The sequence below is a fragment of the Pseudochaenichthys georgianus genome, chromosome 2, assembly GCF_902827115.2.
Source record: "Pseudochaenichthys georgianus chromosome 2, fPseGeo1.2, whole genome shotgun sequence".
NCBI classification, from domain to species: Eukaryota; Metazoa; Chordata; class Actinopteri; order Perciformes; family Channichthyidae; genus Pseudochaenichthys; species Pseudochaenichthys georgianus.
In genome coordinates, this window is record NC_047504.1 from 745641 (window position 1) to 817729 (window position 72089).

The following is a 72089-nucleotide window of genomic DNA, read 5'->3' on the forward strand; positions in this document are numbered from 1 at the left end:
TGTAAGGCAATACAATTAAAGGCCTACAACTATAAATTATTGAGGGGATGTAAAAGGAATAGCATTTTAATGACTATCATTATTAGCCTATTACGACAAGCAGGGCAAACATTGGCTCACCTCAACAGATATAGTAGATGATATATAGCAGGTGATGTAACTCTTTCCAAATGTCCCTACATTTAAGGTGGGAGTAACGGTAATAATTGACGTTAACTCTAAATGTAACTATTGATTAGCAAACAAACGACCTTGCTATCGTCTAAAAGTAAGCTAGCAAGTTAAAACTGTTCCTTCAATGGTAACTACAATACATTCTTTGACTTTGTTTAATCATCATCACATTAACGTTACTGTACCTTTGTCTTTCTCCCGTTTGTCCTCCTCCTCTTTTCTTTTCTTTCTTCCCTGGGCACCAGATAACTGTTCTTTTCGACATGCTAATTACCGTCTTTGTTTTCTTCTGGGGACCTCTTGATCTGCAGTCAAATGCTCTACCACTGAGCTATACCTCCTATGACTGACAGAGTTCAGACACATACTCATAGGCTGGGAATTACTGTATAGCTCAAATGACCAGAAGTCAAAAGCCCACGTAGGCTAAAAACGAAATATTTCACATTTGCTTGGTTTCATGTTGAAGGGCCATAATAGAGTTGTTCCTCGTTTCAAATGTTCATTGACTTTGATGGACTGTTTGTTGAGAAGTACTGTTGGAAATGTTGAAAGCCCATTGACCCATCATTATGTCAATCCCTCATTCCAGGTGTACTTTGACGGACAGTTTTTTGAGAAGTTGATAGAGATTTGTATGGACAACTGGTCCGCATTCCAAATCTCTGCGCATCCCTAACAAGCTGGTTATCATACAGGAAGGAGTCCAGAACATACAAGTATCCGTCAATAATCTATTTGAATGGTAATATAACAATGCAACACAATCAATACATTACCATACAAAACCAGATCATATCATATGCGTAATGTCAGGAGTAGGCCTACTCCTGGCCCTTGTTCACGGGCCGCCACGACCTTCCGGTCCGGCGGCGCCAGAAGAGAGAGGCAGAACAAAAAGCTGAATAGGCTTTCATACCAACAGATACAGGAAGGGGTGGAGTTTACTCAACCTCCACACACACACACCACCCCCCCCACATTCCAGAGACCTCAGATGTGTCTTAAAGGATATTTCTTTGCTTCCAAAGATAACACAAATATTTCACCTCTCATATCTCCAACTTCTGGTTACACAAAATACAAAGTATTTAAACCCACACATATACTATTCAAGTATGGTAACATAAAATAACTAAAATATGTAAGTTTATCAGAAAAGAAAAAACCTTGTTTATCTGAACAAGTGTTGCATACACCAAAGTGTGTTTAAAAGTATCTTAGTAACACAAGAAAAAGAGAAGAAAGCGTTAATGTTAACAAACTGGATTGTTCCACTGAAATAATAAATAAATAATTTCAAAAAGTGCTCTTAAAAAGAACAAATGTATTCAGATAAAAGTATTTTGTTAGACTATTAAGTCCACGATGGTTACATTTAACCCCTAACCCATTTGTATTATATGTTTGTTTTCCTAATAAAGCCAGAGTCACCTGAATGAATTTTGTCTCCATACCTTTTATTTTTATTTTTTACATTTTGTAACAATCTTAAAACATTTGTAGAGAACAAACACTGTGGTTAAAATGAGTGTCTTTATGACGTCTCTCACACAGTTGGTATTTTTCACAAAATTCTTTTTTAAACACATCTTGATACAGAGACAACCCCGACATTCTCTTTACATAGGTAGAATACACAATGTTTTTCTTTGAGGGGTCCTTAGTTTAAAATGATCTGGTGAGGAGGGTGTGACTTGTTATGTTGAGTGGGAGGCAGAGTCCTCTGTAAAGGTGAGAGTCTTTTTCACCAGTATAATGTCCATCGATGTCTGACTCTGTTTAAAAAGTTCTTTAAGCTTTGTAGCTTTTCCATCAATCATTTTCAGCCAAGCAGTCAATGGCACCTACACTGCTGTCTGAAATCTCTACATTTATTTGTTTAACAATTTCATTCTGTACAGCTCTATGGAGTTTATCCACACCTCCTAAACTCCCTGGATTAGATGGTGTGTAATACACCCTATGCATAACACGTTTCTCAGACATGTTTCCTGTTACAGCCCGATGAGGTAATGAGTACAACAGATGGCTGCTCCCATTTCCTCACATAGTGGTGAGGAAATGGGAGCAGAGCTGGACACACACACACACACACACACACACACACACACACACACACACACACACACACACACACACACACACACACACACACACACACACACACACACACACACACACACACACACACACACACACACACACACACACACACACACACACACACACACACACACACACACACACACACACACACACACACACACACACACACACACACACACACACACACACACACACACACACACTAACTTGAACGCCAAGGCTAATTATGCTATTCTTAACCCCGGAATCCACGCAGGACATACGCACACGCTCAATTATGCACAGCAAAGATCGAAAAAATAGTCTTTTACCTTAAGTGAGAATAGACCAAAGATGCCTTGGCTCGACTTCTTCTCGTTGCCGTCCTGGTTTCCAAGAAGAAGAGAGACAATGTCCTGCTTTAATCCAGCTTTTCACGAACGGCACTGGGTCGAATTTGTCCAAAGGGGGTCCGTTTAGGTCCACAAACAGAAGCGAAGACAGGCTCTCCTCGCGCAACCTGTTGCGGCTCTGGTTGTCGGTGTTATTCACGGCGGAAAAGCCTCTCTCGCACTCAGCAGACGTGGGGAGGTAAGTGCGACTTGCTATGCATAGACGTTCCAGTGTTTTGCCCGGTGGAGTGCCCTGCAATTTCCAGTCTCTAAACTGCTCCACGGCCTCCCCGGCTGGTTCTCCGAGCGATTTAGCCAGACGGTGCACTTCTTGTTCGCCAAACAGTCAAGTCTTCCTGCTCTCCAGGCCAAAAGCGCTTATCGAGAGCTTTGAGCGTCTGGACCAAGCTTGACTCCGGTAAGCGCTTGGTTAGAGTAGCAACCACCGATTCATAAAAACGAGGCTTGTTTATTTTCCCCCTGCCTTCTGTCAGCTCTACGTCCTTAAAAAAGCCCGATGAGACGCCCTGTTCAGCCTTCTTCGTTGATCTCCCCCCGGTCATCTTCATAGCGGTCAACACATTTATTGTTTGTTTGATTTGGACACTTGAGTCCACAAGTGTCATTTCTCTTCTCTGCAGCTTGAGAGACAGGCTTTGGAGTTCACGCAAGATGTCTTTCATGACAGCCAAATCTTCCACGAATCCTGAGTTGGTTAGGTGCTTGAAAAGTCCCTTGTATTTTTGCCTCTCAAGATCATTACGTGATGCGTTCTCACTGGATGTTTTAAAATGGAGTGCTAGTGCGGGGAAATCTTTCCATACAGCTTTTACTGTTTTAAAGCTGCTGGCAACCCATCTGATGGTGACAATTTGACCTATTTTCAGTATTTCCATGTTGAGCTCGGCCGCTGCTTCTTTCAGCAATCTGGAATTCCTGGTTGACTGATTTGTAGAGTGAGTATAAATGTGAAATAAATATCTCAAACTGATTAGTGCCACCCACTTCTTTAAGAGCATCTTTGACTGACAGTTCTAGTCTGTGCGCCAGGCAGTGTACAGACTGCACGTTCGGAAACTTGTTTTTGAGCCTGACGACAAGCCCACTGGCTTTTCCCGTGAGCACTGCAGCCCCATCGGTGGCTATGCTTATTAGGTGCGTCTTCAAAAAGTCATCATCTATTCCAGCTTTATATAGACTCGCCATCATTGAGTTATAAACTGATTCAGCATCGACCCCATCTGTAAGTTCCACTATATCCAGGAACACATTATCTACATCCCCCTTACCACTGACATCACATCTTACGTAAATGATTAGATAGGGACGACCGTGAACGGTACTTTCATCAATTGTGATTGATACCTTTGAATCCATTTCTTTCACATTAGAGACGAACTTGCGGCGCATTTCCTTTGCAATGTGACTTATTATTCCTGCGCATGCATGGTCAGATTTGTGGATATTCCCAACTTCGGCTCCATTCAGCTCCTGCATTGTCATGAGGGGGTTGAGCTTTTTATAAGATAGCCTTTCCTTTGCTACGGTGTAAGCTGTTCTAAACGAGACTGTTGTTTTCTTGAGTAAATCGGACTGTACATCAATGAAACAGTTTGGGAGGGTTTCTTTGTCTTTCATCTGTACTATTTCCACTGACCTCGCGTGGGCCTGGCTGTCCCTGTGTTTGTAGATCTTCTTTCGTAGCTGTTTTGCATCAGGGCTAGTAACATCACCATTGATCCATTCTTCCACGAGGTGTAAACCCGGTCCCTTTAGCAGCAACGTTTTTGCTTTCCTACACACTAAGCATCCTAACTTTCCAGCCTTAATGTCAAGCCAGGGGTTGCGGTCTTTCCATTCGCCCACGTGCTTCGTTGTCCAACGAAAGTCACTAGCAGTAGCAGCTACCTCCGCAACTGCTACGTCTTCTGAGCGCTCTGCCTCAACTTCACCTCCTTCTGGGGAGTGACTGGGCGGGACAGGAGCCCCTGACTCGCTAACGGTTCTGGTAGCGAGTGCTGTGCTAGCTGCTGCATCATCAGCATCATCTCTGGGTGTCTCTTGGTCATCTCGTGGTGTCACTTTTTTGGATGTGAACCCAAAGTGCGCGAGTGAAACACTTTGGTTTAGCTTTCTCTTAGACATTGTAGTCCTCTCTAATGTAACGTCTTTCTCTCCTCTTTGCCGCGCGTGGCTAATTTGCATAATTTGTGTCCGCGTCACGCAGCGTACCCGCGTCACGGCGGCTGGCTCTGCTTTTGACAGCCAAAATAGAAGATATTTGTGAATAAATGTTTTGAATTATGAATACTGGACATAGTAAGCTTAAAAACATTTTAGTGACCATTGCAAGTGACAAATACATATTATAATTTCAGACCCCCCCTACATTTTGCTGTTGAGGCTTTCAGGGGGGCTCAGGTGTTAATCGGGGGGGTCGAGCTCCCCCGGACCCCCCCGTATTTCGCACACTGGTTACAAAATAAAACGGCTGAGTGTCTATATGGTCAGGAATGCTGAAACATGTGAATGTTAAAACAAATCAATGGCAGTAGTCTACCCAGATTCTTTACTTTACTTGAAGTCCTGCTTCTAAAATTCTAGTCAGAAAAAATAAACTTCATCTTTAAAATCTTCTTTAATTTGAAACCAAAAAAGGTCTTCCTTCTCCACCATGATCCTATCTCTATATCAAAGTCCATACAAACTGATGATTTATCTTTAGAAACCATGAGGAATGACAGTTCTCATAAAACACTATTCTTCCTTACTTCAGTTCTAAATCAAATGAGCCAAAGAGGAAACCCCCTTTAACCACTTGCTTATTCTATTCTTTTTGAAATTGTTTATCTAAGTTGTGTTACAAGCAGGTTAGATCTATAACAAAATACAAAACGAACTGTATTTAGCTCTATAATTGAAAAACAAGTAATCTGATCATATTTAATGAATATATATGTTTGAACACTTATTATTGGTGGAAAGGTTTCCTCACAAAATGTAATCTCCATTACTAAAGCTAAAACCTAAAGAAATCATCACGGAACAGTTTTCTGTCCTTATCAGTTAATTGTCTCAATACAAACTAAAAAGCGTTGTGAAAACTCCCACTCTTGAGAACATCTCAACACTTTATTCCATCTGAGCACTAGTGTTTGACAGACACGCCCTATTAATCCACAACGGTATTTAATGGTATCAATTGTGAACTTCCTTAAAATGAATTGTAAATGCATCGTATGTTCTCTTTAGAACACAGATAGGACAGTAGCTGCTGAAACTGGTTAATAGCAGTTTTCTGTCAACCTAGTTAAAGGGATAGTGGAAATCCACGAATTTTGGGTTTAACTTATGTATTTTAATTAAAAATAAGCATAATAAACCATTTTTTTATATTTCATGCGCCTAGTTTCATTTTATTTTCAATTTTACTGCTCCCGACCACGCCCTCTCAATGAAACGAAATACTTCGGGAATCTTCGGGTGATGACGAAAACAAAGGAAGACGGGCACAAACATTGGACGAGGCACGAGTATTTTATTATGTTTTCTGGCTGATTTAATGCATCGTTAGCCTGTACCATTGTGTACAACGCCATTTATTGCCTGTCGATTAGGCGACCGGAGGCCTCGTCATCCGATAATCCGGTACACAGTGTCGAATGTGTACACTACAGTCATTATATAGACATGATAGACAACAGTACTGTGAGTACAGCCTACTCCTAATCCTAGGCAGCCTAGGCAGCCTGGCTAGCCTAGGATTAGGACCATACTACGTCAAAAGACCGATTGGCTCTAGCTGTATATCATGCTAGTATACAATTAATTTACATTTATTCATGTAATTAATGCCCATAAGGCTGTTACATATACAATAATAAATGTGACAAGATAATTTATGTGAACCTGACCCTGGTATGTTATGAAATGTACCCTACATGCAGTCATCCTCGCACATAGCCATAGACCTACAGTGCATGCATGCCAACTTTTGCAATATATAATATAGCGCCTAGCGTGAGCTATGCTTAGGGACCTACCAATCAAGATTATTTGTGCGTAGGGGTGCATCATCTGGCGCCTGGTCATCCTCGCCATTGCCCATGCCGTGAACTAACTCCATCTCCTCGGGCTCGAACAAATAAGGACGTAATGGTCCATCGTCTGGCTCAATATTCTCACCATCGTCGCTTACTGAACCGGATTCAGATTCAGTTCCTAAAACTACATTTTCGCAGGAAAGCCGAGAGGATGTTTCTGACTCGCTATCATCACTGGATACCTCGTACAATCCTTCTTCTTTGTCTGGTATATTTGCCCTTCCACGTTCATTCTGCATAGACGCCGTGGTTTGTTATTGTTTCGTCTTCCTGAGTTTTCCTCACTTCCGGTTTGGCTGACTCATCATTTCGTTTCTAAAAAAGTTCGGGGAAGCTGCAATAAAGTGCTTCTAACATGCGTAAGGCAATTATTATATTTTTTTAATCAGGTGTGATTGTTTTGGTACGTAATGATGCTTGTATATAAGTTAAAACGAAACTATTTGTGGTTCAATTTCCACTATCCCTTTAAGCATGTTGTTGTTATATCTAGTAAATATATTTTTATTTCATGTTTACTCACAAAACAATATGACATTATTTAGAAACAAGTTTTACTCTCTCTGAACTCTTCAAAACATCCACTTCTCTTGTCTCTCTCAGTTTTACTCTCTCTTCATAAACTTACCAACACAATTAATGTCTACTAATGCTATTACAAAAACTCTAGGTGGAATAATCCACTATTATGTTCAATTTGAATCAAACTTTAACCTGCTTCATATACTCAGTAAATGACAAATACCACGAAATTCACAATGCAATGTTTCTTATTTATTTAAATAGCTACGACACATTGATCTATTAATCTTCAATGGTATTCCCTCCTTTTTCAGAGGAAAGCTGTGAAGTGGGGGCTTTCTCGAACCCACGCCTCCAGCCTGACTTCGCATGTTTTTATCCGACTTTTCTCCCTTATCTATTAGTAATTATTCACAGAAAATTATTCCCCGTACAGTCTATCGAGCTTTTTTAGATTAATAACCCCACAGAACTAGAGAACGAGATTCCGTTCGTTTCAAAATGACTTTTTGAAATTTGCGTATCTCCTCTTGGATTTATTACATATAATACACTCCAGCTTCCTATGAGGCTGAAGAAGTATTATTCAGTTTCGACCTGGGTGGATATCATTTCTTAGGAAACCCACTGGACTTCCCCGATGGAAATTGCCGACTTGATTTCTGTAAAACCAACGGGGCCTTGCACCTTCGTCTTATATTTCTCGTCGCTTCATGTGTAGCTTATCCCCGAAGTTCCTAACCATTGCTTTATCAATATTAGTAGTCCGTCGTTACCTACCTATGCTAATATATGCATTGCATCATTTACCGTAGTCCTTCGTTACCTACCTATGCAATATTAGTAGTCCTTCGTTACCTACCTATGCAATATTAGTAGTCCTTCCTTACCTACGCTAATATATACATTGCACTCTTTACCGTAAATGACACCTGGAAATATCTTTGACAACTCTAAAATTTAGCTTGAGCCAATTACAGACCTCCGATAGAAACAGGCGTCCGTTTTACCTTTCAGTTGGATCCATAGTTGTCAAATATTATTCCAGGCATCTCCCTTCTTCCGCTGGCTGCCCGTGCTTCCTCAAAAAAACACTCATGACGTCGGCACGTCCTCTCGTCTCCACGTCATGACGTTGTCGGGGTCGCCATTTTGAAGGAGTAGGTAGCACTTTCTCCGCGCCGTTCCTATGAGCTTGCTTTAAAAGAAGGAACACTCAAAACAACCAGGACGAGGGTTAAACAAAAATCTGTTTTAATCATAAAAGGTAATAATGAAATACAATATAATACATTACCATACAAAGCCATATCATATGCGTAATGTCAGGAGTATGTCTACTCCTGGCCTTGTTCACGGGCTGCCACGACCTTCCGGTCCGGGCGGCGAGAAGAGAGGACGAACAACAAGCTGAATAGGCTTTCATACCAACAGAAACAAGAAGGGGTGGAGTTTACTCAGCCTCCACACACACACACCCCCCCCCCCCCCCCCCCCCACATTCCAGAGACCTCAGATGTGTCTTAAAGGATATTTAAGATAACACAAATATTTCATCTCTCATATCTCCAACTTCTGGTTACACAAAATACAAAGTAATTAAACCCACACATATACTATTCAAGATATGTAGACTTCCCTGAAACATGACATGCTAGAGATCTTAAGCAGAATATACTCTTCCCCCACCTAGCACCATGTCCTGCATACATACACCTCCCCCATAGGGCAATAAAACCCTGTTTACTCTAAACAGCCCTTTGTTTATAGCCATTTTAGTCCTCACATTTATGAAAGGATAAAACAGAGAAATCAATATAAAACACAAACACAGGTATTGTTTGAACAGTATTCACTTAACTGCTACTATTGATAATTACCAGAGAAACTCAAAGGGACCTCTTTTAACTCAAAACAGAACTCGAAATTAATTCTGCATCTTCCTTCTTCAAAAATAGCCTAAAAACACCCTTTTGATAAACAGGTAAAAGTCAAAGAAAAAGACTATTGCGCTAATCTACTTTTAAGAAAAGGGGAACATTGTTTCAGGAATCTATAAAAAACCTCTATATGGTAGAGGAAAAATGTACTTTTTGTTCCTTCAACTATTAACACACAGGAATGTATAAACCCACACATATATTAGAGATGACATGATGCAATACACCTACTATAGATGGGTGGCATTAAAAAGAACATACCAAAAATATGCTGCCTCACTTCTTCGTTACAATATTTCACATCAATTTCCACAGTACATAATAAATGTGTTTAAATAAATTGAGCAATTTGTAAAGGAGTATAATGTTGCAATCTCTTTAAGATAAGTAATTGCAGTTCAAAGATAGATGTTGTTTTCTCTGGGCCTCTCCTTCACAGGCCCACACAATAAATCATGAGACTTCCAAATCCGAACAGACAGAGATCAGTATCACAAAACCATGAAGGGGTTCTACTTGCCCAAATTTAAATACCATAAAGAGAGTATTCACCCAGCTGTTTGATTTCTTAAAACATTTTTTTTTTGTTTAGTCTAGTGTCCTTCGAGTTCAGTCTAAGCTACGAATTGTTTCTCATAAACATTCACACCGCTGGTTTTAAACCTTGAGCAGACAAGCTGCTCACACGCGCGCACACACACACACACACACACACACACTTTGGATGAGTATTTGCCTTATCCACTTTTTGCCTTCTTTAGAGTTATTAGTAATTCAAGATTAATTATTACACACATGCATTTCCAAACATTTGGACTACCTATGTTGCAAATGTATTATCTTTTCAATTTACACACGGCATCTATTGCATGTCTGTCCGTCCTGGGAGAGGGATCCCTCCTCTGTTGCTCTCCCTGAGGTGTCTCCCATTTTTCCCTTTAAACTGTGGGTTTTCTTCTGAAGTTTTTCCTTGTACGATGTGAGGGTCTAAGGACAGAGGGTGTCGTATTGTCATACTGATATTCTGTACACACTGTGAAGACCACTGAGACAAATGTAACATTTGTGATATTGGGCTATATAAATAAACATTGATTGATTGATTGATTATTGAATTAAATGTGCTACATAAGATAAAATACTGAAGCTTTGACTTGATCATTTTGTTCACAACATTAGACCTTGTCCTCTCATCTCTACTAAAATAAGATACGTGTGCATGTTGGGTGTTTTAACACTCCTGTAATGTACCTAGTCTTGTCAGGGATGCGAACTCATCAGGTATGAAAAGAAAAAGGTGACAAGGATCCGAACCCCACGGAATATCGGTTTTAAAATGAGGAATAACAGATGATTTTAGCAGTCTGATACGATGGGCTCGTAAGAACTCAGATGCTCGATTCTGTTGCTTGGTAATAGTCTTTATTGGACAGAAACCAAAGCTATAAATGACTTCTAGGTTCTACTAGGACTCTCCATGGAATCACTAGGTACTGTAATCTCGTTCTCTGGTAAACAGGCATGGATCTAACGATAACACAAAACGAACCAACACCAGACAAAGGGAGAGAAGGACTAAATATACATAATAGTAATGGGACACAGGTGGACACAATCAGGGGCGGGAACAACAATCAGTCTAGCAGGTGCCACACGAACAGGAAGTGCCGACACCTGGAGAGAGAGAGAGTATAGTAATTATCAACAGACCGATAGACAAGACACTAAAACACAACAGCATACAGCATACTAGCACTAAACCCTGACAGTACCCCCCCTTTTACGGACGGCTCCAGACGTCCCTGAATAGTGAGACCCTAATCTGTCAAAATCTGTGATAAGGGACTTGTCGACAATGAAGCTGCCCGGGATCCAGCATCTTTCCTCTATTCCATACCCTACCCAGTCGACCAGGAACTGTCTCCCTCTACCCTTGAGGGACTTTGGGAGACATAGGCGAACAGCAACAGCATTAATAATTTTTGAAATGGGATATGGACCAACGAACCGAGGAGCCAGTTTCCTGGAGGGGACGTGCAGAGGAAGATCTTTGGTGGACAACCACACTCGTTGACCGACCTTGTATCTAGGGGATGGACGTCGCTTTCGGTCAGCCAACCTCTTCATGCCGGTCGCACTTCTCTGCAGCATCTGGCGAACTCCCTTCCATACCCGGCGACAGCGGCGAACCAGAGCATGTGCTGATGGTACGATAACTTCCTGCTCGAGCTCCGGGAACAATGGAGGCTGGTATCCATGGACACATTGGAAAGGAGAGATTCCAGTGGCTGATGTGGGTAAGGTATTGTGTGCATACTCAACCCAAATCAGATGTTTGCTCCAGGTGGTAGGTTTCTGGGACACCAGGCATCTCAAACAGGTCTCCATTTCTTGGTTCATCCTCTCCGCTTGGCCGTTTGACTGGGGATGGTATCCGGACGTCAGGCTCACAGTGGCTTGGATCAGGCGACAAAACTCCCTCCAGAAACGTGAAACGAATTGTGGGCCTCGGTCTGAAACGACATCGTTTGGGAAACCATGGATACGGAAAACATGGGACAACATGGCCTGTGCTGTTTCTCTGGCCGTAGGCAATTTGGACATGGGGATGAGGTGTACCATCTTGGAAAAACGATCAATGACTGTGAGTACTGTGGTGTAACCTGCCGAAGGTGGAAATCCTGTCACAAAGTCCAACGCAATGTGCGACCATGGTCTGTTGGGAATGGGCAGAGGTCGGAGAAGACCTGCCACAGCTTGACGAGACGTCTTGTTCCTAGCACACACAGGACATGCTGCCACATATTCTGCCACATCTTTCCCCATAGCAGGCCACCAGAATCTGTGTTTCACCATAAAGAGGGTCCTCTTGGTTCCAGGATGGCATGAAAGAACAGATGTATGGGCCCAATGAATCACCTTAGAACGAAGTGTCCCTGGAACAAACAGGCGATTCTGAGGACACCCTTTAGGAACAGGATTCCCGCTGTTAGCCTGTTTGACCTTGGCTTCAATGGGCCAGGTCACACTCCCTATCACTCGGTCTGGCCGCAGAATGGGGTCTGGACTCTTGGGGGATGGCTCAGGATCATACATTCTGGAGAGTGCATCAGGCTTTCCATTCTGTGAACCAGGTCTATATGACAGAGTGAACCTAAATCTATTAAAGAACAAAGCCCATCTGGCCTGCCTAGAGTTCAAGCGTTTGACCTTCCTGATGTATTGCAGGTTTTTGTGATCCGTCCAGACCAGGAAATCCTGCTCCGCTCCCTCCAACCAGTGCCGCCACTCCTCCAAAGCAATCTTCACCGCCAATAGTTCCCGATTTCCCACGTCGTAATTCCTCTCGGCAGAAGATCGCTTACGGGAGAGATATGCACACGGATGAAGTTTGTTGTCCGCCGCTGATATCTGGGACAGTATAGCTCCAACGCCGTCGTTGGAGGCGTCCACTTCCACCACAAACTGTCGGTGGCGATCAGGTACCGTCAGGATGGGAGCTGTGGTGAACCTCCTCTTCAGTTCCAGGAAAGATTTCTCTGCCTGTGGATTCCACACAAACTGAACATGGGGAGAGGTAAGGGCATGGAGAGGAGAGGCAATAGCACTGAAATTGCGTATGAAACGTCTGTAAAAGTTAGCAAACCCCAAAAATTGCTGAACTTTCTTTCTATTGTCTGGTGTTGGCCAATTAGCCACGTCACTGACCTTAGCTGGGTCCATTTCCACTTTGTTAGGGGAAATCACAAAGCCCAAAAATGACACTGAGTTGACATGAAACTCACATTTTTCGGCCTTCACAAACAAATGGTTAGCCAGGAGTCTCTGAAGAACAAGGTGCACATGGTTAACATGAGTTTTCTCATCTGGAGAAAAGATGAGAATATCATCGAGATACACAAAACAGAAAACATTCAGAAAATCTCTTAACACATCATTAATGAGGGCTTGGAAAACAGCAGGTGCATTACAAAGTCCAAAAGGCATCACCAAATATTCGTAATGTCCCGTAGGTGTATTGAAACCCGTTTTCCACTCATCGCCCTCCCGGATGCGCACAAGGTGATAAGCATTCCTTAAGTCAAGCTTGGTGAATATCTTAGCTCCCTGTAACAGTTCGAATGCCGTAGAGATGAGTGGAAGGGGATATCTGTTCTTAACTATGATCTGATTTAGCGGACTGTAGTCAATACAGGGCCTCAATGTCCCGTCCTTTTTCCCCACGAAAAAGAAACCTGCCGCTGCTGGGGATGAAGATGTCCGAATCAAACCAGCTTTGAGTGAAGAATCGATATATTCCTTCATGGCCTCCCTTTCTGGCCCAGAAAGTGAGTACAACCGTCCCTTGGGAATAGTAGAGCCTGACAGAAGGTCTATGGGGCAATCGTACGGTCTATGGGGTGGCAAAGAAGTAGCTCGTGTTTTATTAAACACCTCCTTGATATCTAAATAACACGCCGGAATTTTAGCCAAATCAGGAAAGTCAGAAGGCTTAGAAAAAGTGTCAGTGTTATTGCCTGACCCCTGCTTAGAGTTACTAGATCCATGCAATTTACTCAACCCTGTTTTACTTAAACATGAACGAGAGCACTCAACTCCCCACCCTTTAACCTTTCCTGTCTGCCAGTCAACGTGAGGGTTGTGTTTAACAAGCCAGGGGTACCCCAAAATGATAGGATGTTGAGCAGAGTTAAATAAATGAAAACTTATTTGCTCACTATGTTCCTGATCTATGACTAATACCATGGGCTCCGTGCGATGAGTAATAGTACATAAAAGGCGTCCGTCCAAGGCACTAGCCTCTAAGGGTTGATCTAAAAGAACGACCTTTAAGTTTAAACTTTTAGCCAACTCCCAGTCTAACAAACTCTCATCAGCCCCAGAATCGACTAATGCATCCTGAGTCATAGTATTATCACCAAGTTTGATTTGTACCTGCATTAATTGGAGAGTCGAAGGAAGTCACTCGGCTCACCAGCGTCCTCCTTCCCGCTGATGAGCCCGATCTTTTACTGAACAGGCTGCCGAAACATGACCCTGCTGGCCGCAGTAGAAGCATCGCCCTTCCCGTAGACGGCGCTGACGCTCCTCCGGAGTGAGTCTGGCTCTACCGAGCTGCATCGGTTCCTCCGCGGCGATAGGGGGCGCTGGTCGCTCTGGAGGTGAAGACTGGGAATTCCTCTGCCAAGCGTTGTATTCCCTCGGTAATTCCTGTCTGAAAGGTGGAGTGGATCCTGTATTCCTTCTTTTCTCCCGCTCTCTTTCAGCTAGACGTTGATCAACCCGGATAGCCATGGCGATGAGCGAGTCCACATCTTCAGGCAGCTGTAATGGAGCCAACTGATCCTTTATGGGATCCGATAATCCATGCAGGAAGGCATCAAAGAGAGCCGCTGAGTTCCACCCACTCTCCGCTGCCAAAGTACGGAACTCGATTGCGTAATCCATCACTCTCCTCTGCCGCTGCTTAATGTTCACCAGGGCTCTCGCTGCCTCTCTCCCGGGTGATGTCAGATCAAAAATCTTGCTCATGGTCTCCAAAAACAGTCTTACTGACTGACAAACAGGCGAGTTCCGGGACCACTCCCCGTCAGATGAGAAACAATAAAAGCTATCTTAGCTTGATCGGTGGGAAATGCTGCGGGCTGGTGTTTGAAGTGGAGATCGCACTGCACCAGGAAAGGACGACAGTTTCCAGATTCTCCGGAGAATTTCTCTGGCGAAGCGAGGCGGATCGTAGGCGAATGTACGGGGACTTGAACGGGAATATCAGCAGACCCGACCCCCGCTGGACCGGAAAACTGTGCCGCAGGAACACCAGGATTTGCCACGAGATGAGTGAGTACTTCCCGCATCTTCTCAGCCAGTAGGTGTATTTCCGTTGACACAGTAGCTTGAAGGTTGTCTTGACGAACATTCAAACTCTGGACCCCTTGGTTAATAGCTGACAGCTGTTCCTCATGCTGATGAATGACTCTACCCTGCACCTGCAGGGCCGTCTTTAGCGTTGTAGAATCGGCTGAGTCCATCTTGTTAGGTTGGTTCGTTCTGATACGATGGGCTCGTAAGAACTCAGATGCTCGATTCTGTTGCTTGGTAATAGTCTTTATTGGACAGAAACCAAAGCTATAAATGACTTCTAGGTTCTACTAGGACTCTCCATGGAATCACTAGGTTCTACTAGGTACTGTAATCTCGTTCTCTGGTAAACAGGCATGGATCTAACGATAACACAAAACGAACCAACACCAGACAAAGGGAGAGAAGGACTAAATATACATAATAGGTAATGGGACACAGGTGGACACAATCAGGGGCGGGAACAACAATCAGTCTAGCAGGTGCCACACGAACAGGAAGTGCCGACACCTGGAGAGAGAGAGAGTATAGTAATTATCAACAGACCGATAGACAAGACACTAAAACACAACAGCATACAGCATACTAGCACTAAACCCTGACACAGTCAGAACAACTAAAGCAGCAGTGGTAATAATAACAAATGCTAAAGAGTCACATCTAATAGAAATATATATAAAAGCATTCATTTTAATTGTGTAGCAGTCAGTGTATCATTTTGGCAGCACTGTTGAGCATTTTGAAAATATATTTTCATGCCTCTGCAAGGCGTAGTCTTTCTATCTGTATAGCCACTGGTGTTAAGTAACTAAGTTCATAAACTCAACAACTACTATACTTGGGCACAATTTTGAGATACTTGTACTTTATTTAAGTATTTAAATGCTTTGCTACTTTGTTCTTCTACTCCACTGCAGTTCAGAGGTACATGGTGTATTTCTACTCCACTAATGAGGTTAAATTGTTAACATAGGTTCAGGAGCATGGCCACGCCTAAAACTCCGCCTCGAACCACGGCCACCCCTATTTATATCCGGCAAAACTTCCGGCCACTGCTCGTCTCCATCCTTTCAAGGACTGACAGCCAGACCGTGACTCACGCCGCGCGTCGTCACGGTTCAAACAAGCTACACTCTACCACCAGAACATTCAACTTACCATGGATCCCGAACTGCTGATCAACTCACCGGAGTCAGACGAAGATCTCTTCGCCATCGGCTACCCGCCATCCACGTTTCAGCAGTTGGATCTAAGCCAAGCATCCGAACGGAGCCGCGTGCGCTCGGCAATCAGTGTTCCACACACCAGCCGCCACAGCTCCCACTCAAGCTCCCCCAACGAGACACCTCCAACTCCAGACAGGTCCCAGGCTTCGTCTACTCCGCCAGCGAGGGCAAACAACCGGGGCCACAACAGGCACAGCCAGCTCCAATCTCCCCACCACCGGCAGCCTGCCTCGTTCGCAGCCCCCAGCCACTCGCAGCGGCGCACTTGACACGCCTCTCGGACGGAGCCGCGCTCCGAAACGGAGCCCGAACTACGGAGCCCGAACTACGGAGCCCGAACTACGGAGGTGGACAGTCACTCAACTCCAACGTTTCCTGAGAGAAAACGGCATCCACTTTCGCCGAAACGACAACAAGGCTAGACTGTTCAATCTCTACAAAGCCTACAGCAGCACAACGGCAAGAGCAACGACACACACAGCTCTTCCTGCTCCAGAGCCAACCACCGTGCGGCGCGCGCACCACGGGTCGTGACGTCACAGGCCGCCGTCCTCCTCCACGGACACAGCCCGACTCACCAGCACCCCCTGGTGGGGGCCAGGTCGTATTGCCCTCTGTACCTGCTCACAGGCTTCACAAAAAATCCCCTTGCACCCCCCTGCCACGGGCTGAGCACACTCATACAAATATTCTCAGACCTTGGCATTCCTCCGTTTGAGGAGAAAACCTCAGGGCCTACAACCTCCATTGAGTTTCTAGGCATCACCCTGGACTCAATGTCTTTCCGGGCTTCTCTATCCTCAGAGAAAGTACAGAGCATCACTTTCCTCTTGTCAAACTACTTACAGGCAGACAGATGCACGAAACGGCAGCCGTTAGCCCTCCACGGCAAACGACTCTCATATTCACACTCCGGAATAAAACGGATCAGCTGGGAATTTCTTTCCCCATCCACATCTTCCGCCTGAACTCGTATCCCAGCCATACGAGCCACTAACCAAATACTTAAGCGCAAGATACGATGCATACGCAACGCCTCAACACCCACTCTCCCTCACCGAAACAGGGAAAAGGGCCACACGTTTCTGGTTCCAGAAACACTTCCACAACGTGTTGCTCACTTTGGGGATATGCTCAGAATATTATTCGAGCCACTCCTCCCGCATTGGCGCAGCGTCCACAGCAGCTAGACCGGGCATCCCGTATACAACCATCTAGGCCCTCGGCCGCTCGTCATCCCAAGCGTATCACGCTTACATCCGCAACAATCTTAATGATCTCAGACACGCACACGCTTAAGTCAGCTGCTTTAATCCGACTCTTTTGGGGGCCCGTAATCAGCCCACGCAGATCATGCCGGAGACGGAACCCCCACTCTGAGTCTCCCACTGCACGGACCACAGCTCGTCCTCCCAGATCATCTCTTCACCCCCCTCATATCATGCACATGTTACTTCAATAAACTTACAAACATCACCTTGTTGTGGCGTGGTTCCTGCTAGTGAAATGAGGTTAAATTGTTAACATAGGTTCAGGAGCATGGCCACGCCTAAAACTCCGCCTCGAACCACGGCCACCCCTATTTATATCCGGCAAAACTTCCGGCCACTGCTCGTCTCCATCCTTTCAACCCACCCTCCCTCTCCCTTTCTACCCATACAGTTCCCCTTCTGACTCACACTGAGCGATACATCCACCCATCCCTTCTTCCCTCCATCCCTCATCCCTTCATCCCTCATCCCTTCATCCCAACATCCCAACATCCCTACATCCCTCATCCCAACAGCCCTCAGCCCGCAGCCCGACAGCCCGGCAACCCAACAGCCCGCAGCCCAACAGCCCGCAGCCCTACATCCCTTCAACCCAACATCCCTCAATCCCTCATCCCTCATCCCTACATCCCTTCAACCCAACATCCCTCATCCCAACATCCCTCATCCCTACATCCCTTCAACCCAACATCCCTCATCCCAACATCCCTTCATCCCTACATCCCTCATCCCTACATCCCTTCAACCCAACATCCCTCATCCCAACATCCCTACATCCCAACATCCCTCATCCCTACATCCCTACATCCCTACATCCCTCCCTCCCTCATCCCTTCATCCCAACATCCTCTGCCCGTCACCATCTATATTTAAACGGTGCACGTTTATATACTGCGTATACTAACACCTTAATCCCAGGTATCGTCTGGGGGGCCCGTAATCAGCCCACGCAGATCATGCCGGAGACGGAACCCCTACTCTGAGTCTCCCACTGCACGGACCACAGCTCGTCCTCCCAGATCATCTCTTCACCCCCCTCATATCATGCACATGTTACTTCAATAAACTTACAAACATCACCTTGTTGTGGCGTGGTTCCTGCTAGTGAACATGTATTTAAAGAGCCTGTGACATGAGTTTCCCCCATCATCCAAACCCATCAATTTGAGTAAATATTTTTTCTTTGAAAACCATTACTGAACTGATTTTGGATATTTGTACTTTGATAACCATTAATCTGCCCTTCAATGTTGACAATTTTCTGGATCTTCTCGGGGATTCTTCAAGTCCCGCCAAATGATGTGTGACGTCATTGCGGGCACAGCGCTCCAGCTGCACCGTTCAGGATCCCAGCATCTGCATGCGAACGCACGATGGCACACAGCAGCAAGCGATGACAGCGATGACAGCGATGACAGTTTAATTTTGAACGTGTCTGAGAGCTCATATGAGGCTGAAGGATCGGTTTATGTTGTATCCGTTAGAAGTTTAGGAATGAGGTACGTCAATATGGGCGATCATACGGTCATGTAGCCAGTGGTGGAATGGGACTAAAAATCATCCCGGGACTCTCGACCGGCCCACTTCGGTACCGCTAGTAAATTGTCAACGGGGGGAGTGGGGGATGTCAGGGGCGGCGGGTGCTGTAGATAGTAATTGTAAATATGTAAATATTTGTGTCACTGCATCCAGGTAAAATACAGATATAATGTATATTGTCTGTGTCTTTGACATTAGCGCTGCTAGCCACCTGTGCCCTGTACTACGAAGCCAGTTCAACATACCCTGGATATGTTTGTGTAGCAAACAAACTAACAACAACAAACTAACAAACGAGATCTCGCTAAGCGGTCCTACGACGCTGGTTATCAACTCGGTAAATCAAGCCAGGGTTTCTCTCTCCAGCTGAGAGCGCATTCACGTCTAAGACACGAGTGGATCTGACTTTAATTACATTTGTCTCGAGTGTTTCGTCAACATAATGTGTTGCTTAAAATAATACTTCTGCATACAGTCTGTGACACTGTGAGTGTTGCACGGCCAGATACGGCTCAGCTGACTCAGATCAGGAGATATATGATACATTATGATATTATATGATCGATGATCTGATTGATGATGTAATATGAATGATAAGTGCGACACATCGGCATCTTCTCTGCATACGGCAGTTTAAACTGTATTTCCTTTATCCTGTAATATGGCTTGAGAGATTTAAACTCCGCACACTGAGTTGATCTCTTTTCTATAGACGCCGGAGGCGGGCAGCGTCAGGTAAAAAAAGTTATTTAGCCTTCTCAAACCTGAGCCTCACGCGCCGCCTATGGGGGATGTGCTAGTGCAGGGGTGGCCAACCAGTCAGAGGTTAAGAGCCACATTTTTTCTCTGTTACTGCAAAGAGCCACATCAAACACACATACCGCTTGTTTCAGTTTTTTGTTTTCTGGAGACAAGATTTCAACCACGTCACTGATGCATTTTTGTGGCATTGGGATATATATTTTTTAAATCCTCTGGAGCAGAGAGAGGAGCTGTGGATTATTGATTAATGCATCAGTGTTTCTTAGGGTCAAAAACACTAAACTCACAACTTAAAATGAAAGCGTTTAGTTTATTTAATAAAAGAGCACATGTTCAATGTGAAAAGTGACAGTAGTCATAGATTATTTGCAATTTAGTGCTACATATTTAAAAAAATAAAATAATATATATATATATTTTTTTAAACACCTTGAATTTCAGGGGTGGCGCGGGGCTCCGTTGGCGGGGCGCAGCGCCCCTCCAAGACAATGGTAGGGGAAACACTGGATAGTGTTTAATCAACGATAGGTTCCCCCCCCCCTCAAAGGTGCATCGCAGGTATTATTGTGATTGGCTCTTGGGCCACATCAAAATTAGACGCGCTGTCATCCTCTCATACGGACACCTCGATACTTTTCTTAATAAGAGGGAAACAGTCTTAAATGTAATTATTGTGCTTTATTTCACACCAGAACCATAACCATAACCCCAACTTTTAAACAATGATAACAATAAATAAAATAAATGACAAGAATTTGTATTAAATAAAATTAATACATTTCTCACAGACAGGCCTCGTGGTGTCCGTAGGCTTGCCCTCACTGTCAGAGATATAGCTAAAATACTTCCAAATTTCGCTTCTGGCGTCTTTTTTGTCAACAAGCTGAGGCGCAGCGGCAGTTGCACTCCCACTTGCAGCCATGCTTCTCGTTTTCTCACATGCTCTGGCAGCTAGCGCGTGCACGAGAGAGGGGAGGCACTTAGAGCGTGCTTGAGAGGGGCGGGACTGCAGATACTAATGAAACGGAGGAATCGTAACGTTTTTAACGGCAGAGTATCGCGGTATACCTTTCAAGTATCGGTACACCGTGCAACACTAGTCAGGAGTCAGTGTCTCTCCCCCAAACTCACACATATAAAATTCGATATGAACTGAAGAGCCGCATGAAACTAGGCAAAGAGCCGCATGCGGCTCGAGAGCCGCGGGTTGGCCACCCCTGTGCTAGTGACTTATCCAACCGGCCCACTTCGGTACCGGCCCATCGGGATTCGTCCCGATGGCCAGTCCGCCACTGCACCCAGCCCACGTAAACTGTCAACGGGGGGAGCCTCGCTGCGGGGAAACGGTGGACCTAGTATCCCGATCGGAGTGGGAATAATAATAATAATAATCTGTGCATTTTATCCATTAATTTCCCAACATTGTGGTAAAAAAACCACACGTTTAATCCATGTTGGTGTACTACAACTACAAAAAGCATCGGTTTGTTTTCTCGTCAGGAAATGCAGACCGGCTCAAACAAACGATTTTGAACCATCATCCTCACGATCATTTAATGTATCATATGTTCGCCGAATTGACATGAAAGCACTAACAAATGTAGTTTCATCCACTTGAGTTTACAACTACAAAAATAATCGATTTGTTTTTATATCACATCCTACGGGAGGAAATTCAGCAGCTCTCACTACCGATTTTTAATCCTAATGTAATCATCATCTTCACCACGATCATTTATGTTTATGTTTGCCGAATTGACATGAAAGCACTGACAAATATGAATATACCGTAGTCAACTTTATTAAAACGTTATTAACGTGCCTAAACTCAGTAATTCACCATTTCTACGCATGACAACACACTTTGTCCGTGTTTGGCTCTCTCGCCGCACAGTGAAGCGTTCCCGCATTGACGTCACTTCCGGCTTCCCCCAAAACTTCAAAATGAGTCGAAGGAATTTCCCCGCGATGTTCGAAATTATTGATATTTAACGGAACGGTATCGCTTTTTCTTTTTTAAACTGACGGTTCGAGATGACTAGTAGCCCAATATTTCATTGCACAACAGTTGTTAGGATGATGTCACAGGCTCTTTAATACCTTTTATGTTACTTTACAGATCTGGATGAATTATGTGAAATATAATCAAGTGTTAAATCACACTTTAGTTCCACCAGGAGTAAATCCACAAGCTACCCTGCAGTATACAAAGTCATTCAAACTAGCTGCACATTTACCAGCTTTGAGAACACTCTCATGACCAATCATTATAAAACACATCATATATATTATTCTGAAATGGACCAATGTGCACAACGACTACCTTTACTGTCGCTATTTCCACTATATTTTGATGAGAATACTTTTATACTTTTACTTGAGTAACATTTTGAATGCAGTACTTTTACTGTAACATAGTATTCCTACACTCTGGTACTTCTACTTTTACTCAAGAACAAGATCTGAGTACTAAAGCTAACGTTAGCCAGAAACATTTTTCAGTTCACTTCACGCTCTGCCGCTCCGACAGGGAGCTCTGCTCTGAACACCTGAACGCCCCGTTCTAACAGCTGTTCACCAGCGGTACAGTCTGTGCCACAGTCACTCCGGACCACACAGTTAATATTAACGAACGCATCCGTAGGTAATATAGCTGCTGAAGCTAGACAGTCTTAGCGGAAAAGAAGAGCCTTATTATACATCCAAAAGCAGAGCCGACGGGCAGGAAGACTCGAGCATTCATTATAATATATAAAAAAACAAAACACCATGCGTGTCATGATGGCACATAACAGCTCGCGGCTGCAGATTACTCCGGTTCCCAGACCCCCATGGGCGGCGGGTGCTGTAGGCTAGGGAAGGCTAAGCCTTCCCAAATATTTGTGTCACTGCATCCTGGTAAAATACAAATATAATGTATAATGTCTGTGTCTTTGACATTAGCGCTGCTAGCCACCTGTGCCCTGTACTACGAAGCCAGTTCAACATACCATGGATATGTTTGAATAGCAAACAAACTAACAAACGAGATCTCGCTAAGTGGTCCTACGACGCTGGTTATCAACTTGGTAAATCAAGCCAGGGTTTCTCTCACCAGCTGAGAGCACGTTCACGGGGGCGGGGTTAGCTACATTTGACCAATCACAAACAGGGACAAGTGTACTGACAGGCAGCGTCATACTTAATTAATGAAAAGTAAACTAATATTAGACAAATATGAGCTTTAAACATCCATTACTTAAACATATAATCCAGGATACAAGCCACAGAGTTGCACCTGAAAGGTGAATACAGAACAACTGGTTAAAAGAAAAAACTAGGCCTACCGAGTGTTTGAAAGCGTATAGTTTTATGATATCACTGCCCCATCTAAGACACGAGTGGATCTGACTTTAAATACATTTGACTCGAGTGTTTCGTCAACATAATGTGTTGCTTAAAATAATACTTCTGCATACAGTATGTGACACTGTAAGTGTTGCACGGCCAGATATGGCTGGAGAAGCTGAGTCAGATAAGGAGATATGATATATTATGATAATATATGATCGATGATCTGATTGATGATGTAATATGAATGATAAGTGCGACACATCGGCGTCTTTTCTGCATACGGCAGTTTAAACTGTAATTCCTTTATCCTGTAATATGACTTGAGAGATTTAAACTCCGCACACTGAGTTGATCTCTTTTCTATAGACGCCGGAGGCGGGCAGCGTCAGGTAAATAAAGTTATTTAGCCTTCCCAAACCTGAGTCTCACGCGCCGCCTATGCAGACCCCCCCCATACCCCAGTAATATTGTATTGCAGATCTACATGAATCACAAACGACCTATTTTGGATTCAAAACGGCGAATTTCGCAGAAAGGTGACAAGTTTGCATCCCTGCTTGTTATCCTTTTCATTACAGAGCTGGGAAAATGGTGTATTGATTAGATTCTGATCCGTGCAAGTCCAATTTTAACTGACTTTAGTTATAATGTTATTGATAATTTGATTTCAACCCATAAGTAATTATTTAAATTAACTCAACATTTCACATGATGGATTAGTGTTCCACATTTTTCCCACTAATTTGTTTTATGATTAAGCCAATGATAAAGAGAGACCTGTGTCCCTTTTGTTAGTATGTGGTTACATTTTGTCTATGGCCTTGGTCGGCTTCACTAAAAGTCACCCAGTTCTGCCCTGCTGCAGTCCGGCTGAGTGCAGTCCAGAGATGCTATGGCTGCTCTACATGACATTAATGGTCTGGTCCGAGAATGGACACTATTTCCTGCTCCCAGAGAGAATGACGCTCCTCAAACTGAACATTACAGCCGTTGATACTGTCTCACGTGGGTCTGCTCCCCCCCACCGAGCCATGAACTGAAAGCTTGACATCTGCTTTGAACACTTGGAAGCCTCATGTCACACCAGCACCTACCCTTGGGTCAGTCAGATGAGACTAACGGCTTCACTTAGGGCATAAGGGTCAGAGATATGACTCTCGTTACCACGGAGTGGTTTGTTTGTTTTTTAAAGGCTATTCATACTGCTCTGCAGAGGATGCCTGTAAGATTGGCAAGCTGTTAAAAGCCCCTACTATGTTTAGTGTAGGCCTAATGTCAGGGGCCTCTGACTGTCTACTTCAACATGTTTTCACATTATATGGACCATGTTTCCACCTGATGAAACTAGAGGCTGCACGGAACTCAGGCTACAATACAACCATTCTGTTCTGCTCTAACGATTCAAATGTATAGATTCTACATCAAAACAGTTCGTTTTTATTGTTTCCAATGATAACGTCACCTTAAGTGGAGGAATGCAGACTTGTTTTCAAATATAAGGTTTTGAATTTGTTTGACATTTCTCAGTAATGACACCCTCAGACGCCCACTATCATTCATGCTATGCCTTCAGTGGTAACTCAGATGTTCAGGGGGTTGAAGCTTTTCCTCCCAAATCAGCTATGCTTTGTGTTTTCAACAACGGTGTGAATTTCCTGCATAATATATGTTTCTCACAATTTTGTTAGCTGCGCACAGCTGATACTGAGTCTTCTCGAATTAATTATGACCTATACCATGCTTACATGGACTTGTATGTTTTATTTCATATCTAAGAGAATAGAAGGAGATGAGAAAGAGAAAATAGAGAGAGATGTGGAGGAGAGGGAGAAGAGATATTTGCGAGTTGCATACTGATACTGAGTCTTCTCGATTGATAGCTTATATAGACAATACCATGCTTAAATAGACTCCAAAGTTATTATTTCATATGTGACATATGTAAGAAAAGGGAGGGGAGAGTCAATTATATTGAGTATTGATTTCATATTGGAACATTCATTTCTCAAACCTATGTTTTATGGAAGAGGAAATGTACTTCTGATAAACTAATCTTTTATCAAACGGTAAATGGGGAATTAATATAACATTTAGAATCATTGAGAATGGGTTATATCCACAGGGACTAGCTCACATTTAACTTAAAATAAAATGTCTCTGCTTTGTACTGATGAGTATATGATTCTTGCATGTTAAATGACTAACACAAACCTTACATTTATTTCATTTCATTTCATTTCAAACCTTTATTTATACAGATAAATCCCATTGAGATCATTGATCTCTTTTTCAAGGGAGACCTGCTCAAGTAGTTCCACATGAAACATAAAAACATAAACCGAACAACAAAAGGACATCATACAGCATCATTTACATAATTATCCACATAAGCAGGTACCAATAGCTTCCGATTGACTAGCATCCAACCGAGCTTTAAAAACATTTAGTGGCACCAGATTGTTCAGTTTCCATTTAATTTGCAGACTATTCCAAGACAGAGGAGCTGCGCATCTAAAAGCTGTCTTCCCTAAGACAGTCCTAGCAGTTGGCACATTTAATAAAACCACAGCATTCGATCTCAGGCAGTAGCCACTTACAATTCTCCGAGAGATCAGGGAGCAGATATAAGATGGAAGTTTCCCTAACATGGCTTTGTATATAAAAATGTACCAGTGACTGAGCCTCCGTACAATTAGTGAAAGCAAACCAGGTCTTGCATACAGGGTACAGTGATGGGTTAATGCTTTACAGTTTGTCACAAATCTTAGTGCACTGTGATACGCAGCATCTAACTTGACCAGGTAATGGGCAGGTGCATTCATATAGATCAGATCACCATAGTCCAGCACAGGTAAAAAGGTCACAGTGACTAGCCTTTTCCTGGCCTCAAGCGAGAAACAGGACTTGTTCCTGTAGAAGAAACCTAGCCTAACCCTCAGTTTTTTTAGCAGGTTATTGACATGAAGTTTAAAAGTGAGACAATCATCAAGCCAGATACCAAGGTATTTGTAACAGGCAACAACTTCAAGTTGTGTTCCTTGCGTAGTTACAATATCTCAAACAGTCTCTTTTTGAAAAGAGCATTACCTTGGTTTTATCCACATTTAAAAGAAGCTTTAATTCAGAGAGCTGAGTCTGAATAGTGTTAAAAACAGCCTGTAATTTAACAACAGCCTCTTTAATGGAGGGACCTGCACAATACATCACAGTATCATCCGCATAAAAATGTAAAGTAGCTTCATCCACATTTTCACCTATGCTGTTAATATATATGGAGAATAAAAGTGGTCCTAAAACAGAACCTTGTGGTACACCATTAGAAATGTTTAACCACTCAGAAGACAGTCCATCAAAATGAACACATTGGGACCTTTCAGAGAGGTAGTTCACAAATCACCCCACTGCAAGGCTGGTTATGCCAATACTGAGTAGCCTCTGCTTTAAGATGCGATGATCAACGGTGTCAAACGCTTTGGAAAGGTCAATAAACAGAGCTGCACAACTCTGCTTATTATCTAAAATACTAGTAATGTCATTTACCACTTTCATTGTGGCAGTGATGGTGCTGTGTTTCTTTCTGAATCCTGACTGATGTTTAGACAGGATATCATTTATAGATAAAAACTCCTTTACTTGTTCACTCACAAGTCGTTCGAGCACCTTAGCCAGAACTGACAATTTAAAGATTGGCCTATGGTTATTTAAAATAGTTGCCTCCCCTCCTTTCAGTAAAGGCAAGACATAAGCAGACTTCCATACTTTTGGAATTGCATTTGTGCTGAGGGAGAGGTTAAAAAGAGAAGTAAGAGGTGGAACAATAAAATCTGCAGCTATCTTTAAAAAGAAAGGTTCTAAGTTGTCCGGGCCAGCTGGTTTCCTAGGATCTAACTTGGATAATGCTTCATGAACAATACCAATGGTTAAAGGAGTAAAACTGAAAGGGTTTTCCAGACCACATTGTTCAGAGTCAAGGATTGGAGCGTTCACAGAAGCAGAGTCAGTGACAGAATCAAACATAGAGCCACAAGACACAAAATGCTTATTAAAGCAATTTAGCATAGTAGCCCTGTCTGATATAGTGCCAGATGCTGTGGTAAGGCACGGAGGTAGCTCATTTGGGATATCACCAGTGAAAATCGATGTTATGGCTTTCCAAAATTTCCTAGGATTATTCAGGTTTTCTGTGGTAACCGACAAATAGTACTTTGATTTAGCACTTTTTATTTGAGATGTGAAGCTATTTCTTAGCTGCCTAAAACGTAGCCATTCTACCTCTGAGCCTGATTTCCTAGCCTTAGCCCAAGCATTATTTCTCTCATGAAGTAGACTGGACAGCTTAGCAGAAAACGATAGTTACGGCTGTAACTACGGTTCTATGAGTCCCGGATGACCGCCAGAGGCGGTGCTTTAGCACTGGATATGTCCATCGCGCGCATGCGCAGCTCGAGTACCAATAACAACAAAGTCACCTGTGACCCACGTGACACCGGCTACATCAGCCGGTGTCGACAGAGGATCTGTTCCCAGAATCTTCTCGCGAGCACACAAGAATTCTGAGTGACAGGAAACTCTGGCGGTCATCCGGGACTCATAGAACCGTAGTTACAGCCATAACTATCGTTCTATTTCGTCCCTACTGACCGCCAGAGGCGGTGCTTTAGCACTGGATGACCTATACCAACCATGTCATGAAGAATCCAAGCACTTACTCACCTAGTTGGAAGCAGCGGAGCTTGGCCACAAGACCACCCCCAGGGGGTGAGGAGTGGCGACATTGACCCGGTAGAACCTGGAGAATGTGCCAGAAGACGCCCATGACGCCGCGGCGCAGATGGTCTCCAGGGGCACCCCTCTTAGGGCAGCCCATGATGTTGAGACGCCTCTTGTAGAGTGGCATCTGGCCCCTGATGGCGGGGGGCGGCCACTGGCCCCATAGGCACATGTGATGGTATCCACCACCCAGTGGGACAGCCGCTGCTTCGAGAGAGCACGACCCTTCCTAGTGCCGCCATGGCAAACGAAGAGCTGCTCTGACTGTCGTATACAGGCCGTAGCATCAATATACGCCCTCAGGGCACGCACAGGGCACAGCAACTCAGGTGTGCCGTTCTCCTGTGGAATGTTAAAGCGTGCCAGCTGGATAGGCCGATTGGAGTGGGCTAGTGGAAGCACCTTGGGCAAGAACGCCACATTCGGCCAGAGGGTGACACCCGAGCCATCGGAGTTCCACCTCAGGCATGTACTGCTTACGGAGAGGGCATGAAGCTCTCCGACTCGCTTCCCTGAGGTTATGGCAAGCAGAAATGCTGCCTTCAGGGACAGCCATTTAAGCCCGACCTGGGCCAAGGGTTCGAAGGGAGGAGATGATAGTGCATCCAACACTAGGGGCAGGTCCCAAGCCGGGGTGCTAGGGGGGCGCTGCCGTAGAGCCCCTCTTAGAAAGAGGGACACCAACCTGTGGCGCCCCACTGTGGCGCCATCGACTCCTACATGTCGGGCAGAGATAGCAGCCATATACACCTTCAAAGTGGAGTGAGAACGTCCACTATCCAGAAGGGACTGCAGAAACTCTAAAATGGTGGCCACGGAGCAATGTCCCGGATTCTCAGCCTTACTCACACACCAGTGGGAGAAGAGCCTCCATTTGCACTCATACTGTGCCCGAGTGGATGGAGCTCTGGCATTCAGGATAGTTTCCCTGACAGATGCCGTGACACCGCTCAACAGTGGGTTGGGCCCTGCAGAGGCCAAACCCAGAGCTGAAGGCGGCGAGGGTCGGGATGCCAGATCTGACCCTTGAGCTGTGACAGGAGGTCCTTCCTGTCGGGGAGACGCCACGGTGGGCTGCCGCAGAGACTGCATAGCAGTGGGAACCAGACTCTCCCCGGCCAGCGGGGGGCGACTAGAAGGAGCCTGTGCCCCTGGGTAAGGACCCTCTGAAGCGTCTGAAGTATCAGAGGCAACGGCGGGAAGGCATACAGGAGAGTGTCCGGCCAGTCGTGCGCCAGGGCATCCTGACCCAATGGGCTGGTCACCTCCGACCAGGAGAACCAGAGGGGGCAGTGCCTCGACTCTTCCGAGGCAAAGAGGTCCACCTCGGCCCTGCCGAAGAGGCTCCAAATTATCTCCACCATCTCCGGGTGAAGCCTCCACTCCCCCGGTGGAGGCTTGCGCCGTGAGAGGAAATCTGCGACCTGATTCAGGTCCCCTGGCAGAAAAACTGCCCGCAGACTGGTGAGGCGGGGGAGCGCCCAAGGCAAGAGGCTCTGCGAAACGCGGAGCAGCTGTGCGGACCTGGCGCCCCCCTGGTGGTTGATTTGGGCAACTGCGGACATGTTGTCCGAACGAACGAGCACATGCCTGCCCGCCAGTTGGGGTAAAAAGTGCATGAGTGCGAGCAACACCGCTCGAAGCTCCAGCACATTGATATGGCGTGCACCTTCCTGGGCAGACCACTGACCCTGCACAGTCCTGCCCTGCCACACCGCACCCCACCCCGAGAGACACGCATCCACAGTGACAGTCTCCCGGCGGGATGGGATGGTGCCCATGGGCACACCCCTCAGGAGATAGGCCCTGTCCCTCCAGCGGGACATAGAGTGGAGGCACCGCTGAGACACCCTGACTCTCTTGTGCCTGTGCCGCTTGGCGTCCAAGTGACGGCTGTTCAGCCACATCTGCATGGGGCGCAGTGACAACAGGCCCAAGGGCACGACGGCTGAGGCAGCTGTCAGTCTGCCTAAGAGCCGGAGGAACTGTATGTAAGGCACCCTCTTGCCTAGTCTGAAGATGCGAAGATGGTGGGAAATGTCGTCCACACGACGAGGTGTCAAGTAGGCCCTCATGGTGACCGAATCTAGGACCATCCCCAGATAAGTGACCTGCTGGGAAGGGTCCAGGCAACTCTTCCCGGTGTTCACTGTCTGGCCCAACCGGGCAACGTGGGATGAGAGGCGCGCCGTATCCTGGGCCCCTTGGGCCCGGGACGGCGCGCAAACCAGCCAGTCGTCCAGGTATGGCAGGACCTTCATGCCCTGTGCCTGCAGGGGAGCGAGTGCTGCCGCAACAACCCTGGTGAACACCCTTGGGGAGAGGGAGAGACCAAAGGGAAGCACCCGAAACTGATAATGTCGACCCTGAAAGGCGAACCTCAAGAACCTCCGGTGATGGGATGCAATTGGCACGTGGAAGTAGGCGTCCCTCAAGTCCACGGTTGTGAACCACTCCCCCTGCGTGACAACACGAAGGGTGTCTGCTGTGGTTAGCATATGGAAGGGTAGTACCCTCAGGAATCTGTTGATTCCTCTGAGGTCCAGAACTGGACGGAATCCGCCAACTTTCTTGCTCACAAGAAAGTACGTCGAGTAGAACCCCCCGCTCTGACGCAGGGGGTCCACTGGCTCGATTGCACCTTTGGCCAAGAGGACGGACAACTCTTGGGCTAGCGCTAAGGCCTTCACCGGGTCCTTGACAACTGTCATTCTGACCCGGCCGAAGGCTAGGGGCCGGCGTCGGAACTGCAACTCGTAGCCCTGGGTTAGTGTGGAAACCACCCAGGGGTCGGAAATACAGGCAGCCCAGTAGCTGAGCTGCTGCTGGGAAAACCAGCCGACGACCGGCCCCGGGACTTCAGGGCCTAGCCCCCCGGCCCCTGGAGCCCCTCGGGGGGCGCCGGTAAGGCTCTGAAGCGCGAGGCCGCCTGGAAGCCAGGCGACCTGGGGCACGAAAGTCATTGGCCGGTTGAGTGGGCCGCTGGGAACTCTGCCGACCACCCCAGTAAGCCGGTGGCTGAGCACGGCTGCTAGAGCGGCCCCTGGGCCTGCCGGGAGCGGCCGCGGGACTGCGAAGACCCGAGAGCTGCTGCCTGGTCTGCCTCGCTTGGGCAGCGCGCTCCAGTGTCTCCAGGGCAGCTGACCCAAACAGCTCCCCTGGCTCGACTGGCACGCTACGTAGGACTCTCCTACATGTCTCCGTCAGTGGTGACTGGGCCAGCCAAACCTGGCGACGAGTCTGTACCAGAAAAGACATAACTCGTCCCAATTCCCTAGTCATTAGGGCAAAGGCCTGCAGTGATGCATCGCTGAGGCCCAGCAAAGAAGGCTCGGCCGGAGCCTGCTGCAGCGAGGCGGAGACGGCCAGCATTAGATGGGAGAGGGAGTTCCCGATACGACCCATGCGTGCCGCTGCGTCGTAGGCCCTACAGAGCAGCCCATCCGTGACCCTGCACTGAGGCTGAGGGCACCTGACCTCAGGCCTTAAAGCCTCGTCAGGAGCCAGAATCAGGGAGGCGATGGCAGGCTCAATGGGTGGCATGCCACCCAGCCCCGCCCTCGCCGGGTCCTGCATGGCAGCCAAGGTCCGGGCATCGGAACCAGTGCGGCTAAAGGCCCTGGTGTCCCTCCAGCATGCCTGGAGCTCCCTCAGGTACTCCTCTGAAGGAGGAACGGTGAGGGGGACACGGGCTGGGTTACGCCTGAAGAAGGCACTAGCCGGAGCCAAGTTGGCCTGCGGAACCGGAATCTGCAGGTGCGCCAAGGCTGTACGAATGATGGCCGCCATGGAGCCGTCCTCCCCGTCCTGCAGAGACCCCTGAGCAGAGGAGAGGGAAAACTCCTCGAGCGGGACCTCGTCCTCCGTCTCTTCATTGAAGAGGTTAGCCGAAGCCGCTAGCGACAAGGCATCCTCGTACAGAGGTGCGGCAACCGAAGGAGGGGCGGCAACCGAAGGAGGGGCAGCAACCGAAGGAGGGGCAGGCGGCCCGCTAGCAGCCCCTATACCGGGCCCCGGCTGAAGGGCCACGAGGAGCGACTTCATCGTGTCCATGTCGGTAGCTAGCTGATCCACTCTAGAGGACAGCCTGTTCCTAGTCCTCTTATTGGGGGGTGCACCCATGGCCATCGCTCCCTCAAGTCGCCAGGGACGGTCGAACTGATCTGGGGGAGGATGTGACCAAGAGAGGTGTCCGTTGGCTGCCGCCAGACGTTCCACCTCAGTGATTCTAGCCACTCTGAGTGCCCGGGGCATGCAGCTACAGTTCATGCAGGCCCCTACTGTGAGAGCTTCCCTTAGATGCTCGAGGCCGAGGCAAGAGGGGCAACGGTCGTGGCCGTCCTCGGGCTCGAGAGAAGCCATACAGGCGCTACATGAATGAGCCATTCTGTAGATAGCCAGATGCAGAGAAGCCGGGAGCGGGTGCGGGAACACAGCCTTCACCAGCTACCTGCCCTTCACTGGCTGAGCCGAGGCGAGTGCCAGATGCAGCGTAACCGGGAGCGGGAACGCAGCCTTCACCAGCTACCTGCTTAAACCAAAACACAAGGCAGTTAGCGTCTACCAGGAGCGGGGGCGAGAACACTGCCTTCACTGGTTAATTTACAGACGAATGCCTGATGCAGCGTAACCGGGAGCGGGTGCGGGAACACAGCCTTCACCAGCTACCTGCTAAACAGAAAACACAAGGCAGTTTAGCGTCTACCAGGAGCGGGGGCGAGAACACTGCCTTCACTGGTTAATTTACAGACAAATGCCAGATGCAGCGTAACCAGGAGCGGGTGCGGGAACACAGCCTTCACCAGCTACCTGCTTAACAGAAAACACCAGGCAGTTTAGCGTCTACCAGGAGCGGGGGCGAGAACACTGCCTTCACTGGTTAATTTACAGACGAATGCCAGACGCAGCGTAACCGGGAGCGGGTGCGGGAGCACAGCCTTCACCAGCTACCTGCTTAACGGAAAAAACCAGGCCGTTTAGCGCCTACCAGGAGCGGGGGCGCAAACACTGCCTTCACTGGTTAAACTGAAGACGAACGCCAGATGCAGCGTAACCGGGAGCGGGTGTGGGAACACAGACTTCACCAGCTACTTGTTTAACAGGATAAACACGGCAACTTTAGCGTTAAATCAATCAGGGTAATCCCGCGGCCCCGACTGGATGAGTCGCGAAGCTACACGCAGCCAGCTGTTTGCAGAGAATCCTTAACAAATGTTCCGAACGAACGAACGCTGTAGGCTACAAAAAATGTAGCCAAGGTACTCTCGCGCAGCGAGAAGATGAAAAGGAACAGATCCTCTGTCGACACCGGCTGATGTAGCCGGTGTCACGTGGGTCACAGGTGACTTTGTTGTTATTGGTACTCGAGCTGCGCATGCGCGCGATGGACATATCCAGTGCTAAAGCACCGCCTCTGGTGGTCAGTAGGGACGAAATAGAACCAGGGATTGTTTCGTCCCTTCACTCTAAATTTACGCAGAGGTGCATGTCTATCTATAATTTTCATAAAACCAAGATAAAAATAAGACCATGCAGTTTCTACATCAGCACACAGATTGATTTGACCCCAATCAAAATTAAACAGATCATGTAAAAAACCCTGCTCCACAAAGTGTTTTTTGTCTCTCTTTGTGATGATACGTGGTTTAACCTTTTGTCCCTAATTGTGGCTACAACACAGTGGTCACTCACATCATTAGCAAATACTCCCACAGATGAGTATTTATGTGGAACATTTGTTAAAATTAGATCAATTAAGGAGGATTTATTTGGGGACTTAATATTTGGGCGAGTAGGACTGTCTATAATCTGGGTAAAATTCAAAGAGGTACACAGGTTTTTTAAATCCTCTGACACAGAAGTTAACCAGTCCCAATTAAAATCACCAAGCAGCACTATTTGCTTGTAGGAAAGTTGTGATAACAGTTTTGCCAATGAAGATAAAGAGTCCTTGACAGCCGAAGGGGCCCTGTAGCAGCCCACCACCATTACCTGTTGACCCTTTGTTACCTCAATATGCACGGCTAAAAATTCTAGCTGTTTACTAACAGATTTGGAAACCATATTGGTTACACAAAACTTATTTTTCACATAAATGGCAACGCCACCACCTTTTTTAGCCCGGTCAGTACGATATACACTGTAACCATTTATGTAAATGTCAGAGGCCAAAATGGATTTATCTAGCCACGTTTCTGATAAGACAATGACATCAGCATCAGTCGAACTCGCCCAAATACGGACAAAATCTAATTTAGGTAACAGACTACGCACATTTAAATGAATTAAACCTAGCCCAGATCTAGATATAAGATCAGCAGGAGTAGCTATTTCACTAATACTGCTAGGTGGACCTGGATTTGGCTGTACATTTCCTGATAGTAACAACAATACAAATACCAAGCACCTTTTCCTCTTAATCAACACACATACATTGTCAGCTGTTCTAGAGTCACCAGCAAACTTCGCGAAAGTGAGATTAGAGTTTAAAAAACAATTCTGAAGGACCATCGTGGCAGGCATGTGAGAAAGACAAACATTTTCCGAAATGAATGTCCGCGACAGTGCAACCAGCAATTGTTTGTGCAACACCTCCGAAACTGTACAGGGGATTTCCACTGCAGGCGGCAGAACATACCCGAATCCAGTAGATTTTTCAGGACGACTAGCGATCTTCTCCTTGTCCAGCACAGCCAAGAAAAGGCACAGCAGAAACACGACACCCGCCATTCTCCCAGTCCAGCACAACAGTATCCACGCTGTTCCCGGAGCAAGGTGGAACCAGGCCTCGGCTACATCAGCACAGCAGAGCAGAGCAGGTGGAACCAGGCCTCAGCTACAGCAGCACAGCAGAGCAGAGAAGGTGGAACCAGGCCTCAGCTACAGCAGCACAGCAGAGCAGAGCAGGTGGAACCAGGCCTCAGCTACAGCAGCAGAGCAGAGCAGTTGGAACCAGGCCTCAGCTACAGCAGCACAGCAGAGCAGAGCAGGTGGAACCAGGCCTCAGCTACAGCAGAGCAGAGCAGGTGGAACCAGGCCTCAGCTACAGCAGCACAGCAGAGCAGAGCAGAGCAGGTGGAACCAGGCCTCAGCTACAGCAGCACAGCAGAGCAGAGCAGGTGGAACCAGGCCTCAGCTACAGCAGCAGAGCAGAGCAGGTGGGACCAGGCCTTGAAGCTTTGGAATAGGCTCTGCTCTCAAGCAGATAGCAGAAGGAATACAGGCAGATGAGCCTCTGGTTCACTGGGAGATCATAAAGTGCTCACTGAATTGAGCCACAAAAGCAGAGCAATTGGGGGGTTGAAATATGGCGCTCTGATGAAGAAGAGTTTTGAACCAATCAGCACCTCAGTGCTAATCTACAGTATCAGGATGCCTTTAAACACCAGACATTCTGTGTCATAAAGAGAGGAGGAGAACGAGTCAGGAGGACATGTTTTTCCAGCTCTTGTACAATGATAACATTTGAATTGAATGACTAGATGTTTACAGACGTACGATTAATGATTGTTCTTATATTTCCGATGAACAGATATGTGTTAAATAGTGGTGATAAATATATTTTGTCAGATCAGATTACACTTTCACACTAAACAAATAAATAAATTGATATTTTCAGATTATAAAGGTATTGAACAATAAGGTATTTCTAATATTATAACAGATAGTGTTAATATCCTTAATTGTCCATCAATCAGGTTTAACAACACTACTCTTCAATGTATATACATTCACAGAAAGACCTACAATGATGTTTCAAGTTTTAAACATTTAAACCTTCCTTTCCAGGTTTTACAAAAGTCTTTGAATATTTGCCTAACTTTTCCTTTTCAGATTGTTATACAATAAATGTCTGATTCTTCCTTTTCAGATTTTGGAACAAATGTATTTGAATGAAATATATGTACTACTAAGTGCCTTACTCTTGAATAAAGCGTAATGAAGTAAACGTAAAGTAATGTTAATGATTGACGACACTGTAACTTTACAGATTACAGATTGATCGATTCATCACTGTGAATGTATACCTTAACTGGGAATTTTAGCTGGATCCTCATGATTCTGATTTTATACCTCAATTGGATTTCTTATAATCCTAAATTCTAATTGTGTTTTAATAAGTAATTGCCTTGAAGTACATCTTTGAGATGTAAGCTGATTTTGAATTTGTGTTTGATGAATGAGATTAACTGAGTGATAAATGATAAAATATCTTGTTTTTTAAACATATATTTTACTATTATATTTTTGTATTTCATGTGTGTTTATTATTGTGCTTTTGACAAATGATGCCAAACACTGAAGAGAGATGATTTTTCTATTATGATTGACTTCGTTCAATCATGGTGATTGAAATGTTTTCAATCTTGTTTTACTTTTTGATGTAATTGATGTATGTGAGCCCACACAACTCTGAAGACGTTTATTGATTTAAATATTGACTGAAATATTCTTAGACTAATGTTAATTGGTTATCATACATTGATAAAAATAAAGGAACTGTCAAAGAATATTTTAAGGAGATCTCTTTGTGTTCTGAGGTTTTCAACTTTTCTGGTAGACTGTTACCAATCACAAAGATATGCATTTCGTTGAGTCGCATGTGCCCTGTCTGTAACTTGAGGAGGACAAAGGTCAAGAGGTCATCTGTCTTCCTGTGGGGGAGAAGTTTGGCTCATGAGGGTTGGTAATAACAAACCGGTCTTTGTTCCAAATGTCTGGGAATGATTAGGGCAGCAAAGGGCGGGCTTTTAGGTCCCTCCTTTTCTGATATATAGATCTGTGTTTCTGCTTTTGTCTTCAGAGATGGCTAAGGATTCACATGTGACGTGTGACTATGCTGTGTGATCTCTCCGGCCGTTATAATACTCTCAATAAATATCAGTGTGTTGACTAAAGACGCTCCCGCTTCCATCCTTTCCTGAGCTTTGGCTCTGCATTGCTGCACATAGGTTTCCATCACAGCCAGTATGACAAGTTTCCCCCTCTCTTCAACATTCATCACACAATGGGACACCCTAAGGTGTTGGCTTAAGGCCGTATATTCTCTGTTGCATATAGGGCAAGCGTTCTCCATCATGTCAACTGGTTTTCGCGGCAAAACTGGTGCCGCCCCTTTTATAGAGAACTGGTAATCCTTTTTAAAGAGAAAGAACATGATGAGCTTCACAGCTTAACGTTGTTCGCAAACATTTTCACATGCTAGCTGTCTGGGAGTACTTCCATTAACTTTGTCTTGATCTCTAGATGTTATTTCATGTCTCGTTTGTTCATTTTGAAGGAGAACAAGTAGTAAATGCGAGAATGGAACTTTACAAATGTAATATTTTTATATATTAAGGATTATTCAAATATGAGCAGCCGTTGTTCCGGATTAACTTGTTTCCCGATCAACTTGTTTCCCGATCAACTTGTTTCCCGATCAACTCGTTTCCGAGGGGTGCGTGGCTTTCGACTGAAATACACATTTCCATCACTTTCTTCTGTCGTTTACATACATCTTTTGGTATATTTAGCTTCTTAGGAACAGGTTAATGCACATTGAAGAATTGAAGTAAAGTGTTATGGCAAAAAGCTTAATACAGCGTATTTCTGGTATATTCATTTTATTGTCAACACAGCACTATCACTGCCACAATGAAAGTGGTGAATGATGTGGCGAGTATTTTAGATAATAAGCAGAGTTGTGCAGCTCTATTTATTGACTTTTCAAAAGCGTTTGACACCGTCGATCATCACATTTTAAAGCAGAGGCTAGCCAGTATAGGCATGTCCAGCCATGCAGTGGGTTGGTTTGTAAACTACCTCTCTGAAAGGTCCCAATGTGTTCACTTTGATGGGCTGTCTTCTGAGTGGTTAAACATTGCTAATGGTGTTCCTCAAGGTTCTGTTTTAGGTCCACTTTTATTCTCCATCTACATCAACAGTTTAGGTGAAAATGTGGATGAAGCTACTTTACATTTTTATGCGGACGATACCGTGATGTACTGTGCAGGTCCCTCCATTAAGGAGGCTGGTGTTAAATTACAGGCTGTTTTTAACACTATTCAGACTCAGCTCTCTGAATTAAAGCTTCTTTTAAATGTGGATAAAACCAAGGTAATGCTCTTTTCAAAAGCTAAAAAGACACCAGAGCCTGTTTTAGATATTGTAACTACGCAAGGAATAAAACTTGAAGTGGTTACCTGTTACAAATACCTTGGTATCTGGCTTGATGATTGTCTCACTTTTAAACTTCATGTCAATAACCTGCTTAAAAAGCTGAGGGTTAGGCTAGGTTTCTTCTACAGGAACAAGTCCTGTTTCTGGCTTGAGGCCAGGAAAAGGCTAGTCACTGTGACCTTTTTACCTGTGCTGGACTATGGTGATTTGATGTATATGAATGCACCTGCCAATTGCCTGGTCAAGTTAGATGCTGCGTATCACAGTGCACTAAGATGTGTGACAAACTGTAAAGCATTAACTCATGTTGAGAGCTTCATAGTATGTTGAATACTTAAAACGAAAGTTAGTTATAATCAAAATATAATCAATTATATTCTTGTATAACCCACAATGAAAATGCTTCATATTTTAGGTTTTTCTATATTTACAGCATAAACAAAACAAAGTGGTTTGTTAAGTTGAGTGTAAGACCTATAATGAGTTATGCTTTACTCTCTGATAAGAGAGTAGGCAGGTTCTTTCCTCTCCTCTCACAGCAGGGAGGGGGGCTCCGGACTTAAGGAGAAACTCATTGAGGCCTCAAAAGGGTGGTTATGTCATAGCCATAGAATATGTCTAGTCATGTTTTGTTTGTTTTATTACACAAACTTGGGAAGGTGTGTCTTGTACCATAGCCAATAGAATATGTTGGTTGGGTATAGAGGAGGTGTTTGTGGGGTTTCTATCTGGTTTTTTGAGCATAAAAAGACTGGCTTTTTTTGGATTTCGGGGGGGGAGAGAGGGGGAAACCCCTGGTATACTCTCTCCCGGTAAGCTCTGGCCCTCAGAGCTGGGTTAGATGGCTCTCGGTAAGGTAAGGTGTTCAAACCCTCAGAGTTATGTTGAACCCAGAACCTTAGGTCAGGCAACATTTTCTTCGCACGTTTTGAGCAGTGGTGGAAGAAGTACTTAAAACTATTACTTACGCAAAAGTACCAATACAACAATGTAGAAATACTCCATTACAAGTCAAGGTACAGACATACTATCAACAAAATGTACTTTAAGTATCAGCAGTAAAAGTAGATGTTGTGCAATAAAATGTAAATAATAATAAATTCTGATGCAGCATGTTACTGTTGGAGCTGCTCCAGGTGGAGCTAGTTTTAACTACTTTATAAAGTTAGCTAGTTTAGTCCAGTGTGTCCCGACCCCTCCTAATTTGAACACAGTGCACTTACGACCTGCTGGAGAATGAGGGGGACATTTGTAGGCAAGAGTGTGCTGTATTTGGGCTTCGAGGCCAGACCGCTCAATATCATTTTTGGATATTTCCTTTGAAACTCAGTACAAATTATGCCCTATGTGCATGCTGAGCATTTCTAAACGAAATGTTATAGGGAGGCTATTTGGGTAGACACTGCAGCCTAAATTGTCACCAAATCTACCTCTTCAGCAGTAACAGTATTTTAGAACTATGTTTTGTGCATAAGTAATGAAGCAATAACAACTATTTAAACATTTCTGGAATTAAATACATGCAGCCCTTTAAGAACAGTAGTCATTCAAAATAAACTTAAATACTTTCAAAGTTGTAGATCACTTATTTATTTGATTCCATCTCGAGCTAAATACAATGACCCAAACATAGAACAGAAAACATTGGAAAAATGTCAGATATCTATGTAACTGAACTACCAAGAAATAGAACCCTGTGAATAAATCAATTTTTAAATGTTGATGGGTCCAAAATGAATGCTTTGTTTACCTCTGTGGAAGATATCTGACATTTGGTTGCTGCTTGTGAGCCAAAAGTATAACGGCGTTGGTATCACGTGGTATCTCTGTGTTGTCAGCGATCAAAGTTGCCAGATAGTGTGGAAACCAACAACAAGTGACAACTGACATTAGCACATATTAGCTATCTTAGCTGAACAACAATAACCCACAAAATTACAATCCGGCATATGTCAACAAAACCAACTACAACAGACATCACCCTGAAAACCTGATAATCCCTGGTAATGAGGGATACATGTGATATTGAGTCCAACCTAAACAAGACCAAAGCCTGTGTCAACGGAGTTGAGGCAGGCCTGAATGTCAGTAACGAAAGCTTCATAATCATGATAGTGTGCAGGAAGACGGAGCGTTTCAAAACACGTTGCAGATTTGGGAAAGTCGCTGCTGACCACTTTCAGCGTCAGTTCACTGGGTAGAAGTTCCCATCCGGTCCAGAATTGGAGGAGTGCTTTGAGCTGTGCACAGGATGCTATGAAAGGAGAAGTGAAAAGTGTTAATCTTAACCTATTTTTGTTGTATTCAAAGATCACTTAAAAAAGTTTGGATGACAGGCATTCAAAAATGTGTAATCCGTGGGCTAGGATGATGTTAGAACGACTATCAAGTACTCCTTTAAATGCTAATTACAAAATGTTCCATTCCAGTCAATGACTGTTAAAGCAAACAGATATTGTTCTTAACAGGTATTATCTTGAACTGTATTGAAGTAAACATGTATTATTTGGGACTGTTTTAAAGTAATCCTATATATATAAACCTTCTTACTTACACTCCATGACTCAGACACCCTGACACACACACATACACTCCCTGACCCAGATATCAACACACACACACACACACACACACACACACACACACACACACACACACACACACACACACACACACACACACACACACACACACACACACACACACACACACACACACACACACACACACACACACACACGTTCTCACTCCCATCCCGTCATATATTGACGGACGGTCAGGGCCCCTCCCCGTCGCTATATCGTACAGGGTACCCCTTTCCCGTCATTTCTCTACGGGCAGGGCGTCCCATAGACCTTCATTGCGGACACAGCGGACCCCTTGCCCGTCAGGCTTCTACGGGCAGGGCGTCCCATGGACCTTCATAATGCCTATTTTAAGGTTCATTTGGCCATTAAAATGCGTTTTGATCTCATTTTATGCGAGTAATGAGTTTTTATTTCTGATTATTTGTGCAGTACATGTACATGATGTTTAGTTTGCTAGTTATGACGAAGATTACTTCATGAATGTGTACACATTCATGGTTGCTAAGGTGGTTGCTATGGACGCTGCAACAGCTCCCAGACCACGTGATCAACAACAATGGCTGTCCTTCGTGTTATTCTCGGTGGAAAATGCCTATTTTAAGGTTCATTTGGCCATTAAAATGCGTTTTGATGTCATTGTATGCGAGTAATGAGTTTTTATTTCTGATTAGTTGTGCAGTACATGTACATGATGTTTAGTTTGCTAGTTATGACGAAGATTACCTTACGTCTGTGAGGAAAATACATGGGGCTCAGAGCCTCGTATTTTTAAAATCTTTTTTTCCTTCTAATTTGTTATTCTTTTCAAAATAACACACTGTTATTTACTCACCAATAACACACAATTATCCTTGCTTTTATTTATTGGTTTAATTCCATAATCTCGGTCTTTTTTGGCGTTCGTCAGGAACTGAATTTAAAAATAAAAATAACCTGAAACAGACGTGGGCATTTCGAGCGATTACCCAAGATTCTCAGCTACGCTGATTGGATGTTTTAGCCGCAATGCATGTTGGGATTTGGTGTTTATATTATATGAAATCCGGAAAACATTTGAAAAGACTAAAATAATACTTAATTCCGAGTGCTCTTGCTTTTCTCTTTGAAAGTCATCACATAACGGCATTGTAATACACGGTTCGGCTGCATTAAATATTACAGATCTGCCGTAGTTCTTTATTTATAGCGCCCTGATGAGAAGACCTTTGGAAAAACTGAAGAAATGCCGCCGAAACTGAATACTGAATACTATACTGAATATACATAAATATATCAACAATTAAAAAACTTCTCAATTTCTCTTCACACAATACGTCTCCTTGCAGTCCATCCATCCATCCATCTTCTCCCGCTTATCCGTGGTCGGGTCGCGGGGGTAGCAGTTCCAGCAGAGAGCCCCAAACTTTCTTTTCCCTGGCGACATCAACCAGCTCTGACTGGGGGATCCCAAGGCGCTCCCAGGCCAGCGAAGAGATATAATCCCTCCACCTGGTCCTAGGTCTACCCCTTGGTCTCTTCCCAGCTGGACGTGCCTGGAACACCTCCCTAGGGAGGCGCCCAGGTGGCATCCTAACTAGGTGCCCGAACCACCTCAACTGGCTTCTTTCGACGCGAAGGAGGAGCGGCTCAACTCCGAGTCCCTCCCTGATGACCGAACTTCTCACCTTATCTCTAAGGGAGACACCAGCCACCCGGCGGAGGAAACCCATCTCGGCCGCTTGTATCCGCGATCTCGTTCTTTCGGTCATGACCCATCCTTCATGACCATAGGTGAGGGTAGGAACGAAAATGGCCCGGTAGACAGAGAGCTTTGCCTTCCGGCTCAGCTCCCTTTTCGTCACAACGGTGCGGTAAAGCGACTGCAATACCGCTCCCGCTGCTCCGATTCTCCGGCCCATCTCACGCTCCATTGTTCCCTCACTCGAGAACAAGACCCCGAGATACTTGAACTCCTTCACTTGGGGTAAGGACTCATTCCCTACTTGGAGTGGACAGTCCATCGGTTTCCTGCTGAGAACCATGGCCTCAGATTTGGAGGTGCTGATCCTCATCCCAGCCGCTTCACACTCGGTTGCGAACCGATCCAGTGAGTGCTGAAGGTCGCAGACCGATGAAGCCATCAGAACCACATCATCTGCAAAAAGCAGTGGTGCAATCCTTAGTCCACCGAACTGCAGACCCCCCCCCCCACGACTACGCCTCGAAATCCGATCCATGTATATTACAAACAGGATTGGTGACAAAGCGCAGCCCTGGCGGAGGCCAACCCTCACCGGAAATGGGTCCGACTTACTGCCGAGGACCCGGACACAGCTCTCGCTTTGGGAGTACAGAGATTGGATGGCCCTGAGTAGAGACCCCCTCACCCCATACTCCCGCAGCACCTCCCACAGTAACTCCCTGGGAACCCGGTCATACGCCTTGTCTCCTTGCAGTATCAACACTAATTCGGCTGACTTTTACATTTGATATAATTCATAGATAGGTTATATTTACACCATAACGGTGCACAGCTGATATAAAAGGACTTGTAGTTTTTAAAGATATTACTGATTTGAATTGGATTGAATTTTGAATGTAAGAATGTAAATACTGAGTCTGAAATAGTATAGCAATATGCTGTAAAATTATGTGAAAGCATGAATAAAACTACACATCTTCAGATGTTGTACATACAAGTGTCTGTGTGTACCTTGTGTGCCTAGTGGTTAAAGCACGTTATTGAATTATTGTTTTTATGTGTTATATTTGATTAAAAAAATATTAAGAGTACATATACTTTCATAAGTGATCTCTTCAATAAAACAGTTTAGTGCTGGATGTACAAAGATATTAATAGGAGGAGGTGCAAAAAAAAAAAAAAAACGAATTAACCTTTATTTAAACATTAAATAACAGATTAAGGTCTTCTTTTAAATAAGAAAAAAACGTTGGGGGTATCTATCTACAGATAAATACAAAGTACTTAACGTCTAATATATTGCTTTCCTGCAATGTTAACTATGTTGAAGCACTTATTTTAACTGATATTATACATATGGATTATACTCTTATGTATGTAGATAGAATAAGAAATGTGCAGAATATGACAGTTTAATGGTGGAGGTACACACATATTGATAGATGTCTTGTAATGCACTGTTGAGGGACCTGTGACCCAAGTTTTTCATTCATTGCATAACTACACCGTAAGTTGTGTAAATGATATGTCAATACACCTTTAAAATCTTGAAATCTTGAAAGGGATGTGCAAAATAGCCATAATATATAGTCTTTAATTAACTATTAGTAGAGAATAACGAGTAATTAATATACTTTATTACTCGTTTCCATTAATGTCAATTGCAGATACATGTTTAGTCTTCTCAAGCACCAACTATCAAATATCTCTCCTGATTGTTAGCACTTGACAATCACCTTCCCTGAATTTTACTCAGGTGTAACTAATGTCTGATTTAAGGGTTGTTTATATTTCACATCATTAATCAGAATCTGCAAAGTAACTAAAATAAGTGTAGTGGAGTAAAAATACCAGGTTAACCTCTGAATTGTAGTGGAGTAGAATTACAAAGTATCAATGAGCTGTCATGTGGGTATATTAATGCTATATATTGATGCTGCGCATTATGGACAGCGATTTTTACCCATTTATTAATTATATGTTTTACATTTGATAACACCAATGTGTTTAATACTAACTTCTAATTGTGGGAAAAACGAAAACGTTCAGTAGAGACGTCCCATAGAACATTTTGCGAAACACAATAGTGTAGTGTGTAGTTCTGGGGGGGCGTTCGATTCCAGTTTTGGATAGTCTGGCGTGGTTTCGTTCCATTTCAAACAGCTGTTTGACGCTGTAACCTTGGCGCACTGCCACTCCAACATCCAATCCCAGACCTTGAAGAGTAATCACGGAGACTGTAGTCCTAAACGATAGCTGGGGATTCTGGGTAGTGTAGTGTCTTCGGCCATCCTAAACTCAAAAATGTTGACAATCGCAATGATGCTCGAACTGTCCCTTATAGGCCTACGTCTGTTTCCGGTTATTTTTATTTTGAAATTCAGTTCCTGACGAACACCAAAAAAGACCGAGATTATGGAATTAAACCAATAAATAAAAGCAAGGATAATTGTGTGTTATTGGTGAATAAATAACAGTGTGTTATTTTGAAAAGAATAACAAATTAGAAGGAAAAAAAGATTTTAAAAATACGAGGCTCTGAGCCCCATGTATTTTCCTCACAGACGTAAGATAATCTTCGTCATAACTAGCAAACTAAACATCATGTACATGTACTGCACAACTAATCAGAAATAAAAACTCATTACTCGCATACAATGACATCAAAACGCATTTTAATGGCCAAATGAACCTTAAAATAGGCATTTTCCACCGAGAATAACACGAAGGACAGCCATTGTTGTTGATCACGTGGTCTGGGAGCTGTTGCAGCGTCCATAGCAACCACCTTAGCAACCATGAATGTGTACACATTCATGAAGTAATCTTCGTCATAACTAGCAAACTAAACATCATGTAGGCTACATGTACTGCACAAATAATCAGAAATAAAAACTCATTACTCGCATAAAATGAGATCAAAACGCATTTTAATGGCCAAATGAACCTTAAAATAGGCATTATGAAGGTCCATGGGACGCCCTGCCCGTAGAAGCCTGACGGGCAAGGGGTCCGCTGTGTCCGCAATGAAGGTCTATGGGACGCCCTGCCCGTAGAAAAATGACGGGAAAGGGGTACCCTGTACGTAATATAGCGACGGGGAGGGGCCCTGACCGTCCGTCAATATGTGACGGGATGGGAGTGAGAACGTGTTGCACACACACATACACTTCCTCTCACCAACACACACAGGTTATTTTCAAGGTTCTTTCTGGGGCCAATATAATCTCAAGCACCAATATATCTGTGTACAATGTTTGATACCAATATATCTGTGTACAATGTTTGATTGTTTGGGAAAGAATAGTTTGTGTGAAACCTTCCTTGGGAAATTAAAGGAGTGGAGTCCGGTGGAAGATAAGAAGTGACTCTCCGCCCCAAATATGTCCATATATACTGTTGTTTATTCATGCCAAGTGCCCCCTGTTTCTGACTGGCTGGTCCCGATACCTGTATCGCACAGCAGTAGAACTGGGAGTCCAGAGTACTCTGTAAACTTGTATTGGTGTTTTTTACCATTAAAATCAGATTATTGTTATAACTTTTATGCCGGTGTTTTGAACTCCTTCTTTTATTAATCTGACCAGGCTCATCTAACGGACGGCGCAGAGCAGAGCTGGGCTTTAAGCCACCACTACTGTGTTTGCTCCAACAATGTGGTGACCCCGATGTGATGAGTGCTGGTCTATAGGAGGACCACCGACAGCTAGCGGATGGAATTCAGTCCAGGGGAGGACACCCCGGATACCACTGACAACTACACCAGGGCGTCCTACATGATACAAAGGTAAAACAGATACCTGTTGATTACCAACATCTGTGATTGGCTTTGCTGCAAACATTTTAGAGTTGTCAGCGGCGTTCTCAGTGTTCTTAGTCACGATAAAAAATACAATACTGTAGAAAGTGTGTACAATAGTCTGGTATTGCATTCCAGTACCTTAGCTCACTAAAGCAAAGTCGGTGCTCAGAGTCAGGTAGGACATTCCAGACCTGAGGCATCGAGTTATATTTAAGAAAGTGCTGAGTCAGGTAGGACATTCCTGACCTATAGGGCACTGAGTGTTTGTAAGAGTCTGGTAGGTGCATTCCAGTACCTTAACTCACTAAAAAGATAAAGAAAGAAAGTGAACCAGCGAGGTCTCCGTGAGGTAGTCTAGTCCTGCACGGGTGACTCGCTGGGGAAATTCTGTGGACTATAGGCTGACAAAAAGCTGAAGTCGATATTATATGTGGATATACAGGACGAGACACGCGACTTTCAAAAATCTATTTGAAATGACCGGATCTCGCAAACTCTTGCTGTGGGGTTGATCTGAACGGCTAAACGTGACGATAAAGGATTTTTTTGGCTTGGGTTTAATCTCCATGTGAGGGTCACATCTCTAAAGAGAGGTGTCAAAGTGCTCTCAGAAGCCAGAATTATCTGTTGAAATAATACATCGCACAAAAAAAGCCGGACAGAATGTATAAGGGAATAAACTCTGTGTGATCTTTTTACGTCGAATCTGTGTAATAATTGAGAAAAGAGAGCAGAGTGACATAGTGATAGAAGGTTTGCAGAAGCTGGGAGCTTCATCAGACAGAGGAAGCTCATTTGTGGTCAGCTGCTGCCCTCTGGTGGCGAATAGGGTGTAACAATATTCTGTGTTGTTTCACGCTGGAAACTTTGAATTCAGAATAGAATAAGGACATTAAGAGTAACGACAAGATTTGTCCAGTATATTAATAAATACAAGTGAACACATATCAACCTAGTCAGATAATAGATACGAAGTCATAATGGAAGGAGAATTTGAAAAGAGTGATTTAGGCGTTCCAATTCCCGGAAGCTTCCGCGAACAGTGGAATCAAACTGAGAGATAAGAAAAAAGGCTTGTGCAGATCTGAGATTCCTAAAAAATAAAATGATGGAAGAAGACAGAGTAGGAGCCGACGAGACATATGGAAATCTGTTTGTTGATTGTTCTGTCTGTTGGTTGTCATTGTTGATTCGTAAAGACCTTGTTTTATGTTGCTAAATGTTTTGGTATACCAATAGTTTGTTGTTAGTTGTTGAAAGAAGCCCCCTTCTCTTGAAAAGGCTGAGAGCTCCAGCCGGAGCCGGGGTGTCAGTATTTGTCTGTAAAAAATAAATAAAACAAAAAGTAGTAAGTGATAAGCAGAAGGGTTTTTGAACGCTTGTCAGTCAGAAGGAATCTATTAATGTGTATATGACAGGGGTGCTTATGCCCGCTTCGGTTTTCAATGTCCGCCATCACGTTAAAACAGAGGATTGGTGGCATTTTCAGTTCATTGCTTACTTACACACGCCTTTCCCCCTCCTCGTCTCTTTCATTACTTTATTTAATGCATTAGAACGATTGCTATCGTAACTTTCCGTGTTTCTAGAAGTCAAACTCACTGTTCATATTACGGAGTATATTTCCGGAACGGCCTTTCAAAATAAAAGCCACAGGCCGCTGTTCACCAGAGATGCCTTCACAATAAAACAGTAATTAGCTTAACAATATAATAACCAAGTAGATAAAAGATTAATCTATAGTGGTTAGGGAGAGTTTCCTTGTGTTGCCTATTAACTTAGAACTGAAGTAATAAATAATAGGCAGACTACTATCATTAGTTTGTTTCAACATTCACATGTTTCAGCATTCCTGACCTCAGCCGTTTTATTTTGTAACCCGTTGGGAGAGAGATTTAAATTGAATTCTTCTCAGTAGCTGAATGGCTGTGATTACAGCATTATTGGATAGGTGTGCACCACCTTTTGGGTTCTCTGAATCAGTGTGTTGGTGAAGAGTTGCTCACTGCAAACAGAAGAAGTGTGCAAAGTGTGCTTGTGCCTCGTTGTCAAGGCAACAGTGGTGTGAAGAGGTACTGCGGTTATGGGGGATTTCTGCTGTACAGAGGACAACGTGTGTCTGCCAAGTGATTCCTTCCCTCATCCCAATGCCAGGGAGTTTCCTTGGAGCCCACTGACCAGGGCCGGTCCTAGCTTTTTTGGGGACCCTGCCACTGACTACAGCTGCATCACTGACTGCTCATTATGACAAGATCTTGAGACATGCTTGTCTCAGACTGTTCAGACTCTGGGGGAATGATGCAATGATTTTACAGCATAATTGTGCAAGAGTTTCCCAGGGGGTGGTGTAGAAACCTTAATGCTTAGTGTTTAGATAAGAGGCTGCTTGTTTAAATGATGGTCTGGAATACTGAAAAGATTAAAGTTTAATATTCTTGTTTAGCAAACAAGACATCTGATTATTATGTCACACATAATAATCTTGACATAGAAACTAGCTATGAGTAAAACGTGTGGTTGTTATACCATTGTTATCATGAACAAAAGATAAATAGTATCTGCTTAAAGATGAATGGATTTCATATCCTAGAGAGGATTAGTTATTGTGAATACTCCACAAGGTATCTACTAATGCATTTGAAAGAACCACATTTAAAGAACTTGAATTGACTTGATAAATAAGTGAAGATAAGAAGATGTATTAATCATGAATTAATCAATTGGTAAATTAAAAATAGCGGTAAAGAGGAAAACTATTAAAGTGAAGTGAAAAATCATCCTAAAACACACTGATGAAAGAGGGGAAGGCATGATGGAAGTATGCACTATACTTTAAGTAGTGGGTGTTTGGGAGTTAGGAGTACAGTGTAGAACCATATTCTTCAATCTTTTCATCATGTTTACAAATTATTCTTTTAGAGTTTTTATTCATGTGTGAATTTGGTAGTGTTTTAATTTGTTACAGTATTGATCAGTTCAAAGGGAGAGTTTTAGTAACATCTCTATAAGATCAGACAAATATTTATTTATATAGGTCATGTTGAAGGGAAAGTTAGTTCTAAACAACAAAATATAGTATTTCAATTTGAGGTTTCAACATTGTGGCATATATTCCTAAATTCCACTACAAACCATTGATGAAATTACTTCTGTTTTTAAATCCTTAATAAAGGAAGGAGTGATTGTTACATGTTCGGACACCCAAGGTTCCACGCACTGTTAGGGAGGTTAAACGTTGTTCTTAAAGTAGGAACAGAATTGAAGATACATTAATATGAGTTATGAAATATATGGCAGAGCTTTACAGATCCTGATAATGTTTTGACTCAAGAAAATAATTATATGCACAAGTTTCTGAAATAGATCTATTAGACATTTTAATATAGATTAGGTGTTAATGAACTGCATTAGTAGTACTATAAGGAAGTGAGTTGTGTACCAAGTTGCAGGAAATGTGGGAAACAGCTGTCCCGATGAAAAGTTAGAGATATCTTGAAAAGTATAGTTGTAATCGTGAATTAATTAATGATGGCGCTCCATATATGACTTATTTATGCTGACATATCAAAGTCTGCAGAGCACGACACATGGCCAAAAACACTGAGACCAAATGACCTTTGACCCTGACCGACAGTGTAACTTGAGAAGGCACTGTCAATGACTGACGCTGGGGTGATCCTGACCAAACTTGACTTTACAACCTGACAGTGTGAGTGTGAATGTGAGTGTATGTCTGCATGTGATCAGTGCAACTGCATGATTTAAAACAATGACTAATCAAGCATGTTTTTGGACTTACACATTAATTCTGAGGCTCTGTGGGAAATGAGAGGTTTCCTACAATTCCACAGAATTGGAAAACCGCATTTGTGACCTGTTTCTAATCTACTTGATGATATTTCACTCCCACAGGAGGTGGCAGTTTGCAGAATGTGAAGCTCAACCTAAAACATGAAGATTCTGTTTCTTTTAGGACTGAAAGATGGAGAGAAACACTTCATTTCACTGGAGTGTTTACTGTGGAAAATGATGGATGTACATTTGTGAATAATGTTTGGTATTTTCTTATAATCCATTATTACCTGAAGGTTTTCTTCCCATACAGGATTTTGTTACACATGAGTTCATGTGTAAAAAGGGGGAGTGTAAGCTTCACAATCTACATTTTTCAATCTGACCATTGATTGACAGTTTTAGAATGAACTTGCTCCATATCTGGGGATAAGATACTGTTTTATGGATTTTGACATGTTTCTAATATTGATTGAGTTATAACAGGTAACACAGATGCAGAATCAGTGGCCAAGGGGCTACTGTGAGAGATGTAATTTCAGAATGGAATACTGAAGAAGTTGACCTGTGATGATGAAACAATTTTGTAATATTTCAACAGGTATTAAAGTAACTGAGGTTTGAATTGTAGAAAGAACATATTACAGTTAAGCTAAAACATAGTAATGTAATGAGACAAAATGTAATTTAAACAACATCATGTACCTAGCCTGGTAAAGAAGTAAAAGCCATAGACGTTATAGTTTAGGTCATTATGGGGATATACATTTCATCTAAATTCATAATAGAAAGACATTTGATGACAGTTTGTTGGAATTCTGTATTCATACGCAGTGGGGGATCAAAAAGCTGAGGGCCCAGGATCCCTGAGCGTAGGCTTGAGGGATATGTATCAGATTTCTCCAGACAGTTTGCTGGCGCCAACAGGGGGACCCAGGAGGCCGACACAGCGGAGTTCGTCTGGCTGAAGGTCATCAGGACAAAGTGGCTCAACCCCAGGCTCTCCGGCCCCGACCGAGTGACCCAGCGGACCTCTCATGCCGTCCGCATAGGAGGAAAGGGGGACAGCTGGTGCCAGTGTGCGGCGGGGAAACCACCTGCTAGGACCGGGGATGACATCAGGACGGATGTGCCCCTCGCAGAGGAGGTTGACTCGGAAGCAGCCATCAGTGGACCGGAGGAGGAGGATCGTGATGACATCTCTCCAGCCGTCAACCCAGAAGGCGCCATCAGCAGGCCGGAGAAGGAGGATCGGGAAGACATCTCTCCAGCATCGACCCGGAAGCCGCCATCAGCGGGCCGGAGGAGGAGGATCCAGAAGACATCTCTCTAGCAGGCAGCCCAGAAGCCGCTGTTAGCGGATCGGCGGGACAAAGACACGGCAAGCCAAGACGGCACAGGGGACTCCACTCTCCGCTGAAACAGGTTGATATAGCTGGTGTGGACTTTGTTTCAATATCCCATTTTTTTAAGGAACTTTGTTTTAACATCCCATTTTTTGAGGAACTTTGTTTTAATATCCCATTTTTTGAGGAACTTTGTTTTAATAACCCATTTTTTGAGGGAGAAGCTGCCTCTTCCCCTTCGTACCAAATGTCCTTGCTGGCTTACGCGTCAGAGGAGGACGAGCACGATGACTCAGCCGACAAGGACGAGTTTTTTTAACATATTTTGGTCTTCCTCCACTGTCATAAGAAGTTGTTATGGTGGACTGTTCCTAAAGGTTTAAAGTACTCTAAATCCCAGCGACTGATGGATTTATATAAATGTTGGGGAACAGACAGTAGTAAAGAATGACAGTGGTTAGGTTTCAAATGCTGTGTATAAATTGATCTCTGAAGGTGAGATCAAAAAAGGGATTAAAGCAAACAGATATTGTTCTAAACTGTATTAAAGTAAACAGGTATTATCTTGAACTGTATTGAAGTAAACATGTATGTTTTAAAGTAATCCTATATATATAAACCTTCTTACTTACACTCCATGACCCAGACACACACACATACACCTCTTCTCACCAACACACACACACACACACACACACACACACACACACACACACACACACACACACACACACACACACACACACACACACACACACACACACACACACACACACACACACACACACACACACACACACACACACACACACACACACACACCACACACACACACACACACACACACACACACACACACACACACACACACACACACACACACACACACACACACACACTTCCCCCCACCAGCACACACACAGGTTCTTTTCAAGGTTCTTTCTGGGGCCAATATAATCTCAAGCACCAATATATCTGTGTACAATGTTTGATTGTTTGGGAAAGAATAGTTTGTGTGAAACCTTCCTTGGGAAATTAAAGGAGTGAAGTCCGGTGGAAGATAAGAAGTGACTCTCCGCCCCAAATATGTCCATATATACTGTTGTTTATTCATGCCAAATGCCCCCTGTTTCTGACTGGCTGGTCCCGATACCTGTATCGCACAGCAGTAGAACTGGGAGTCCAGAGTACTCTGTAAACTTGCATTGGTGTTTTTTACCATTAAAATCAGATTATTGTTATAACTTTTATGCCAGTGTTTTGAACTCCTTTTCTTATTAATCTGACCAGGCTCATCTAAACGGACGGCGCGGAGCAGAGCTGGGCTTTAAGCCACCACTACTGTGTTTGCTCCAACACTGTTCACTAAGCTTCCCTGCCCAGGGATCTATCTACCTCAAGTAATTGTACCTCAGCGTTGTGTCCCTCAAAATAATACATCATTAAAGTTTGGACAGGACTATTCACGGTGATGGTTTGCAATGGGCATGTTGCAATTTATATACATTTACAAGACAACATGTGTACATAGTTTTACAGCCCAGTTTGTGAAATTAGTTTTATATTTGTCATTATGTATTTCAGAAAAATACTTCATTACTGTCATACCCTTTTCAATGAAGATGCGCAGGTATCCTGCGACTCTGCATTTGTCCTCCAAGCAGCATTCGTCCTCATCCTCATCCTCCTCCTCCTCTAGGATCGGCCACACAATCCTTTGTATGACTGTCTGCAAAAAAAGTCATAAAATAATCTTTTAGTGCAGTTGTATGTGCAGTTGTACAAAGTTTATAAAGGAATTATAACACAACAGAGGAGACATAGACAGAGGATCTGGTTTGCCTTTTTTCACTTCACAAGTGTGGATATCATTTTTACATGAAAATTGAGAGCAGCCTCTGAAGTCCTTGGTAGAAATGTGGGAATGATGTCTGCTCTCTCCTTCAGACAGGGCCAAACCATGGCCTCCTTGAGTCCTTTTCTCAGTTGCTTAACCTGACGGCTTGTTCGTGAAATCACCTAGAATCCCAAAACAGAAAACAGCATAAAAAGCAACCATATATTGAGTTATTGTTGGAACAAAATAAACAGCAAGTCGATACAGAGAAACAAGTATTTCATTTGAGCTATGCAAATGCAAATGCAAATGCAAATGCAAATGCATTATGTTCTGTACTACAGCAGAATAAATAAAAAAATACATTAATGAACATAGTATTACATCTGCAGTTTCAAAAAAGTAGCGTGAAACGTCACCCACAGCATGGAATAAAAGCCGTTCATGCAGCCACTTCCGGTTGGTTTTCGTAACACCAGGCAGGTCCCAGGACAAGGTGAGGTCAAAGACAGCTTTCTCTTCCTGTTTTGTCAACTCAGCGTTGCCCTCCAGCTAGATGAGAACATATGTGTGTATATATATATATATATATATGTGTATATATATATATATATATATATATATATATATACACAGACAGAGAGAGAGACAGAGGAAACAAACTGTTCTTAATTTAAACAAATAACACAATCAACATTCTTACCAACTGGATAGTGGTACGGATGTCAATATCAGGGCAATCCTCAATTTGGATTGTTGTAGTTTCTGGTGATCCCCCGAACAGGACATGAGTTATTGCAGGACTTAGGCCAGATATGCAGGGTCCACTGTGTAGGAATTAATGGCCCATCATCCTTCCTAAATTGCCAATAAAGATCTTCATGCTTCATGCTTTTATTGGTCAGGAAAAAACATCTGAATAGCTAAGCACTGATTAAGGGCATGTGTCCACAGGCCACTTTTTTCCTCAACACCTGGTCTGTTCTTTTCAGTTGTTACCAATGAGAACAGTGTATATGACCGCCTCTGAGCGCTTCAGGTTAAAAGTTTAACTTTTTTAGAAAGGCTCTCCTGTCGTCATCGCCGCTTTTCCCAGCCAATGTGGTGCTAACAAGGGAGGCGCGAACATAATGCCACAGAAAGTACAGCTTAACATGCTAACCTGGTAGAGTTAGCTAACGTTAGCTAACTTCATGTCTAACTAAAAACCTCTAACGTGCATTACATTGACGATTTTAAACACAACGTAACTCTCTCAACTTGTAAAATAACATTAATTGAACATACCCTTAAATAACTACATCACATTTTTCAGGGGCAACACAAACTGCAGAAAACGTTAGCTGCAAACTGTTGTTAGCTAAGACAGCTAGCTCGTAACAATAGCCTCCTAGCAAACGTAAGGTTACGTTAACATTAACTTAACGTTGTAAGAAAGCAAAACGAACCTTCGAGACATATTTTATTCTCAGACTGGGTGTAATTGTGTAGCGTTGCTTACCTCCAGAAGGACTTTTAGCTGTTTCCCAGTAGAGACTAGAGAGAGCTGTCAGAGCGGTTGCTCTCAGAAGAGCAGCATTGGGCGGACCAGATAAGACCAGATAAGACCAGAGAAGAACCAGTTAAGCACCAGAAAAGCACAAGAATGGTTCTTGAACCGGTTTGGTTTATTGGCAGTTTGCAAACCACTTAAGAGTACTGGAGTGTGAAACAAAAGCTATTGAGTCAGTGTTGTCTGGATCTGTGAGCTAACCACGCCCCGTTCATTTGCATATAAGGAATGGAAATGTCTCATCCTGAAATACAAGTCACATGAAATAAATAAATGCGTCATTATGAAATACGAGTCTCTTGAAATAAATAAATGCGTCATTATGAAATACAAGTCATCTGAAATAAATAAATATGTCATTATGAAATACGAGTCTCTTGAAATAAATAAATGTGTCATTATGAAATACAAGTCTCTTGAAATAAATAAATGTGTCATGAAATAAATAAATGTGTCATTATGAAATAAAAGTCCCATGAAAATAAATAAATGTGTATTTAAATGTACATATTTATTGCCTAATTTATTTATTTCAGAATTTATTTCATAGGCATATTTATATATATATGTATTTATTTAATTATTTATGTATTTATTTATTTAATTTTGTCTTAAATGGCATTCCATATTTTTCTGCCAGCAACATATCTAGGGCCACCAGTGGCGGCTGGTGGAAAATATTTTTGGTGGGGCTATGGAAATAGGGATCAAACCATACTAAGGCGGTCTGGGGGGATCCTCCCCCGGAAGACATTTTTGAGAATTTTTGAGAATGACCCCCATAGGGGGGGAGGACAAATTGAGGCTTAAAAATATGAGATAATCCATAATCTTCAGTGTGGTTAGCTATGAATCTTCCAAAACTGTGCAACAGTACAGTAGGCCCACACAAACTGCAGAACACTGGTGCTTTGGGAACACTCAAATGATTGAATTCCGATTTAAAATCAGGAGACTAAATACGAACATTGTGTGTGTGTGTCATACTTGCCAACCCTCCCGATTTTCGCGGGAGACTCCCGATTTCATTGCCCTCTCCCTGGTTTCCTCCCGGGGTCATATTTCTCCCGATTTCTGACTAAATCAGATTTACTCACGACTGTTTCCACTCGGACTTTAATACAGCTACACCATTGTTTGGTTTCCATGGTAGCACGTCTCTTTAGCAGCCCGCACAACTCAAAGTTCGAGAGGGTGAGGAAGATGAAAACTGAACAAGAATCGACAACTCCACCCTCTGTTCACTCCTTTCCTGTAAAATACAGGTCCAGCCCACACATATGCTCCATGGTGCTACAAGCATTGCCCTTACACACTACAATAAGCATGTAAATGTTAATCTACAGCTCCGGCGATCCACTAGCACCGGAGTCTCCACCTGCAGACAACTACTGTAGCGTCAACTTGGATACGAGTCCAAACAACTCACAGACACACAGGCCAGGGGGCCCTTTGAGCATCAGATCTGACAACGCTGATTGGCTGAAATTATGTTTCGGCGGCATAGTATGCAGATAGCAACAGTCAGCTTGTTGGCTGCTGCTGCTCTGGCTGAGGGCTCCTTTCTACCGCCCAGACGAGAGAGGGTAATGATACACGCTGCGGCCAGGCAGGAAACATGTGACTTATCAGTAACTTTAGACATCGTAAAACAATTGTAAACGAGATGTTATTGTAGATTATACATTTTACTGATACCAATTATACAATATTTACCTTGTTCAAACATGTGGGAAGAGGGTGGGCGGCGCTCCTATGGGCCGGCCGCCACTGAGGGCCACTCTGTTCTGCAAAGACATCAGGCTGGTCTTGTCCAGTTGTTCAAGTAGTCCCCTAATCACGTCCATGGAGTGGTTTATGAACCTCTGCTGATTGTAGTATATATAGTTAATCCAGTTGACATTCTTATTTACGGTGGGCCAAAGGAAAATGGATTCCAACCCTGTTTTAAACTCGTCTGGGACTCGTCTGGGCACCCCTATGCTGTCCATGTATACAGTGGAATCAAAACTGCCTCTAGGGGCTGACCTTTTGGCCCTGGTTGCTTTGGGTTGGACTGCCATGTTTATCAGTTGCTCGGCCATCATTGGTACTGCATAAAAAGGCATCACTAGCTGTACCACTGCTTTTCCTTCCGGAAAAAGATTGTCCCACTCTTGACCTGACAATCAACATCGGCACCTCTGTTGTTTCCCTGACCCAGACTGCAAGGAATCTGGGTGTGATCCTAGATAACAACCTGTCCTTCACTGCAAACATCGCTGCTACAACCCGCTGCTGCAGATACACGCTTTACAACATCAGGAGGATGCGTCCCCAGCTGACCCAGAAAGCGACGCAGGTTCTGGTCCAGGCTTTCGTCACCTCACGCCTAGACTACTGCAACTCCCTCCTGTCTGGTCTACCTGCATGTGCCATCCGACCTCTGCAGCTCATCCAGAATGCAGCGGCTCGTCTGGTCTTCAACCTTCCTAAATGTTCCCACACCACTCCGCTCCCTTCACTGGCTTCCGGTAACTGCTAGAATTCACTTCAAGACACTGGTACTTGCGTACCATGCTGCGAATGGATCTGTCCCTTCCTACATCCAGGACAGGGTTTCCGTTAGCCGGTAATTACCGGTTTTTAGCTGGTAAAATTTATAAAAAACCGGTAAATTCAAAACCTGACGGTCAAAATGTCTGGTAATAATTAGGGAGGCTCCGATCGATCGGCCGCCGGTCATTATCGGCCGATATTCACTCTTAATAGTTTGATCGGTGCTCTCTATAAAGGCCGATCAGGAGAGCTGGATCTGATCCATATGGACATAAACGCAAGTGAAGTGTAACCGGAGCGAGAGAGAGATCAGATCAGCTGCTGAGTCTGACCGAGACACGCAGCTCTGCAGGATCACCTGAAGCCCCGCCCTCTGTTTAGCGAGCTGCATGAGAAACTGACGTGGTGTCAGGAGAGAGAGAGGGAGGGAGAGGATCCGTTTCTCCCGTGTTATTATTCAAAGTTGATGTAAACTTCTGAATAATGTACGTTATCTACTACAAGTAGTTTGTTTGAATGTAATAATTATGTTGTTTGTTGTTTGTGGAATCATTTATTGAAAAATGAATCTGAATGTTTCGATCTGTTACGATTATAAACTGAAGCAATATAAAAATGAGCCCGTGAACTGAGTTTTAAACTGAAGCATATCTGCTCATAGTCCGGTAATTACCTGCTAACGGAAACTCTGCTACACCACTATTATTATTATTGAAATATGACCGGTAAGTTTCAAATTAGTCCGGTAAAATAAATTCTGCCCGGACATTTGACCGGCGAGAAAAAATCCTAGCGGAAACCCTGATCCAGGACATGGTTAAACTGTACACCCCAGCACGTGCACTTCGCTCTGCATCAGCCAAACGACTCGCTGCACCCTCGCTGCGAGGGAGACCCAAGTTCCCATCAGCAAAACCACGTGGGTTTGCTATCCTTGCTCCAAAATGGTGGAATGAGCTCCCCATTGACATCAGGACAGCAGAAAGCTTACACACCTTCCGGCGCAGACTGAAAACTCATCTCTTTCGACTCCACCTCGAGCGATAGAATTACTAACAAAGAACTGCTAACAGAGCACTTATATACTAATAAAGGACTGGTTTATCTAAAGCCAGTTGAGTAGCACTTGAAATGCTTGGCTCTATGAAACCTGATGTACTTATATGATTCTGTTTTCTTCAAGGTTGTGTCTTCCTGGTCGAATGTACTTATTGTAAGTCGCTTTGGATAAAAGTGTCAGTTAAATGCAATGTAATGTAATGTAATGTACCAGAGCACAGGTCCCCGTCCAATCCTGTGGTAAAACTGAGTACAAGGTTTTAGTGCCACAATACCACCACACATCTACTCTGGGATACTGCATAATGGGCAGAGCTATACCTGGGAGAAAATCCTGTTTTTTTTTACAGCCGTTGTAGAATTGCACCACCTAAGAGTTCCTACTTCACTACCTTTTAGGTAGTCCGTTGTGATGCAGTCATATAGTCAAATCAAATCCAGTTTTATTTATAAGTATACGTACAATACCTCTTGCCGCCTCTTCCAGGTCCAGTGTTGAAACCATCGGCACCGCAGGGTTACTTGCCCTCAGCGCCCCCAAAGTCCCCAATATGAGCCGCCTCTTTAAATTGGACAGCAAGGTGGTTTTCGCTTCAGGGCACAGGTCTGAATGGCTCTTCATGTGCCTATCCAGCCGGTTATATAAATGTTAAAGGGTGTTTTCGTGTGTTTTTATATTTGTATATGTTTTTTTGTGTTAATTTGTTCTTTGTTAATAAATATATGTTGTTTTGAATGTAATACTTTGTCCTTTGTATTTTTCTAACACACCAACTGCACACACATTTTAATTGGTATTGCTAAACCTAAATATATAGAATATAGGCCAGGCCCTCGATGGGGAGTGTTGAAAGTTAAAAGCTTGAAATGCCAAGTTAATTGTAAATATATTTGTTATTATATCTTTATGATTATTCAAATAATTTAGTTTTAGATGTAGGTTTCTTATACATCCAAAAATAATAATGCAAAAATAAAATTAAACCTTTGAATTTTTTCACTTATATAGCCTTTTTCTGGATATTCAAATACCAAAGTACTAAAAGTGTTTTCGTCACATAAAACATCCCAATGTGTATACATAAATAATAAATGCTAAAATAAATTAAAGTGTTACATGCAAGACTCGAACTTGCAATCTTCCACACAAAAGGGGGAAATTCATCACACTGCTCCACTGAGCTGCTTATGCATTGTTGAAAATAAGACTACAAATTACAACGGCCTCAACAACTTCTGTAGTCCTATTCAGCCACATGTTAACAACCATCGTTTTTTAGGACACGTAAACTCTTCAAAAATCACCAGTGGGGTCACAGCTGATGTATTTAATGTCGTAGAACAAAACGTGATCTGTCTCTTCAATGTGTGTCAAACACAGACCTTATTTCGACCTATTTTCCAAAACCCTATGGAGAAAATGCATTGCTTTTTGTCCAAGGAACCGGAAGTGGTAAAAATGTTAATACTTCCGGGTTTTTGGACGCGTCACTGCGGTTCTCTATAAAAGTCTCATCATTTCAGCGTGGCGTTCTTTCCGCCCGCCAGAGAGAACAGTTAAGTCATGTTTTGTTTTCACTATCTTTGAAGTATTTCGATCTCATAAACGTGTGTTTTATTCCATTTAAATACCTCGGTCCTAAGCCATTTAGTGATTTAAAACTAGCAGTAGTATTTTAAAATCAATTAAAACTGCGGTCACAGACCTGCACGCAGTTGTGGGCGGGCCTTCGCGTCCGAGCGCCTGTAGGGGAGGGTCGCCGGTCGTCCCGGCGTCAAGCAGATGCGCGCGTGTCCTCCGAAATGAGCCGTTCGTAATTTCTCAAACGTGCGCGTCCCGGACTCCCAGGTCTTCCGGCAGCGACCGGGAAACGTATGTGGGCTCGCCGCTTCGAAGGAAAACACATTTCTGTAAAGGCTTGTTGACGATCGATTATCGCGGAGGCTGTCTGGAGGAGCCTTAACCTGTTAAACCCTGAGCCTGTTTTTCAGGTTTCAGGCTCGAAAATGACATTCCCAGAACAAATTACCATAACTTCACTTCTAAAAGGTTTATATGAATAATTGTTTTTATCAAAGCAAGGTTACATCTGTGAGTTGGATGTAGAAGTGTCAGAATCAATATAGATTGTTCTGTGTCAGAGTAAATTCAGATGGAACATAGAAAAAAAATGTAAATTCCTGTCTCCCCCTAAAGAAAACCCATTACTTATAGTGAAGACCAACCTTGAATGATGGGTTAGTAGCCTAAAAGCTTTAGGAATCCAAAGTATAACATAATAAGTACCCTGTATCAAGATTTAGGCAAAACAAGTGACATTTGACCTTTTTAGAGAGGTTTATGAAAAGAAAGTCCAGGCGGAATAAGCTTTGGGCACATATGGGCACATTTGACCTTTTTCAGGTACCAGACTATAAAAATCATTGTATTACATTGAATAATCACTATAGGTATTCATTCCACCCAAAACAACAACAAAAAAATATATATATATTTTTTTTTTTTATGTGTGAGTGTGTGTACTAGGTGTGTGTAAGTGTCGGTGTGTGTATGTGTAGGTGTGTATGTGTATGTGTAGTTGTGTGGGTATGTGTAGGTGTGTGTAGCTGTGTGTGGATGTGTGTGTATGTAACTGTACCAACGCACTATACAATAAACTACACTGTAGGTCATTGTGTGTAAGTGTACTTGCACAATAAAAAAAACGGAAACATAAGTGACATTTGACTCCAACTGGGGCAGATTTATTTCAAACATTTTACCAACACACTATAGGCATGTAAAAACAAACATTTTACCAATGTACTATACAATAAAATCACACTAGGTATATAAAAACAACAAGTAATTTTTTTTAAATAAACACTCGCAAAACGTTATACCTACCTGAACTTTATACCTATCTGAATGTTCCAGTATTTAGGTCGTGCCACTCCCTGAAACAGTTCCTTTTGACAGTGAAGCACAGAGGGACCTGGCACTTCCTCCAGTACACAGGTGTCTTCACCCTTTTGAGTCCAGCATCTAGGCACCTCCCTGCAGTTCTTCCTGACCGTGGTGGCATCTTCCCCATAATACTCGGGCATGCATGCGAGTGGTGGAGGAGGGGGTGGAGGTGGAGGAGGGGGTGGTGGAGGTGCAGGGCCTTCAGCAAACTCCAACAATTCTGCAGCAAGCTGCTCCCTGAAAGTCTTCTGGGTGTGAGGCTTTGTCCTGCTGGGGTCACACCCCATCTAACAAATGTGGAAAAACAAAGAGATTCGATTTATTCACTGGCTTATACTTATAGGATAATATTGGACTATAAATGAATAATATGACACCAAATAAATAAGTAAACACATGTATATATTCATTCACTGGCCATTCATTTAGAAAATGTAACTCCAAAAAGACAAGTAACACTATTTAGCATTTTGGCTAATCATTCCTGTTGGCTAAGCTAACACTAGGCGCATTCACACTGCGGTACTTTTCCCACAAAGGTTCATGCGAACTTAGTTCATGCGAACTCTTTAGTTCGTATGAACCAAGTAGAGATCGCGTTCACACCGGAAAAAGTCCCTGGGGGTGGATTAGGCAAATGAAGCCGCTGACGTCACTTCTTCTTCTTCTGCATTGGGTTTACTGGCAGGCCGCAAACCACTTCACGGCGTATACTGCCACCCAAAGTCCCCGGCCGGAAGTCCCCGGAGTTGGGGACTGGCTTCAGTTGAAGCTGCTGGGAGTCCCAGCAGCTTCTACTGAAGCCTTCCGAGTAAATCGCCAGAACGCCGACACCTCCTCATCTCCACCGCTCCCATGTTTTATTTTGTGTTGCCATAAGTTAGTCTCTCTGCGTTTCTGCGCTGGGCTAATGCTAATAATGCTAATGCGAGGATAATAAAATGGCGGCTTCACAAAACTTTTTGGGAGTTTTACGGGGCGTGGTTTGCAATCCGCCCAGCCAATCAGACATATAGCTCTTTTCTCACAAAAGAGCCGCTCGAAAGTCCCTGCTCTCTAGCAGGGACTTTCGAGGGGGTAAAAAGGTTCGCATGAACTAATTTTAGTACCGGCTCTTTTTGGTGTGAACGCGATCATGAACTAAGTTTGCATGAACCTTTGTGGGAAAAGTACCTCAGTGTGAATGCGCCTACTGTGATGCAGTTTCACCAAACACAAAAGTAATATATAAAAAGGATAATATTGGACTATAAATGAATAATATTACACCAAATAAATAAGTAAACACATGTATATATTAATTCACTGGCCATTCATTTAGAAAATGTAACTCCAAAAAGACAAGTAAAACTATTTAGCATTTTGCCTAATAATTCCTGGAGCTTCTTGGCTAAGCTAGCACTGTGACGCAGTTCCACCAAACACATAAGTAATATATAAAAACAGAGAGATTACATACCTTTCCCATGGTGGAAGTTCAACATCCGAGTCACTACTGTCCGGATCCAGGTCTGGCTGGAGGAGATCTTCATCATCCGACGAAGAGTCATCTGGTAGGATCATAGCCCCGCTATCGTCAGCTAGCATCTCTAGCACCTGCTCGCCTCGGTGGTGAAGCTATCCCTTCTGGCTGCGTAATGCGTAATGGAGCCGGAGCGGACGTAGTTTATACTACGCAGGATCATATCTTTGGAACCCATTGGTCGATTTGGGTGATTGACACCTTTTATGAACCGTTAGAGCCAATAGAATCGAGTGACAGTTAGTAAGTCCCACTAAACACTTACGTCAAGTAGAGAGAGGTTTGTGTAAACAGCATGTGAGACAGCATTAGCTCGGGACTGCGAAACTTTATACCTACTCTGCTGCCATGAAAGTAATGATAGATTATCAGGAACAATTCTAAAGTGACTAAGAGACATTGGATTAACCTTAAACAGCGTTTTTATTCCCTTGAACAAGAGCTTTGATCACAAAACAGCAACGGTAAAACATAATTATTGTTATGGTTTTGAAAACTGTTGTTTTTTTTCTTCTCTGTTCTGGCTGATAGCTCAGTGAGTTTGTGTCCTACAGTGATGATACTTATAAAAATAATAATCTGTGGAGTATCAGCTTTCAGGTGATATGTAGTTTGTGCAGAAAATATTAAGTTTTAAAGATCGTTTTTGCTAGTTAGCACCGGAAGTAGCATCTGCCCGTTTTAGCTAAGGGCTAATGCTAACGCTTCTTGTGACACTTTTGTTTTGTTTCGGTAAAAATGGTTCTTATCGTCAGTTAGCTGAGATTATTCTCGTTAATCTGGTATAACACATTGATAGGTTTTTAAATATTAAGATGCCCTGAGACAGTGTCGAGAAAAAAAAACAGGGTCCCCGCCGGCGTGGACCTTCGGGCTTAACAGGTTAACCGTGGCGTGCGGTGCAGTGGGTTGTGCAGACGTTCTGCCCTTGACTGTTTGTTTACTCAATAAACGCATCTCCTCTGGATATTAGGCCATGTATGTTCCATACCAGTAGAGTTTGCTTTTTGTTGTTGTGTTTATTGATCAAAAAGAAAACCTTCAATACAGCTGTTATGTGGTCAAGGTAAGTAAAGTAATAATTGAAGCTGTGTATTGGTTAATATTAGCATATGACTTAAAATGAAAACACAACAGCATTTCACAAAACGCTACAGCATTTCAGAAAACACCGCAGCATTTCAGAAAACACCACAGCATTTCACATTGGACGGAAAGGGTATTCCTTTAGGGAGAACACTTCTTGTTTATGATTGGACAGAGCCAGCCAGACAGCACTGCTGTGATTGGTTGTTTTTGCTGCCAGTGAAGAAATGACGCTTCGTGATTGGTCAACGTCCGACAGCGCAATATGTCCCAACCGGTCCCTCCCAACACATCAGCCGTTAGCACACACTCAGAGCTCACAGCTCCTCATATCTGTTCAGAAACTGGACAAAAGTTAAATATGTACAAACCACAGACTGTCTATGTCATGGCGAATACAGTCGCTGCTTTATTTATGTCTGTATGACGTTGTTGTGAGTGTGGACGGAGCAGCTACAGGTTAGTTTAGCCTGATGGATCCGATTCCATTCTGAAAACACGCATTTTAAAAGCTTTTCGCCTGCCGTCTTGTCTGCAGACTTGTCAAAGCATTAATTCATGGTTTTTACTAACCGTTATCAGTATGTAGTTACTTCGGCATCACTTTGAAACGTGTATTACAATTAAATCACTGTCAAATATGTTCATTTTGTTGTAGTTGGTATCTCCTATAGGATTTACATGGAGATACTTCCCGCCCCCTCTCCAGCGCGTCTTGTTTGAATGACAGGAGCAAACACAGCTGACAGCCGCGGTGAAACTCGAGCGATTAGAGCGATGCGAATATTGGGTAGTCTACCATAGTATTTACATGGAGATAAGCCCCTTAAAAACCATGAATTAATAAAGCATTAATTCTGTGTTTACTCCTGTGATTCAAAAAAGACGCTGGAGAGGGGGCGGAATCGGATCGATCAGGCTAAACTAACCTGTAGCTGCTCCGTCCACACTCACAACAACATCATACAGACATAAATAAAGCAGCGACTGTATTCACCATGACATAGACAGTCTGTGTTTTGCATATCTTTAACTTTTGTCCAGTTTCTGAACAGATATGAGGAGCTGTGAGCTCTGAGTGTGTGCTAACAGCTAACGGCTGATGTGTTGGTCCAATCACGAAGTCATTTCTTGATTGGCAGCAAAAACAACCAATCACAGCAGTGCTGTCTGGCTGGCTCTGTCCACAAACAATATCACAAACAATAAGTGTTCTCCCTAAGGAATACCCTTTCCGTCCAATGTGAAATGCTGCAGTGTTTTGTGAAATGCTGTGGCGTTTTGTGAAATGCTGTGGTGTTTTGTGAAATGCTGCGGCGTTTTGTGAAATGCTGTTGTGTTTTCTGAAATGCTGTGGCGTTTTGTGAAATGCTGTTGTGTTTTGTGAAATGCTGTTGTGTTTTGTGAAATTCTGTTCTGTTTTGTGAAATGCTGTGGTTTCTTGCACTTCAGGGCCACCGTACAATAGAGATATTTTTATTTTAAAGTAAATTGAGATGGAACATAGTAAAAACATGTAAATTCTAATGTCCGCCTAAAAAAAAAACATTACTTATAGTGAAAACCACCCTTGAATGATGAGTTTAGTAGACTAAAAGCTTTAGGAATCCAAACTATAACATATAATAAGTACCTTGTATCAAGATTGATGCAAAACAAGTGAAATTTGACCTTTTTAAGAGAGGTTTAGAAAAATAAAGTCCACCTCACCTCTGGGTAATTTGGGAACCATCAGTTCCATTTGAACGTTTTCACTGTAAAAATCATTTTATTACTTTGTATTATCACTATAGGTATTCATTCCATCCAAATACAACTGTTGTGAAAAAATAAATAAAATAAAAATAAAACATACTCTGTTATCGTCTTAGGCCCCACGGACCCGTAATCGCGTCATTTTCAGGAAACAACGTCTAAGGAAGCTTAATATTTAATAAACTATGAATATTTGATATCCATAGAACGGGTAAAAAACTAATTTAACTGATCTTTTTCATTTATTTTTTCACAAAAAACACACAATGCTAACAGTGAGCCTCTGAATTAGCCCCGAGCGAAAAATGCTAACCTATTACTGCACCGAAAATCACTCCTAGCTCCCTTATTACTTATCCTAGCTCCACATCCAACACATTGTTTATGACCGCAAGGAGACACATAATCTAACGGTGCCCACCTCAACACTAAAAGATACAAACTAGCGAGGTTACCAACAAAAACGTACATCAAAACAAGTGGCGCTAGGTATTAGCATTAGCACTGCACACACCCACCGCGTGTTCCAATGAAAAGCATACATATATATATATATAAAGTATAGGTCAACACATTTCAGTATAACACACCAATTGCGATATTACTCACGTTTGACCGTGGAGCAGGGTTTCTATGTACCGAGAAGTGGGTAGTTTAATGAGTCTGTTGACGACAAAACCTCCGCGCACACAGACAGCCAAGGCAAGCTACCTGAATTAAGTCTCTCCCTAAACCGGAAATACCGGAAATGTGACATCCGGTTTGTCATTCACAATAAAGTTTTTCAAAATAAAGGTACATTTAATATTGACGTATCAAATTGATTCAAATGTCTTACACAACACATGTATCGAGACAATAAATGAACTGTTTATATAGTCGATCAACACTGTGTATGTTACTCATTACAGGATAATCACATGGCACTAAATCAGACCGGCTGTTCTCCTCTGTTTACATCCTGCTGGTTTAAATTATGTGTTCTATAGGCTCTGTGCACAAGATTGAGTTGAGTAGTGAGCCACTCGTTTTTTTTTCGTGGTGAGATGTCTGCTGAGAGGTCCTTGTATACCTCGCTGACTTTGAGGACATCTGGGTCTGGCAGCTCCCCCCGCACGGCCTTGTAACGTGTACTCCTTTGAACACAGCTACATACAATTACTTAGGACAATATATATTACCTTACACCGTCAGCAACTGTAAACTGCTTTGGCATAGTGGAAATGAACACCATGTCACTCACTCTGCCTGGTTTCACACACTATTAATTACACAAAAGAATTGTCAATTTAATTGAAAAGGTCGTTGATGCAATATACTAAATCAGCTCTTGGCACAAAGGAAATACTGATTAAATCATGGATTGGCTGTGAACACATACTGTTCTATTGTATTGCATAGAAAGATGTGTTACTGTTGTGCTTGTAGTGGAAATATTGTTTGTAGTCGTAGATAGAAAAACAAAGATGGAAAACATTTCACCATACATTGTTTAGGAGTTTTATATGTATTGGGTGTTTATGGTTAATGTGGGAAATTAATAAGCAGAGCTGTTGCTGGTAAATGTGTGTGCCATCATAATAGTAATGTGTATACAGCGTTTCGTGAATATCTGGAAAACTATATGCGAGTAGTTTGGAGTCATTTGAGACATGTAAATCGTCAATAATGGTACATTCTCTGTTAGCTTACGTTCGCCCCGATTGAGCTAGCAACTATTTTATTCGCAATTTAACATGATATTGGATATGGGCTTAACTTGTCCTGGACTGGAATTTTCCCGATCTTTTCCCGAGGAGGTGTTTGCGAAAAAGCGCTTAAAACGCATGAATAACACAGATTTCAAAATGGCCGACTTTCTGGGGGGCGGGGCTAATGGAAGCTATTTTGAAATATGTCCGCAATTCCATCAGTAATGTCTGTGGTAAGATTGGGGTAGTTTGGAGAAACTATATGTGACTATCGCACAATAGGGGGCGCTACTGAGCTGGTGTACAAAAATGTACATTTTTTTTGTACAGTCTGGAAAAAGACGTGGGTTGTGACGTGTGTTCCAAGTTTTGCGTCCGAAAGTCATTTTAGCGATTTTGTGGCATTTAAATCGTCAAAATTGGTACATGTTCCGTTAGCTTACGAGCTCCCCGTTTGAGCAGTCGACTATTCATTCGCAATTTAGCATCACATTGGATATGGGCTGATCTTGTCCTGGTTTGAAATTTTTCCGATCATTTTCCTAGGACAAGTATGCGAAAATGCGCCTAAAATGGACATATTTCAAAATGGCCGACTTCATGGGGGGCGGAGATAATGGAAGCCATTTTGAAATATGTCCGCATTTCCATGAGGAATCTCTGTGCCAAGTTTCGGGTAGTTCGAAGAAACTATATTTGACTACCGCACAATAGGGGGCGCTACTGAGACATATTTGCTAAAACGTCCGATTTTTTTCTACAGTCTGGAAAAGGTTGTGGGCTGTGACATGCGTTCCGAATTTAAAGGCCGTAACTCATTTTCTCCCCTACTTATGGCTCGGTACATTTGTTAACCCTTCGATTTCGAGAAAAAACTGAATAGGACACGCCCACATTTTTCATTGGTTGCGACCCTTTAAATCTCAGTTTATACTCACCCTGCCAGTATGTCTATGACAATATATATTTTTTTAGTCCATCGGTTCTTGAGATATAAATTAGTTGTTTTTTGGCGCCCCCTATTGTTCGAAATGAACATTGTTTGTTGTGCCTATTCCCCAAGACACACTGAAGCTATCCACCGAAATCTGTGATATTTGGATACATTTTGGATGAATTGTGAGCATTTATGTGTAGGCCACACCCTTTTGCTAATACGTTTTGATTGATGTCGGCCACATTTTTCCACACCTCGTGCTCATTTTCTACGGTAATGTGTCTGCCCCTCCATTGATGCTGTGCACTTCAAGAAAATCAAGAAATTGGAATTTAAGTTAATATTTCAATGTTTTTCACATTATGCTAATTGAAAAAAATCAAAGTAGGCGGAGCTTCGGGATATGAGAGGATAATATGTAGAGCTGCTCCACCCGGATAAGTGTGCAAAATGTCAGGTCCGTCAGACTTACGCTGCGACTTTGTACATTTTTCGAAACACTGAATTTACACAGGTGGCGCTAGAGAGCAAGTTGAAAAATGTTCTCCCATCGAATCCAGAATGTTAACATTTTCACCGGTCCTGGCGGCGTTGCCAAATGTCGCTACATGAATAGTGTCGTAACCCCCTCAAAAACAGGTCGAAAGTGCAGAACCGGTAACAGAAGAATAATAATACTGACGATTTCAATAGGTCTTTGCACTACGTGCTCAGGCCCTAATAATACTGACGATTTCAATAGGTCTTTGCACTACGTGCTCAGGCCCTAATTATTGTGCTTTATTTCACACCAGAACCATAACCATAACAAAGTTTTAAACAATGAGAACAATAAACAAAATAAATGACAATAATTCGTATTAAATCAAATTAAGCATCATCTCAAACAACGTTTTATAAAATAATTTTTTTTTGTTGATTTTATTAACATGTACAGTAATATAAATAATTATTGACAACATGTATATTGCAGATGTTAGCCACATTGGTAAGTTAGCTAAAAAGATAGCCATATTAGACAGTTATCATTGTCATTAATTGCCTCGTCAAACTACGAAAACGTTCGTTTGTCACAAAATAAATTACACTTGTTTGACTTAGATTTGAGGGCATGGGCTTGAGCATGATGTAATTATGTTATCTATCACATTCGCTAACCTGTCTGTCTTTAAATTCTTTAAACAGCTCTGGATTCCGGTCGGCGGGTGCTTAGCCAAGTCTGATGTGTTGGCTCCCTAGGTTTTGTTTAGAGTTGGTGAGGTCCTGATAATTTATTCCGGTAAATTATTCTGACCTACTAATTAACCTGACCGAAGTTATTGAGTCAATGTAAGTTTACTGCTTGGCTCAGATCCACCAAGGTCAACAAGATCTCACCTCTATTAACTCCCCGAAGAACCAGGTTCAATTAACTGCTGTTTCTATTCATACAACTCTTTTTAATCTGTTTAAGGGATCCCGAAGGATTTTGATATCAGTAAATGAGGTGTGTTCCTACCTAAATGTGAGTGTGGCAGGGTGCAGTCTTACCTTTGAAGCAGGAGAGGAGAGCACAGATGTTCTTTTAGTTGTCCCAGTCCAAAAGGTGAGATCAGTTTAATTGAAGAAAAATCGGTCCAAACTAATACAAGGTTTTTACCTTCTCTCTTTAACACATTATAATCATACGAAACATATCATATTATATTTTTATCTAAAACCTTAATTCATATTTCTCCCATTAAAGTCTTCCGACGAAATTCAAAAAGAAGTTCCTCGTGATGGCGTAGGTTTTCTAATTAGATCTAACATCCTGATACATTATCATTTCTTCCAGGCAGGGCTAACTAAAATCACTAACTCTAAGTTCCTGTACGTTTAATAACGTTTTTCCAGGTTGGGCTAACTAAACGTATTAACTCTAAGTTTCCTGTACGTTTAATAACGTCTTCCAGGCAAGTAGAACCTTACCGAGAGCTATTTACCCAGCTCTGAGGGCCAGAGCCCACCGGGAGAGAGTATACCAGGGGTAACCCCCTCTCTCCCCGACAAAATCCAAAAAAGCCAGTCTCTTTATGCTCAAAAAACCGGATAGAAACCCCAAAAACACCTCCTTTATACCCAACCAACATATTCTATTGGCTATGGCATAAGACACACCTTCCCATGTTTGTGTAAAAAAAAAGGACATGACCAGACATATTCTATGGCTATGACATAACCACCTTTTTGAGGCCTCAATGTGTTTCTCCTTAAGTCAGGAGCCCCCCTCCCTGTGAACTGCTGTGATCATTATAGGTCTTACACTCAACTTAACAAACCACTTGTGTTTTGTTTATGCTGTAAATATAGAAAAACCTAAAATATGAAGCATTTTCATTGTGGGTTATACCAGAATATCATTGATTATAACTAACTTTCGTTTTAAGTATTCAATATACTATGAAGCTCTCAACAGTTTGCAGGGATCTAAAACATGTCTCACAGACAGGCCTCGTGGTGTCCATAGGCTTGCCCTCACAGTCAGAGATATAGCTCAAATACTTCCAAATTTAGCTTCTGGCGTCTTTTTTGTCAACAAGCCGAGGCGCAGCGGCAGTTGCACTCCCACTTGCAGCCATGCTTCTCGTTTTCTCACATGTTCTGGCAGCTAGAGCGTGGCCGCATCAGAGTCCTGCATCGGGTCGGGTACCCGACGGGTGACCCTCAAAAAAGGTGATTCGCGGGTGGTATTTTTTCAAACGCTTTTTTCCGGGTTTGGTTCTGGGTAAAACAAAGATGATGCGGGTCGGGTCGCGGGTATTGCATAATAAATATATTAAAATAATAATAATTTAGTTTAATGTTTAAATCCTCAGACCTCTCCCCCGTGGGACCGCACATAATCATAACCTCTGCAGCGCATCAATCTGCTGCTGTGCGCGCCACATTCGAAATGGCTGAGGTGAAGCTCTCTAGCGGAGAATACAGCATTTTCAATAACACTTCCTCAAGAGCGAAATCCAACGTCTGGGAGGCATTTGGTGTCATCCTAGATGGAGGAAATAACCAACATCCCACGCTTTTTGAGACAAATATGCAACTGCATGTGTTAATAATTGCACGTTTTCACTGCTCATATATATGCGGGTTGCGGAACTAATTGGCAATATGTGCGGGTAGCGGGGCGGGTTCAGTATTGCACGTCGCGGTTGCGGGGCGGGAGCGTGTCTTGAAAATCAGACCCGTGCAGGACTCTGGGCCGCGTGCACGAGAGAGGGGAGGGACTTAGAACGTGCTTGAGAGTGGCGGGACTGCAGGCACGGCTGCAGTGCACGCAGGGAGTGGAAGCAGAGCGCTGAACACACACGGCTCTTATTAAAACGGCGCTTTCTCACCGGAGTACTTTTCCCCATCATTCTTAAAGTACCGATACGGAGGAATCGTACGTTTTTAACGGCAGGGTATCGCGGTACCTTTCAAGTATCGGTACACCGTGCAACACTACTATGCACTGCAACATTTGTTTTGTAATTATTTATTTTACTTGTTCGAAATAAATGTATCAATCAATAATTGTATTTATTAATTTATACTTCTGTTTATCCATTTCATTCTTTAGTTATTGAAACTTTTATTTTGTATTATATTTATGCATTTATTTATTGATAATTGAGTCATATTTCTTATTCCATATAGTTATACAATATTAAGTAATAACAATATAATATGCCATAACTTTTCAGGCCTGGTGGAGGAGGAGGAGGAGGAGGAGGAGGAGGAGGAGGAGGAGGAGGAGGAGGAGGAGGAGGAAGGCCTGATTAAAAAAACTGCAGGCCGAGGTGGCCAATTTAAAAA